The 72,089-nt window shown below is 44.4% G+C and overlaps 1 protein-coding gene across 1 annotated transcript; it reads left to right on the top strand.

Annotated features, from left to right (window-relative positions):
* Nucleotides 1-4,754: 4,754 nt before the first annotated feature.
* On the top strand, nucleotides 4,755-54,224 carry LOC144500648 (uncharacterized). The gene is made up of 5 exons (XM_078223927.1): nucleotides 4,755-5,104; nucleotides 27,057-27,191; nucleotides 29,333-29,510; nucleotides 46,823-47,613; nucleotides 52,067-54,224. Exons 2-5 carry the CDS (start codon nucleotides 27,075-27,077, stop codon nucleotides 53,657-53,659), a joined length of 2,679 nt encoding a protein of 892 aa, XP_078080053.1. The 5' UTR covers nucleotides 4,755-5,104; nucleotides 27,057-27,074; the 3' UTR covers nucleotides 53,660-54,224.
* Nucleotides 54,225-72,089: the final 17,865 nt, after the last annotated feature.

Consider the following 72,089-nt stretch of genomic DNA (forward strand, 5'->3'; position numbering starts at 1 on the left):
GTGTGGGGGGAGATTGAGTTAGAAACATAGAAACATAGAAACCCTACAGTGCAGAAGGAGGCCATTCAGCCCATCGAGTCTGCACCGACCACAATCCCACCCAGGCCCTACCCCCACACATTTTACCCGCTAATCCCTCTAACCTACGCATCCCAGGACTCTAAGGGACAATTTTTTTTTTTAACCTGGCCAATCAACCTAACCCGCACATCTTTGGACTGTGGGAGGAAACCGGAGCACCCGGAGGAAACCCACGCAGACACGAGGAGAATGTGCAAACTCCACACAGACAGTGACCCGAGCCGGGAATCGAACCCGGGACCTTGGAGCTGTGAAGCAGCAGTGCTAACCACTGTGCTACCGTGCCGCCCTGTTGGTTGGTTAGGATTATATTCATTGGAGGGAATCGCATAGAAACCTATAGAATTCTAACAGGACTAGACAGGGTAGATGCAGGAAGGATGTTTCTGATGGTGGGGATGTCCAGAACCAGGAGTCACAGTCTATTGATATGGGGTAAACCTTTTAGGACTGAGATGAGGAGAAATTTCATTACTCAGAGAGAGGTAAGCTGTGAAATTCACTACCACAGAAAGCAGTTGAGGTTAAAACATTTTATGTTTTCAAGAAGGAGTTATATATAGCTCTTGGGGTGAAGGGGATCAAAGGATATGGGGGAAAGGCAGGATCAGGCTATTGAGTTGGATGACCAGCCATTATCATAATGAACTGTGGAGCAGGCTCAAAGGGCTGAATGGCCTACTCCTGTTCCTAATTTCTATGTTTCTTTGTAAATGCTCCAATATGGATTAATTAACAAAAATAAATAGAATCATTAAAAGCAAATAATGCTTAACTAATTTGATTTGTTTTTTGACAAGATAACAGAGGGTTGATAAGGGTAATTTGCGAATATGTGGACTTCCAAAGGCATTTGATAATATCATATACATAAGAGGCTCGTTGTGCAGCTTCTTTGATTTTCTACCTGTTCGTGTATTTATTACTTTTGTTCCCTTGAAATAGCCAGACAAGTCACAGAGTAGTTCAAAATGGTTTATTCTATATCTATAGGACTCTGGGTCATCAAGGCCAGCCAGAATACATAATTCAGGAATACACAAGCAGTTATAGTTTCACATTCAATTGCAAGTAATTATCATATACTAATCAAGGTATAGGAATTATCTCTATCCATTCACAGCTATTGAATAAGGTTACATCATGCATAAGATACAGATATTAAAAACAACCAACAATCATTGCATGCCAGCTTAATTGTAATATCCAATCAATGTGAAGACTTAATCAAGTTAGCTGACCTAATTCATCATTGTTACAAGTTATCAATTTGTGTCTGTGGCTGTGAATATCACTCCCTCCTCCCATGTCCAGATGTCTGATTTAATGAATTCTCTCATTCTAAAGCCTGATGTTTACCGATGCTAACTTTTATGAAGACTTCTGGTTTTTCTCATAGCAACTTAAGCGATTTTCAAAGTTGTGTGATTATTAACCCTTTCAAGGTTTATTACCAAAGTTGAAGCCCATAGAATGTGGCTGTTTGGGTAGGAAATTGGTTGGGTGGCAGAATAGTGGGGAACTGTTATTTTTTGGACTGGAGGAAGTATAACAGTGGGGTTCACCAGGGGTTGATACTTGGGCCATTGCTTTTCTTTACATATATTTATGACCTAGGCATGTGTTGATTATTAAGCCTTTTCAAAATTTGTAGATGATACAAAAATTTGAAGAATTGTCGAAGGGGTTAAAAATTATTGAGTGCCGCAAAGTTCCTGGGCTGCAAGGTACAGCTGCAAAAGCAATAGACAAGGGGGGCTTTGATCAACCACAATGTAGCTAAAGTGACCGCTCAGGGTGCCAGACAGTTATGGACCACAGGCATGTGTTTGCTGATAGTGTAGCTATATGTATATGCCTCGTTTATGATTGGAAATTGTAATTAGGAAAGCATAAAGTTGCTATAATTGATTGAATATTACTATGGGAAATAAATGAAGTAATCAGAACTATTAGTTGTGATTGGATATTGATTACCTTTCAATAAGTGTACAATTTTGATTGGTGTATGTAAATTACTTGTAGTTCAGGGGAGTGAAAGTACCAGATAGCTGGAGAGTTGTGTAACTTCCCTAACATTGTGAATTGTGAGGTGGATAGTGACAGCATTGAATTGTGCATAAGATAGGTTAGTAGAATGGGTGGACATGTGGCAGATGAAATTCAATGCAGAGAATTGTGAAGTGATACATTTTGGTAGGAAGAGTGAGGAGAGACAAAATAAAATAAATTATACAATTCTAAAAGGGCTACAGGAACTGACTGCACAAATCATTAAAAGTTGAGAAATAATTAAAAGGGCATATTTGTAAATAAAAATTAGTTTCAAAAACAAGGAAGTTATGGTGAACTTTTATAAAACACTGATTCAGCTTCAACTGAAAGAATGTGTGACATTCTGGGTACCAGACTTAAAGGATATATTTTAGAAAGGTTGCAGAAAAGATTTACAAGAATGGGTTCAGGATCGCGGAACTTCATTTATGTGAATAGATTGGAGCTTGGTTGTTTCCTTGGAGAAGGTTGAGTGGAGATTTGAAAGAGGTATTCAAAATCATGAGGAGTCTAGACAGAGGAGATGGAGAGAGACACTCCATTGGTGGAAAGGTCGAAGACCAGAGAGCACAGATTTAGATCATTGGTTAAAAAAATCAGTTGCGACATGAGGAAAAACCTTTTTTACTTCTCTGCCACCCAACCAATTTCCTACCCAAACGGCCACATTCTATGGGCTTCAACTTTGGTAATAAACCTTGAAAGGGTTAACAACCACACAAGTTTAAAAATCACAAGTTGCTATGAGTGTGGTTGGTTCTGGAATGCAACGCCTGAGAATTTGAAGGGGGCAGATCGAACTGTAGCTTTCAACAGAGAATATTGAATCATCATCTGAAGAGAAAAGATTGCAGAGCTACTGAGAAAGGGCGGGGGAGTGGAATGCCCCAGGGTATTGAAAGAAATGTCAGAGGTAATAGTGGATGCGTTAGTGATTATTTATCAAAACTCGTTGCATTCTGGGGTAGTGCCGGTTGATTGGAAAACGGCTAATGTTACGCCGCTGTTTAAAAAAGGAAGGAGACAAAAGGCGGGTAACTATAGGCCGGTCAGCTTAACGTCTGTAGTAGGGAAAATGCTGAAATCCATTATTAAAGAGGAGATAGCAGGGCATCTGGATAGAAATGGTTCGATCAATCAGACGCAGCATGGATTCATGAGGGGAAAGTCGTGCTTAACGAACATGTTGGATTTTTATGAAGATGTGACTAGGGCCGTTGATGGAGGAGAACCGGTGGATGCGGTGTTTTTGGATTTCCAAAAGGCGTTTGATAAGGTGCCCCATAAAAGGCTGCTGAAGAAGATTAGGGCACACGGAGTTGGGGGTAGTGTGTTAAAGTGGATTGGGGACTGGCTATCCGACAGGAAGCAAAGAGTCGGAATAAATGGGTGTTTTTCCGGTTGGAGGAAGGTAACTAGTGGCGTGCCGCAGGGATCGGTACTCGGGCCGCAACTATTTACCATTTATATAGATGATCTGGAGGAGGGGACGGAGTGTAGGGTGACGAAGTTTGCAGACGACACAAAGATAAGTGGAAAAGTGAATCGTGTGGAGGACGGAGAAGATCTGCAGAGAGATTTGGACAGGCTGAGTGAGTGGGCGAGGATATGGCAAATGGAGTATAACGTTGATAAATGCGAGGTTATACACTTTGGAGGAAATAATAACAAATGGGATTACTATCTCAATGGAAACAAATTAAAACATGCTACCGTGCAAAGGAACCTGGGGGTCCTTGTGCATGAGACGCAAAAGCCCAGTCTGCAGGTACAACAGGTGATCAAGAAGGCAAATGGGATGTTGGCCTATATCGCGAGGGGGATAGAATATAAAAGCAGGGATGTCTTGATGCACCTGTACAGGGCATTGGTGAGGCCGCAGCTGGAATACTGTGTGCAGTATTGGTCCCCTTATATGAGGAAGGATATATTGGCATTGGAGGGAGTGCAGAGAAGGTTCACCAGGTTGATACCGGAGATGAGGGGTTTGGATTATGAGAGGCTGAGGAGATTGGGTTTGTACTTGTTGGAGTTTAGAAGGATGAGGGGGGATCTTATGGAGACTTATAAGATAATGCGGGGGCTGGATAGGGTGGAGGCGGAGAGATTCTTTCCACTTAGTAAGGAAGTTAAAACTAGAAGCCACAGCCTCAAAATAAAGGGGGGTTGGTTTAAGACAGAGTTGAGGAGGAACTTCTTCTCCCAGAGGGTGGTGAATCTCTGGAATTCTCTGTCCACTGAGGTGGTGGAGGCTACCTCGCTGAATATGTTTAAAGCGCGGATGGATGGATTCCTGATCGGTAAGGGAATTAAGGGTTATGGGGATCAGGCGGGTAAGTGGTACTGATCCACGTCAGATCAACCATGATCTTATTGAATGGCGGGGCAGGCTCGAGGGGCTATTTCTTATGTTCTTATGAGTGGGATTAAGTGCCTTACTCCTGCGGAGAGCCCACATGAACACCACAGAATAAATGGCCTCCTTCTGTGGTTATAAACATCCTTAGACTGGAGGATGGAAATCTGAAACATTGCAACTGGCTTAAAATTGGCAAAAAAACACAAAAGCAAAATACCGCGGATGCAGGTAACCTGAAACCAAAACTAAACAAAAAGGCGCTTGAGGAGCTGAGCAGCGCAGAGATAAGATGACCTTTCATCAGATTTGAACTTGGCCTGTTGTTGTCTTCCATATATGGATCTGACTTTCCGAAACTCCACCTCCAGCTGCATTCTGTGGGTCTATAGTTACAGTATGAAAAAAAATCATAGGCTGTCAAAACTGTGACTGATGTTCCAGCTAACGAATCGGACAGGCGAGCGGAAAGCAGCGAGCTGTTTGTCTGAGCCAGGAGTCGGCCGAACCCAACATTGTCCTTTAGCTGAAAGTGACTTTCCAGAAGAGTGGGGCACATTCGGACAAGGGCCGGACTGAGTGTCAAACAACTCCTCACACGTTTAACACCAGGTCTGATTTGCTTTTAGTTTAACGCTTTTGGTGCGACTCGTTCTTTATTTAACACGGCGGGAGATCCACGGGTTAAAAACTTATTTGTTCAGAGAACATCCCCGGACCCCCAAGGCTTATTGAATTAAAGAATGCGACATATGCAGGAAGTTTAATTTGAGGTGGCTCGATTTGTTGACGCTGCTCTGCTCAACTGAGGGGAGGGGGTTGGAGTACGTGTTTGCAACAAGATATCTGCAATTGTTATTAAGTCATTTCATTTTACGTGACTAATCCAAAAATCTACGCCATCTCGGAAGGGAATATGCAATGCACCATGTTGTAGAAAAAATTCAAACCACTTCCTGGATCGACTGCTTGACTTCCTAATTCAGAATGTATCTTTCTTTGCATACACGTATGATGGTTTGTGATGATTTTGTTTTTTCAGTCCTATGTTAAAGAGGTCAAAAGCGCTTTCAATTCAGCTGTGAATTGAAAAACATGCAAAGAAAAATGAAGGTTTTAGACAAACAAAACCCTCACATCTCTTAAAGACCATAATATCCAAGAGGTGATCTTATTATCTTGTTGCAGGGCCAACACCTGGGTGCTACAGTGAGACACAAGTTTACATTTCTTCATATCCATTCAGCACAGTTGGTCATTGTGCTGAAGAATCTCAGGCACGCCTGGGAAACATTTTGACCAGGTCTTTACTCCTACACCATTTTGTCTTTCATCCCCTGTGAGTACATTTGCCGGGGACAGCAATTCTACCCGCACCAGCAGCTGGCCTGTGTCACTATTCCTGCTGCTTTTATAATGATTATAAAGTACAATACCATACATGGCAAACGTGATCTTTTTAAGTTGACGTTGTTCCAACCGTTGGACCAGCTTATTTGCCCTTTCAGAAGGTGGCCAGAAAACATCAGGTCAGCTTGGCATCTTAAATGGGCTAATTATCAGCTGCCTTCCCAGACTGCTGTGATCTACGTGGTGTAAGTAGGAAGGGAGTTACAGAATTTTGAGCTGATGAAATGTTACGTTTCCAAGTCCAGCTGGTGTGTGACTTGAAAGTGCTGGTGATCCCATGTACTTGCTGCCCTTGTCCTTCTTGGTGGTAGAATTGTGGTTTTGGGAGATGCTCGCGAAGGAGCCTTGGCAAATGCTGCAGTGAATCTTGTTGATGGTACACATTGCTGCCATCATGTCTGTCAGTGGTGGAGGGAGTGAATGTTTAAGTTGGTGGATGGATGCCATACAAGTAGACTGCTTGTCCAGGATGGTGTAGAACCTCTTGAGTGGTTGTTGAAGCTGCACTCCTCCAGGCAAGTGGAGAGGATTCCATCACACTCCTGACTTGTGCCTTGTAGATGGTGACAAGGCTTTGGGAAGTCAGGAGATGAATTAGTTGCGACAGAATTCCCAGCCTTTGATTTGCTCTTGTCACCACAGTATTTATATGGCTGGTGCAATTCAGTTTCTGATCAGTAGTGACCCCCAGGATGGTGATTGGAGTGGCATGATAGCACAGTGGTTAGCACTGCTGCTTCATAGCGCCAGGGACCGGGTTCGATTCCCGGCATGGGTCACGGTCTGTGTGGAGTTTGCACGTTCTTGCCATGTCTGCGTGGGTTTCCTCCGGATGCTCCGGTTTCCTCCCACATTCTGAAAGATGTGCTGGTTAGGTGCATTGACCCGAAAAGGTGCCGCACTGTGGCGACGAGGGGAATTTCACAGTAACTTCTTTGCAGTGTTAATGTAAGCATTACTTGTGACTAATAAATAAACTTTAGATTGTGGGGAAACCGACAATAGTAATGTTATTGAATGCCAGTGGAAGTAGTTGGAATCTCTTATTAGGGATGGTGATCTCCAGGTGCTTATGTGGGATGAATGTTACTTGCCACTCATCAGCTCAGGCCTTGAATGTTGTCAAGGTCTTGCTGCACACAGACATACATGGCTGCATTATATGAAGCATTGAGAACATTGCAATCATTTAGCGAAAATCCTCACATCTAACCTTATGATCGAAGGTCATTGATGAAACAACTAAAGAGGGTTAGGCCTTGGACACTGCCCTGAGGAATTCTTGCAATAATGTACTGGGCTGAGATGATTGACATATGATAATGTGAGACACAAAATCATCTAAGTCATAGCACCAGAGGTCCGGCTTTTAATTGGCTCTTTCAGCTACGCAGATAGTCCCTAGCGCTGCAAAATGCCCAACCAGAAGATGAGGTACTGTTTCTCCAGCATGCACTAGGCTTCACTGGAGCATTGCAGCGCTCCGAAAGCTAGTGGCGTTTGCTACCAAATACACCTGTTGGACTTTGACCTGGTGTTGTTAGACTCCTTACTGTGTTTACCCCAGTCCAACGCCGGCATTTCCACAGCATTGCAGCAGGCCAAGGATGGACATATGGGAATGAGAACAAGATGCTGAGTTAAAATGGCAAATGGCAGGAAGGTTAGTGTTATGCTTGTGGACTGAGTGAAGGTGTTCTGCAAAGCAGTGTTTAGTCCTTTGAGTTCTTTTGAAGTTAAGCACTATTCTCCTCACAGTTCACAATATTTTCCGGTTTTGTGTTGTCTAGAAATATTTAAATTGTGACTTGCATACCAAGGTTTAGGTCATTAATGTATATCAGGAAGAGCAGAGTTTTAACATCAACCCCTACAAAACCCCACTATACACCTTCCTCCAGTACGAAAAACATTCATTAGCCACTACTCTTTGATCCTGTCAATCAGTAATTTCATATCCATATTGTTACTGTCCTCTTTATTCTGTGAACTTTGACTTTTCTCACAGATTTGTCATGTGACGCATTATCATATGACTTTTGGAAGTCCATGTACAGCAGCAACTCTAATCAACACTCTGTTAGCTCATCGCAAAACTCCAGCACAATTTTCCCTTTGCAAATCCTTCATCAAGCTTTCCTTAATCAAGCTGCAATTGCCCAAGTGACTATTAATTTTATCCCATAGTTTTGTTTCTACAAGCTTCTCCACCAGAAAGATTGCTGGGCTTATCAACAGATTCTGTCTTGAACAGGTTTTGCACTGGGGTTCGACGCTGCCACAACAATCTCTTCCCTTGGGGTCATCATGACTCACCCCTGTGCAACTGTGGGGAAGTGCAAACCATGGTGCATATAATCAACAAGTGCCACAGCCTGTGCTGTGGTCTCACTGGCCTACATTAGGCTGATGAGGAGGCTGCCTGAAGAATTTCAAATATGACATCTAGCTGTTCATCAGTGTATACAATATTAGTATTGTCATTGCCCCCTCTGATATTTCTCCTCTCTCCAGCATTGCAATGCTCTCCTTAACCAAATTAGCCACCAAACCCCCTTTTCTTCCTTCCCTATTTTGCTGAACACCTTGTACGCAGGAATATTCAACGCCCAGTCCTGCTCATCTTTGAGCCAGGTCTCTGATACCACCGCAACGTTATGGCCTGAATTTTTTGGATGGCAGGGTCTTAATTCCTGCCATCGGAAGAGTAGGGATGGAACACCTCCCCAAGTGCCCTGCAGCCATTTCAGAGCTGGCATCTGGGGACACTGTGGAGCATCCGCAAGGTGGAGGGTACTGTGGATAGCATGTATAGAGAGGTGGTCACACTGCAGGCTCAGACTCCACAGGCAGGAAGGGAATGGGTAACCATTCAGACCAAGCAAAAGGGCTAGGCAGGCAGTGTAGCAATCGCCTGTGGCTATTCACCCGCAAAACAGATATACTGTTTTGGGTATTGTTCAGAGGAATGGCCTTTCAGGGGATAATGAATGTAGGCCCTTTGCTGTCAGAAACGTGAGAATTTATAATAGGGAACAAAGAAATGGCTGAGGATCTGAATTCTTGCTTTGCTTCTGTCTTCACAAAGGAAGACATGACTAATGTACCAGAAGTTCTGAGAGACACAAGTTTTAGTGAAGAGCTGAAAGAAATCTCTAGTAGATTGATGGGATTGAAGGTGGATAAATCTCCAGGTACTGATAATCTTCATCCCAGAGTACTTAATGAAGTGGCCCTGGAAATAATAGATCCATTGGTGGTCATTTTCCAAAATTCTTTCCAGCCTGGATGGAGCTCTGGAGGAATACAGAGAGAGTAGGAAAGATCTCAAACGGGGAGTTAGAAGGGCAAAAAGAGGGCACGAGATGTTCTTGGCAGGCAGGATTAAGGAGAATCCTAAGGCATTCTATTCATACGTTAGGAACAAAAGAGTTGTCAGGGAGAAAATCGGACCTCTCAGGGACAAAGGAGGGGAATTATGCTTAGAACCCAAGGGAATAGGGGAGATCCTAAATGAATACTTTGCATCGGTATTCACGAAGGAGAGGGGCGTGTTAACCGGGAGTGTCTCGGAGGGAGGTGTTGACCCGTTAGAGAAAATCTCCATTACGAGAGAGGAAGTGTTAGGTTTTTTAGGGAACATTAAAACTGACAAAGCCCCAGGGCCTGATGGCATCTATCCTCGACTGCTCAGGGAGACGAGAGAGGAAATTGCTGGGCCTCTGACGGAAATCTTTGTCGCTTCTTTGGACACGGGTGAGGTCCCTGAGGATTGGAGGATAGCGAATGTGGTCCCGTTGTTTAAGAAGGGTAGCAGGGATAACCCAGGAAATTATAGGCCGGTGAGCTTGACGTCCGTGGTAGGGAAGTTGTTGGAGAGGATTCTTAGAGACAGGATGTATGTGCATTTAGAACGGAACAATCTCATTAGTGACAGACAGCATGGTTTTGTAAGAGGGAGGTCGTGCCTTACAAATTTGGTGGAGTTTTTTGAGGAAGTGACAAAAACGGTTGATGAAGGAAGGGCCGTGGATGTCGTCTATATAGATTTCAGTAAGGCATTTGACAAAGTCCCACATGGCAGGTTGGTTAAGAAGGTTAAGGCTCATGGGATACAAGGAGAAGTGGCTCGATGGGTGGAGAACTGGCTTGGCCATAGGAGACAGAGGGTAGTGGTCGAAGGGTCTTTATCCGGCTGGAGGTCTGTGACCAGTGGTGTTCCGCAGGGCTCTGTACTGGGACCTCTGCTATTTGTGATATATATAAATGATTTGGAAGAAGGTGTAACTGGTGTAATCAGCAAGTTTGCGGATGACACAAAGATGGCTGGAATTGCGGATAGCGAAGAGCATTGTCGGGCAATACAGCAGGATATAGATAGGCTGGAAAATTGGGCGGAGAGGTGGCAGATGGAATTTAATCCGGATAAATGCGAAGTGATGCATTTTGGAAGAAATAATGTAGGGAGGAGTTATGCAATAAATGGCAGAGTCATCAGGAGTATAGAAACACAGAGGGACCTAGGTGTGCAAGTCCACAAATCCTTGAAGGTGGCAACACAGGTGGAGAAGGTGGTGAAGAAGGCATATGGTATGCTTGCCTTTATAGGACGGGGTATAGAGTATAAAAGCTGGAGTCTGATGATGCAGCTGTATAGAACGCTGGTTAGGCCGCATTTGGAGTACTGCGTCCAGTTCTGGTCGCCGCACTACCAGAAGGACGTGGAGGCATTGGAGAGAGTGCAGAGAAGGTTTACCAGGATGTTGCCTGGTATGGAGGGTCTTAGCTATGAGGAGAGATTGGGTAGACTGGGGTTGTTCTCCTTGGAAAGACGGAGAATGAGGGGAGATCTAATAGAGGTATACAAGATTATGAAGGGTATAGATAGGGTGAACAGTGGGAAGCTTTTTCCCAGGTCGGAGGTGACGATCACGAGGGGTCACGGGCTCAAGCTGAGAGGGGCGAAGTATAACTCAGACATCAGAGGGACGTTTTTTACACAGAGGGTGGTGGGGGCCTGGAATGCGCTGCCAAGTAGGGTGGTGGAGGCAGGCACGCTGACATCGTTTAAGACTTACCTGGATAGTCACATGAGCAGCCTGGGAATGGAGGGATACAAACGATTGGTCTAGTTGGACCAAGGAGCGGCACAGGCTTGGAGGGCCGAAGGGCCTGTTTCCTGTGCTGTACTGTTCTTTGTTCTTTGTTCTTTGGTTCTTACAGATTGGAGGGTAGCTAATGTAAGCCCACTATTCATAGAGGGAGGTAGAGAGAAAACAGGGAATTATAGTCCAGTGAGCCTAATGTCAGTATTGGGGAAGTTGCTAGAGTCCATTACCATTATTAACTCAGCACTTGGAAGGCAGTGGTATAATCAGACAAAGTCAGCATGGATTTACAAAGGGAAAATCATGCTTGGTGACTCTGTTGGAATTCTTTGAGGATGTAATATGTAGAGTTGACCAAAGAGAACCAGTGGATGTGGTCTATTTAGACTTTCAGAAGGCTTTCGACAAGCTCTCACATAGCAGACTACTATGTAAAGTTAAAGCGCATGGGATTGTGGATAGTATCTTGAGATGGATAGAAAGCTGAATAGCAGATAGGAAGCAAAGAATTGGCATAAATGGGTCATTTTCTGATTGACAGGTAGTGACGAGTGGGGATTTGTGCTAGGACCCCCAACTGTTCACATTATATATTAATGATTTGGAAGAAGGAACCGAATGTATTATCTCCAAATTTGCAAATGACACAAAGGACAGCATTGTGGCACAGCATTGAGGCAGTGTTGCCTCACAGTGCCAAGGATCCGGCTTCGATTCCTGGCTTGGGTCACTGTCTGTGCGGAGTCTGCATGTTGGGGGAGTCTCCCTGGCCGGGATTTTACCACCGTGTTGTGCCCGTTTTCGGGTGGGGCATAAGGCAATTAGTGCGATTGGCGCCGGTTTTCACGACCGGCGTCATTTTAGGAGCGCCGGATTTCCAGCATGGTCAGCCTCTCGCTGGAAATGAGTGAGAGGAGGGTTAATGTATTGAAATTTATTTAAAGAAGCATTCACATGTCATTAGTGAGCCCAGCGCTCAATCGTCCGGGCTCACCTGCCTTTATGACCTGGCCGGGAAAGGTTCTCGCCGGTGAGGAATAGACATGCCCCCATGAACGGGGAGCAGTCGACTTGGCCTCGCTAGTGGAACTAGAGGCCATTGAAGCCCCCCCGGGAAGGCCGAGGGCAAGGGGGGGCTGCCCCTTGGGCAGTGCTAGTCTGGCAGTGCCACCCTGGCACCTGGAAAATGCCCACCGGGCAGTGCCATGCGGCGGGGCTAATGGGGGAGGGGACAGTGGGGAGGAGACAGTGAGGGTGGGGCCAGTAGGGGAGGGGCCAATGGGGGGGGTCTAATGAGGGAGGGGCCCACTGCCACTCTGCAGTGATCGGTTGGGGGAGGGCAGCGAGGCCGCGATCAGTGGGGAGGGGAGGGGGTCTGTGATCAGTCTGGGTGGCGGGGTTCGGCAGGGGCTGCATCTAAGGCTGCGGGCTCCCATGATTGCAGGCTGCCTACACTAGCAGGGGCCTGACAGCTCTCTCAGATCCCTGCTACTGCTAATGCGCATTTGCAGCATCAGAGCCCTGCCCATGCGCACTACCTCCCTCTGCAGGGATTAAGCCCCAACCACAGGCTTGTGCAGCCAGAACAGACTTGTTCCAAATTTCGCAGGCAGAGTGCAAATGGGGGGGCCAAAAACACGCCCAAAAGACGGATCTGAAACTCTCCCAGTTTCAAGTCCACCCAGCACTTAGACAAAAAATGGTAAATGCTAGTTGTGTATGTACTAGAATTATGTACATACATATACATGTACAGGGTGACATGGTGGCACAGTGGTTTGCACTGCTTTCAATTCCCGACTTTGGTCATTGTCTGCGTAGAGTCTACACATTTTCCGCATGTTTGTGCGGGTTTCCTCCGGGTACTCCGGTTTTCTCCCACAGTCCAAAGACGTGCTGGTTAGGTGCATTGGCCATTCTAAATTCTCCCTCAGTCTACCCGAACAGGCACCACAGTGTGGCGACTAGGGGATTTTCACAGTAACTTCCTTGCAGTGTTAATGTTAGCTTACTCATGACACTAATAAATAAACTTTAAGTTGGGTGGGAGGGTGAGCTGTGAAGAGGATTCAGAGATACTTCAGCATGATTTGGACAGGCTGAGTGAGTGGGCATATGCATGGCAGAAGCAGTATAATGTGGATAAATTTGGTAGCAATAATAGGAAGACAGATTATTACTTGAATGGGTGTAAATTGAGGGAGGTGGATACTCAGCGAGACCTTGGTGTCCTCGTGCATTAGTCGCTGAAAGTAAGTGCGCAGGTAGGCATAGCAGGCCGTAAAGAAGGCAAATAGTATGTTGGCCTTCATAGCAAGAGGATTTGAGTATAGGGATAGGGATATTTTGCTGCAATTGTATGGGGAGTTGGTGAGGCCATATCTGGAGCATTGTGTGCAGTTTTGGTGTCTTTATCTGAGGAAGGATGTCCTTGCTATAGAGAGAGTTCAGCGAAGGTTTACCAGGCTGATTCCTGGGATGGCAGGTCTGTCATATGAGGAGAGACTAAATTGGTTAGGATTATATTCATTGGAGTTTAGAAGAGGGAGGAGGGATCTCATAGAAAGTTGTAAAATTCTCGACAGAGTGGATCAGAAAGAATGTTCCCAGTGGTGGGGGAGTCCAGAACTAGGGGCATAGTTTGAGGATTACAAGTAAACTTTTCAGACTGGGGTGAGGAGAAATTTCTTCACCTAGAGAGTGGTGAATCTGTGAAATACACTGCCACAAAGTAGTTGAAGCCAAAACGTGTCATTTCAAGAAGAAATTAGATATGGCTCTTGGGGCTAAAGGGATCAAGGGATATTGGGGGAAGGGAGGATCAGGATATTGAATTTGATGATCAACCATGATCAAGTTGAATGGTGGAGCAGGGTCATGGGGCTCAATGGCCTTCTCCTGCTTCTATTTTCTACATTTCTGTGATCATCTACCTCAGGGTTGTCAAAATGCAGCCTGCAGTCCACACCAGGCCCACCCGTGGTAGCCATGTGGTCTGCTGAACATTTCTAAAATTATAATAAAGCTTTCCGGTAAAAATATTAAAGGCTGGGGAGAGATAAATGGTGGTAAGGCAGCGTGTGCATCTGCACAGCACAACTAACTGTGCAGGCGCATCTGCAGCTTTGCCGTCATTTTGGTATGACTTATTGAAAGCAGAAACCAACAGTTTCTTTTGGGCATACAATTTAAGCCTGTATCACTTCTAACTAGAAAGCATTCAGTCAGTGCATTTATGCACATGTACCTACCTGCAGAATTATTTGTAATATAATACTATACTTTAACATGCCTATGAAGAGAAAAGTAGATAAAGAATGCTATGCATTTTTAAGCAAATCGAAATATTTGTACATTTTTACCGAAGCAAGTCGAAAGATTTTACGCTGAATATGTTTGTAAATGGTATCTGTTGCCAAAGAATATGAATCATGCCATGTTGAGGTATATGGCAAGTCAGCTAGAAGAAAAGTTGGAAGAACTGGAACAGTCATTGAAAAAGCAACAATGTGCATTTCCAAATGTGCATAATATATATATGTGACAGCACATTAAAAGCAAGTTTTGCAATTGCTCAAGAAATTGCAGCTTCTTCATTTTCTGTGGCGGAGTTCCTGAAAAAAATGCACAAAGAAATCTGTGAACATTGTATGACCAGATAAACAAAATATCTTTAATTTGATTTGATTTATTATTGTCATATGTATTAACATACAGTGAAAAGTATTGTTTCTTGCGCGCTACACAGACAAAATATACCGTTCATAGAGTAGGAAACGAGACAGTGCAGAATGTAATGTTACAGTAATTCTAAGGAGGCAATCTGATGAAAAAAATTCTAAGTCCAGGACGAACGGAAACACAGGAGAGTTTCTGATCCTCGCGGGGGGCCTCAATGGCCTCCAATTCTACTGACGAGGCCATCATGTCTGGTCCCCATTGCTGGGGACGAGCTGTGATTCTCGCCGGAGAGAACCCCTCCTGGCGAGACCACAGAAGCAAGTGAGCCGGGCCGATAATGTACCGGGCTCACTAATCACATTAAAATTAGATGCAAATTTAATTTAGAAACATAGAAACATAGATAACTACAGCACAAAACAGGTCCTTCGGCCCCACAAGTTGTGCCGAACATATTCCTACCTTTTAGGCCTACCTATAACCCTCCATCCTATTAAGTCCCATGTACTCATCCAGGAGTCTCTTAAAAGACCCCATTGAGTTTGCCTCCACCACCACTGACGGCAGCCGATTCCACTCGCCCACCACCCTCTGTGTGAAAAACTTCCCCCTAACATTTCCCCTGTACCTACACCCCAGCACCTTAAACCTGTGTCCTCTCGTAGCAGCCATTTCCACCCTGGGAAAAAGCCTCTGAGAGTCCACCCAATCTATGCCTCTCAACATCTTATATACCTCTATTAGGTCTCCTCTCATCCTACGTCTCTCCAAGGAGAAAAGACCGAGCTCCCTCAGCCTATCCTCATAAGGCATGCCACTCAATCCAGGCAACATCCTTGTAAATCGCCTCTGCACCCTTTCAATCTTTTCCACATCCTTCCTGTAATGAGGCGACCAGGACTGAGCACAGTACTCCAAGTGGGGTCTGACGAGGGTCTTATATAGCTGCATCATTATCCCCGGACTCCTAAAGTCAATCCCTCGATTGATAAAGGCCAGCACACCATACGCCTTCTTAACCACCTCTTCCACCTGCGGGGCCGATTTTAGAGTCCTTTGGACCCGGATCCCAAGGTCCTTCTGATCCTCTACCGTACTAAGAGTCTTTCCCTTTATATTGTACTCCTTCATCCCATTTGACCTGCCAAAATGGACCACTACGCATTTATCTGGGTTGAAGTCCATCTGCCACTTCTCCGCCCAGTCTTGCATCCTATCTATGTCCCTCTGTAACTTCTGACATCCCTCCAGACTATCCACAACCCCACCAACCTTCGTGTCGTCGGCAAACCTACCAACCCATCCCTCCACTTCCTCATCCAGGTCATTTATGAAAATGACAAACAGCAAGGGTCCCAGAACAGATCCCTGGGGCACACCACTGGTGACCGACCTCCATTTAGAAAAAGACCCATCTATACACACTCTCTGCCTCCTTTGGGAAAGCCAGTTCTGGATCCACAGGGCATTTAATTTAATTTAAATAACTTATTCGGCCTCGCGCTGGAAATGGGTGCGAGATTGATCTTGCCAGATATCCAGTGCCAGTAGAATCGCGAGGGGAGAGAAATTGGGCACGAACCTGATTTTTCGGCTCTTGCGGGATCTTACCGGCTCGCTCTGCCCATTGGCTGGCAGGGCGCGATGGTAAGATCGCCCCCTAAATGTCATAAAAATCTGAAAAGAGGAGTGTTCCACATTGGTTTTTTGGTCAAGTTCAGCACTGCAATCTCCCCATACTCTGTCAGTTTTCTTGATAGCTGGGAGATTTTTTAAAACTTTATTAGTCACAAATAAGGCTTACAATAACACTACAATGAAGTTACTGTGAAAATCCCTTAGTCGCCACATTCCAGCGCCTGTTCGGATCAATGCACCTAAGCAGCACATCTTTCAGAACGTGAGAGGTAACTGGAGCACGCAAACTCCGCAAACACAGGGAGAACATGCAAACTCCACGCAGACAGTGACCCAAGCCGGGAATCGAACCTGGGTCCCTGGCGCTCTGAAACAGCAGTGCTCACCACTATGCCACCGTGCCGCCCTGGTAGCCTGACCAGGAAGATGGTAGATAGTAGATTTGCACCAGTAGGGAAGGGATGGAGCCTAAGTACATTGGTGAAGTCGGCTGCAAGCTGCACACTACTCGAGGCGCCACTGGGCAGGGCACCCCGATCTCCCAGAGACCTCCTGCCACCCCCCCCCTCCCCCTGACACGGATATCGAACACCCCCCCCCCCCCCACCCTGCACAATCGGATGTTTTTCCCCACACACCAACATGGGCTTCAGGACCCAGCCAGTGGGTCATAAGAACATAAGAAATAGACGCAGGAGCAGGCCATCTGGCCCCTCAAGCCTGCTCCGCCATTCAATAAGATCATGGCTGATCTCTATCCTGGAATCTGTGCTTCACTTCCCACTGCTTCCTCTGTTCCATTGGGAGCAGCACTTTGGCCTGCCTCTGGCTGATCAGCCACATTACTCCTCAGACAAACAACGACACTACTTGCTGCCACAATTAGATAAGGCAGTGGCACTGACACTTGGGATGGCCCCCACCTCCTCAAATGATCTATGTGTTCACTAACGTGTCCTGCACTTCCACCTCATAACACAGTGGTCCCATCCTGGCCACCACAACTCCTGAGACCCAATTTGGTCCATTTCCAAAATTCTTCACAAAGACTGGATTGTCTATCTCAAATGCTCTTTCTAGTTGTGACAAATCGCGATTCCTGTTCTGACAACTCTGCCTTGTCTCTGTAGCTGGGAACTTTTGCTGGAAGTGGCACAATTCACACTGTTTGACAACCCTTTCTATATCAGCATTGATGCGAGGCCACCAAATACAGCTTCTTGCTAACATTTTCATCTTCAACATGCCAGAATGATCACTGTGCAATTCTTCGAGCAATAACTCTCTTCCTGATATGGGGCCAACCACTCTTGCTCCCCAAAGGATGACAGCATCCTCACAACTGAGCTCATGTTTCCTGAGCTGATAAGGCTTCATTTCCTCTGAAGCACTCTCATTTCACCATCCATGCAGCATCATATGTGTTATCTTCGATAACAGTGGGTCTCTATTAGTCCATTAGTGTTGTCTGTTCCAGGTAGAGTCCAGAAAATTTAAAGCTCTTACACTCCTGGCAGAACTAGAGGGAATGACATGCTTTTGGGTAACGAGAGACAACATAAGGCGTCTGCATTGGCTATCTTAGCCCCTGGCTGATGTTTGAAGGCACATTCGTGGGCCAACAAGAAGAGTGTCCACCGCTATATTCTAGCAGAAGCAATTGGTAGAATTGCCTTGTCTACTAGGGAAGGAGCTATGAAAGGGGGGCATCTCCGCAAAGTTGGGGGGAGCTCTACAAGTGCATAAGGATGGTCAGTAGGGGGTTGCCGTGGAGGGGGGGGGGGTGTGGTCAGTGGGGGGGGGCTGCAGGGGGTGGTCTGCAAGGGGCTTGTCGTATGGGGGTGGGGGGATAGGTGATCCATCAAAGGACTCAGAGTTGAGGAGGAACTTCTTCTCGCAGAGAGTAGTGAATCTTTGGAATTCTCTGCCCAATGAAGCGGTAGAGGCCAGCTCATTAAATGGGTTTAAGTCGCAGATAGATAGGTTTTTAGCCAATAAGAGAATTAAGGGTTATGGGGAGCGGGCGGGTAAGTGGAACTGAACCCACTATCAGGATAGAGTCCGGGTGAAGCAAGTCTAACCGGAACCACCAGTTGAGCAACATAGCCCCCGGGGAAAGAGGAAGTCCCCTGACAGCCTGATAGTAAACTGTATTAATAATATTCATTATTGCTTTTGTTTTGGAAATTGTACAAGTTAGTGATGTATTATATAATAAGGGACTTAAAGGAGGAGGGATGTAAAAGCTGGCCCCTACATTGGGAGGGTCATGTGAACCGATCGCCCAATGAGTACAAGACCACAGAGGGTGCAGAGTATGAGCCTTTGCAGCCAGAGTAGACCTAGAGTTGGAAAGTACTCTATGTGTATTTATCTGTTTGTAAATAAACCATTATAGTTTGTTATACTACCTGGTTATTGCCAATGCTTGCAATTACTATACAATTCAAATAGTGAGTTCTGTGCATTTCATTGCATTCTGTGCCAAGAAGCAGTCTGTGTTAAAACCCAGGATATGGAATATGTAAAGAGTATTGTTATAAAAACAGTTAATTTTATCCGAGCTGGTGCTCTCCATCACTGACAATTCCACCAGCTAATTCAGAAAGTTCACTTAATTACGCTGAAATGCGCTGGCTCAGTCACGGGACAGTGTTAAAGTGCTTCTTAGAAATTAGATGTGCGATCGAAGAATTTACGTATTTGTGAACAAGGAGAATAAACCTGAGGCTAAACTATTGAACACCGAATAACTGGCAGACTTTGCCTTATCGATTGACATCTTGATTGGACATCTTAACATCCTGAACACAGGAATGTAAGGATGTAACCAGGTTGTCACTGAGCTCCATGACAGTGTTCGTACCTTTGAAAATAAACTAATCCTTTGGGAAAAACAACTCGCACTTTGCAACATGGCATATATCCCATCCATTGACTCTGTCTACACTTCCCGCTGCCTCGGCAAAGCACCAGCATAATTAAGGACCCCACGCACCCCGGACATTCTCTCTTCCACCTTCTTCCTTCAGGACACAGATACAAAAGTCTGAGGTCACGTACCAACCGCCTCAAAAACAGCTTCTTCCCTGCTGCTGTCAGACTTTTGAATGGACCTACCTTGCATTAAGTTGATCTTTCTCTACACCCTGGCTATGACTGTACCACTACATTCTGCACTCTCTCGTTTCCTTCTCTATGAACGGTGTGTTTTGTCTGTATAGCACGCAAGAAACAATACTTTTCACTGTATGTTAATACATGTGACAATAATAAATCAAATCAAATCAAAATATTTTCCTGCATTGAAATCTCTGCTTGGAAGTCGTGACTCTTCATGTGGTGTGAATTTGAAGAGATATGTTGTAAGGATTACTGAACTGAGAAAAGAGTTTAAGGAAAGATTTTCTGACTTTAGGAGCCACAAACATGAGTTTCAGTTCTTCAGTCCACTCCATTTTCTTTTCCTGTGGAAAACGCTCCAACTGTAAGTGGAACTCACCGATCTTCAGTATGATACCAAACTGAAGGAAAATTTGCAATGGAGAAAATCCAGGAGCTTTATGACTATTTGGGGGGAGAATTATATTCAAATGAAATTGTACATGAAGTAATTCAGCCAAACACCAGTTTCCTGTCACCAACACCCTTTATTGCACACCTGTGGCTTACATAGAGTCATCGAGTCATGGAGGTTTACAGCATGGAAACAGGCCCTTCGGTCCAATTTGTCCATGTCGCCCTCTTTTTTTAACCACCAGGCTAGTCCCAGTTGCCCGCATTTGGCCCATATCTCTCTAAACCTATCTTACCCATGTTACTGTCTAAATGTTTTTTAAAAGACAAAATTGGACCCACCTCTACTACTACCTCTGGCAGCTTGTTCCAGACACTCACCACCCTCTGTGTGAAAAAATTGCCCCTCTGGACACTTTTGTATCTCTCACCTCTCACCTTAAACCGATGCCCTCTAGTTTTAGACTCCCCTACCTTTGGGAAAAGATGTTGACTATCTAACTGATCCATGCCCTTCATAATTTTATAGACCCCTATAAGATCACCCCTAAGCCTCCTACGCTCCAGAGAAAAAAATCCCAGTCTATCCAGCCTCTCCTTATAACTCAAACCATCAAGTCCCGGTAGCATCTTAGTAAATCTTTTCTGCACTCTTCCCAGTTTAATAATATCCTTTCTATAATACGGTGACCAGAACTGTGCACAGTATTCCAAGTGTGGCCTTACCAACGCCTTGTACAACTTCAACAAGATGTCCCAATTCTTGTATTCAATGTTCTGACCAATGAAACCAAGCATGCCGAATGCCTTCTTCACCACTCTGTCCACCCGTGACTCCACTTTCAAAGAGCTATGAATCAGTACCCCTAGATCTCTTTGTTCTATAACTCTCCCCAACATCCTACCATTAACTGAGTAAGTCCTGCCCTCATTCAATCTACCAAAATGCATCACCTCGCATTTATCGAAATTAAACTCCACCTGCCATTCATCAGCCCACTGGCCCAATTGATCAGGATACCGTTGCAATCCCAGATAACCTTCTTCACTGTCCACTATGCCACCAATCTTGGTGTCATCTGCAAACTTACTAACCATGTCTCCTAAATTCTCATCCAAATCATTAATATAAATAACAAATATCAGCACCGCTCCCTGAGGCACACTGCTAGTCATAGGCCTCCAGTTTGAAAAACAACCGTCTACAACTACCCTCTGTATTCTGTCATCAAGCCAATTTTGTATCCAGTTGGCAACTCACCCTGGATTTCATGAGATTTAACCTTATGCAACAACCTACCATGTGGTACCTTGTCAAAGGCCTTGCTAAAGTCTATGTAGACAACATCAACTGCACTGCCCTCATCTACCTTCTTGGTCACCACTTCAAAAAGCTCAATCAAATTTGTCAGACATGATTTTCCACTCACAAATCCATGCTGACTGTCCCTAATCAGTTCTTGCCTCTCCTGTCTAAGTGCTTGTAGATCCTATCTCTCAGAATACCTTCCAACAACTTACCCACTACAGACGTTAGGCTCACTGACCTGTAGTTCCCAGGCTTTTCTCTGCAGCCCTTCTTAAACAAAGGTACGACATTTGTCACCCTCCAATCTTCAGGCACCTCACCTGTGGCTGTCGATGATTCAAATATCTCTGCTAGGGGACCCACCATTTCCTCCCTAGCCTCCCACGACGTTCTGGGATACACTTCATCAGATCCTGGGGATTTATCTACCTTGATGCGCTTTAAGACTTCCAGCAGCTCCTTCTCTGTAACATTTCCATGCTGTAAACCTCTATGACTCTATGACATCACTATATATTTCCCAAGTTCCCTAACATCCATGCCTTTCTCAACAGAAACTACTGATGAGAAATATTCAGTTAGGATCTCACCCATCTCCTATGGATCCGCACATAGATGACCTTGTTGATCCTTATGAGGTCCTGCACGCTCTCTCGTTACTCTTTTGCCCTTTATGTATTTGTAGAAGCTCTTTGGATTCTCCATTGCCTTATCTGCCAAAGCAATCTCATATCCCCTTTTTGTCCTCATGATTTCTCTCTTAACTCTACTCCGACACCCTCTATACTCTTCAAAGGATCCACTTGATCCCAGTTGCCTATGTATGTCATGTGCCTCCTCCTTCTTCTCAACCAGGGCCACAATATCCCAAGTCATCCAGGGTTCCTGACTTCTACCAGCCTTGCCCTTCACTCTAAAAGGAATGTACTTACCCTGAACCTTGGTTAACACTCTTTTGAAAGCCGCCCCACTTACCAGCCGTCCCTTTGCCTGCCAATAGACTCCCCCAATCAACTTTTGAAAATTCCTGTCTAATACAGTCAGGTAGTTTTCACCTCGCGGCCTACAACAGTGGTTCGGGTAGAGTAACAGATTTAAAATCCACCGCTGACTGCTTCCCATTGGGCGAACTTCCATTTGCTCAGAAAGGCAGCTTGTACTCCACTAAGCCCATGGAGAGATCTACTGATGAACCCACATGGCTTTTGTGGCTATCATAACGTCCCTCCTCTCCTTGGGTACGTGTCACTCCCAGCACCTCTACTACGAGGAGGTCCTTTCCATCACTTGTCGCTTAGACAGAGGTCCGTCAAAGTTGGAGCTAGACCTTATCCAGAGGGAACATCACGTGGTTACCAATGTGAATTGCTCCTCGGGTTCCACTTCAGTCTCCATCTCTGAGTCTGTATCTTCACTATCTGGAGGGGCTAACACGGAGTCAGCTTCAAGCTGAAGGATGGCACTGACAGCAGCTATCTCCATGTCTGGTGGTGGGATATGCTCAGGCAGGGATTCCCTCGTTCTGAGATGGTCCAAGTGCTTCTTTCAGGTTTTACCCTGAAATTTGACCTTGTTAGATACAGGTCCCATTTTCGACACAATGGTCCCGGGGACCTATCTGGGACTATCCCCAAAGTTCCTCATGTGACCTCGATCACCTGTTGTAAAAGTTTTTTCTGTATTGCAATCGTTCTTTTTTAGTTTCCTGTTGGGATTCCAACCTCCCTGCCAAGTCTGAAAATATCAGGCTCATCCTATTATGAAAGCCTCATCCCTTTAATAGCTCCACTGGAGCAACAGCTGTTGTGTGCAGTGTGGTCCTGTAATCAAACAAAAATCGTGCCAGTTTAATCTCCGGATACTGCTGGTTGTTTCTTCATGCCATTTTTGAAGGTTCCCCTCTCCAACTCCTGTCCCTGACCTTAAAACCTATGTCCTCTCGTGACTGACACTTCAAGTAAGGGGAACAGCTTATCCACTCTTTATCCACTCTGTCCATGCCCCTCATAATCTTGTACACCTCGATCAGGCGCCCCTCAGTTTTCTCTGCTCCAACAAAAACAACCCGAGCCTATCCAACCTCTCTTCATAAGTTAAACGTTCTATCCCAGGCAGCATCCTGGTGAACCTCCTCTGCACCCCCTCCAGTGCAATCACAACCTTCCTTTAATGAGGCGACTAGAACTGCACACAGTGCTCTAGCTGTGGCCTCACCAAAGTTCTATACAACTCCAACATGACTTCTCTGTTTTTGTAATCTATGCCTCGATTGACAAAGGCAAGTGTCCCATATGCCTGATGATGGGCATAAGATGCTGTCCTGATGTGTTGGATACTATTGGAGAGCATCTTCATTTTTGGTACTCTGGCTGGCCATTATATAATGACGTTAATATTGATGTCATCCTGGGGGCGGAACAATTACTCAGGACCCCCAAAGAATCATCCCATCCTCAACACTAAGTTCAGCTTTCTTAATGAGGTAGAGATTCATTTCTTCAGAGGATTGCCTTTGTAATCCACCATACAGGATCATGTGCCTTATTTTGGATAAGGTTGGATCCAGGCTTTAATCTACCTTGCTGACATTGGCAAGGTCTCCAAAAGGTTCACAGTCATCACAACCTCTTCCAATGCTGGTAAAGGAACCAGGCTTGCGGGCAACAGGAGGCAATTCAGTGCGTCAGCATTAGCAATCCAGGTTCCAGGGTGATATTCCAGATGATACTCGTAGGCCGCTAACAAGAAGGCCCAGTGTCGTATCTGAGCAGAGGGAATGGGGGAATTGCCTTGTCCTCTTTGAAAAGGCCCAGTAAGGGTTTATGGTCAAAGTAAAGTTTATCTATTAGTCACAAGTAGGTTTACATTAACACTGCAATGAAGTTACTGCGAAAATCCCCAAATCGCCCACTCCAGCGCCTGTTTGGGTACACTGAGAGAAAATTTAGCACGGCCAATTCACCTAACCAGCACATCTTAGGACTGTGGGAGGAAACTGGAACACCCAGAGGAAACCCATGCAGACACGGGGAGAACGTGCAAACTGCACCACACAGACCCAAGCCGGGAATCGAACCCTGGCCCCTGGCGCTGTGAGGCAGCAGTGCTAACCACTGTACCATCGTGCCGACCCATTTATGGGTTTATGGTCAGTAACTATAAAAAAACCGTTGACCAGAGATGTTATCGATCGAACTTCTTCACACCAAATATAATCGACAACCTTTCCTTCTCAATTTAAGAATACCTTTGCTCTTCATCCGAAAGGGTCCTGGAGGCATATGTGATAGGCTTTTCCGTCCAGCAATGTGACATCACCTCAGCAACCCTGTATGGGGAAGCATCACAAGTTATTATGTGTTCCTTCTTAGTGTTGAAATAAGCCAGTAAGTTCGACAACAGTAACTTTGATGTTCAAGTTTAGAAAAAGCCTCTGCCTGTGGAGCTTCCCAGCACCATCTCTGGTATTTTGGTAGTAGGGCATGCAACGAGGCCGGCATGGAAGCCAAGTTCAGGATAAATTTTCCATAATAATTGACTAATCTCAGGAAGGAGCTGTTGCTTCCTTGATGGCCTTTCCCTTATCCTCTATTGGATGTAACGTCTTGCCATCAACACAGTAGCCTAAATGGGGTAGCACGCCAGCACAGTGGTTAGCATTGCTGCCTCATAGCACCAGGGACCTGAGTTCGATTCCCGGCTTGTGGAGTCTGCACGTTTTCTCCATGTCTGCATGGGTTTCCTCTGGTTTCAACCCACAGTACAAAAGACGTGCTGTTTAGGTGCATTGGCATGCTAAATTCTCCCTCAGTACCCGAACAGGTACCGGAGTGTGTGACTCGGGGATTTTCACAGTAACTTCATTGCAGTGTTAATGTAACCCTAGTTGTGATTAATAAATAAACTTTAACTTTAAAATAGACCCACTAATTTCACCAAGTATTTTTTCCCCAGTGCAACTTCGAGGGAATCGTACCTCTCTGCTAATTGGGGAATCCAGGACAAGGCAGTATTAGAACCAAACTTTTCTGCAGTGAAATTAGCAAACACGTCTCGTGCAAGGGGCAGAACTCTCTTTCACAAATGGCAAATATGCTTGATCAGTTGTTAATTTTAAAACTAAAATTGTTCTTTTGTTCAACAAATGTATCAAGGCAAAGCTGGGTACATGGAGTTAGGTCAGCCATGATCTTATTGAATGGTAGAACAAGACTTGAAGAGATAAATGGTGTACTCTTGTTTCTATGTTCTGACAAAAGTAGGCAAGACTTGATCCCAACAACACTGGACATCAAAATGATACAAGACCTGTGATCAACTGACAGGATGAAAGTTACCCTGGAGCCTGTGCTATTGGCATTCGCGGATGATTCTTTTTTGTGGATGGCTGAGTGGCAGTGTGATATCAGTGTTAGCTGTGGGTTTGCAGATAGCTTATGTGCTCTATCTTACCCTTGCAGGCTCTCCCACAGTGTGGACATCAGTTGTTGGCCTGTAGACATAGTGGTGGATTATTGGCTCGAGCAGCTACCCTCTCTTTCTGTCTCTCTCACCATTCTATCTGAGTGGCTCCTCTTGTTTGGAAGGTCTTGACAATACTTTTTTGATGAATTGCCACTTGGGTCGCAATTACATGGGCATCTCTTCATGTTAATGCAACCTGACCTTCACAGAGGCTTTGAGATTCACCAAAGATTCACCAATTCACCAAAGATCCTCAGACAGCACATTACAAACTCACGACCACTTCCATCTAGAAGGACAGGGGCAGCAGATAAATGGGAACACCATCACCTGCAAGTTCCCCTCCAAGCCACTCGCCATCCTTACTTGGAAATATATTGCCATTCCTTCGCCATCGCTGGGTCAAAATCCTGGAATTAGCGGCATTGTGGGTTAACCCACAGAAAATGGACTGCAGCAATTCAAGAAGGCAGCTCACCACCACCTTCTCAAGGGCAACTAGAGATGGGCAATAAATGCTGGCCAGCCAGCAATGCCCATGTCCCACGAATGAATTTAAACAAGAGATTGTCTTTGAAGCATTTCACTTGGCCCTGGAGTGTTCTGCATAGAGCACCTATTTTAGTAGTCTTGAGCCAGGAACTCTGATGACCGAGAAGCTCTGACGAAGGGTCATCTAGATTCGAAAAGTTGGCTCTATACTCTCTGCACAGATGCTGTCAGACCTGCTGAGATTTTCCAGCATTTTCTGGGTTTTTTTCAGATTCCAGCATCTGCAGTATTTTGCTTTTATTCTGATTACCTGCCCTGCCGATCTCAGCTGATGTGAGATTAATTAGGCCTCTTGGCACAGCTGTATCTTAGCGGATTCTCATTTTTGTTTTTTTTTCCTCTCACTTGATCTGCAAGCTATTTTTAAGACAGCGTTGTTGTTGGGCTTTGGCGTAGCATCTAGAAGTTGTCTAAGCTTCAGCACAGTACAAGTGTAGGGAAACGAAGCTTGATAGACTCTGAGTTCAGTTTCGGCCTGATATCATCATGATTCTCAAAAACTCAAGTATATGTATCAAAAACTCGAGAACTTGGTGCTGCTTTTTTTTTCATTGTTGAGGCTTGTGGTAAACCAATGTTAAGCTTATTGCCTGTGTGTATGTGTGGCATGCCTGGGCATGCCCCTGCCGGCCCTGCCTGAGACTCCGCCCCCCCCCCCCCCCCAGTCCAGGTACAAAGGTGACTGCTCCCAAAATCCCTGCCTCAGTCGCCGGACCAGTTCATCAGCATGGGTGTGCTCCAAGTCTTTTGCGAATAAAAGCCTATTTGTTCTTGCATACAAACTGGTCTTTGCTTGATTGATAGTGCATCAAGGCTTATCTGACTAAGTTTTGTAAACAAGTAAGAATGAAAGGATAACCTTTTAAAATGTAACTTTTTTTTAAAGGTTTAGAAACTAATCACAATGTCATATGTGAGTGATGAGCTATTCAAGTATATAAGGCAGAGAATGCCAGATTTCTTCATAATAAACACCGTGGAATTGCTACCACATCTTCCTTGCCTTACTCAGATGGACCAGGTAATTTCATCTCTCTCACTGCAGAACATTAAATCGTAGTTATAATGGCAATTAAAATATAATCAATTTTAGTAGTTTTTCATTTCTTTGTGCAAGCCAAACGCAATTTCAATTTATTTCCTTGGTTTAAGTCATATTTCTAAAAAATGTTAGCTGTACTTATAACAGCTGTTATGCATGTGGAGTTGTTGAAACTAAAGTTCAGTGAATTATTTTTCATGTTCAAATACCTGCATCTTGAGGGGTGGTTCACAAACACCATGGACGGAATTTAAATCCCACATCCCACCACCATTTTTTAAAATACTTTTCCAATTCAATCAAATCAAGTCCAATTCAGAGTCTCAACAAGTTGAGACATTTCCGATCCAAGCTGACAAGGCAGGGTATGCAACCCCTGTCCTGGGCCTGATCTACGTGAGCCAAGCTGATTGGAGGAGGCGCAGGTCTTCCTCCTCCAAGGCTTGATCTCATTTGCATCTTAGCCAAAAGGCCGAGATGCCGCTTTAAAAAATTGCTTCATATGAAAATGAAGCTTAAATGTAACCTAATGACCTCAACCAAGTGCAGCATCCGATCCCATACTACATTTGATCTTAGCCAAAAGGCCGAGAAGCGACCACCATTATCCCGGAAGAGGGCTAAGAAGCAGGATGTTTGTCTAATTGGGTGGGAAGGCACAGAGTGGAGAGCCTGTCGACTCCTCCCAATTAAATCAGGGTGAGAAAGGTCAAGGTCAGCTTTCCTGCCCCTATGTAAATTGAAGTCCTTAACTGGCCAATCACTGAAAAGCCTCCATCCCAATGCAATTGGTATTCTGCCAGCTGGGAGGGTGGGCGTGCTATGTGGACAGGTTGCCAAGTATACCTGGTGGCTAGCCTGCGGGTTTGGGAGAGGTGCAGAGAGGGTAGGGAGGACAGGGCTCCTGATTCAATTCCATATGCACTATGCAGGGCCCTATCCCCATCGGCAAGGACTTATCCCACCCCTTCCACCACCACCGTAAACAACACACTGCCACTTCACCCGGGGCCCAATTCACTGGCCCAGCAAGCCCACCGCCCCAATCACCTCCTGTTTGGTACTTCAGCACTGACTGCGGTTCCCAACCATCTGGTTGGCCAGCGGCTCTTGGAAGCAAAAATTTCACCTTCAAAGACCAGTAACCTCGATGGCAGGCAGTAAACTTTTGACTGGGTTTCAGTTATCAGTGTGGGGTTGTTACTGGCTTTCCGGTTGGTGGATGGAAACCTTGCTGTGGCCATTAAATTCAGCCCTATATGTGGATGTGATTGGAATGCAGAAAATATTTAAAGACAATATAATATGATTTGATTTATGAAGTGAAAGCATGAATAAGATATGTGGACTTCCCATGTCCTTCTGAGTCCACGTCTGGCTTAAGCTCTTCCTCCAAGTCTCTTACAATGGCCTTTTAAATTCCCAATCATCTTTAGTTCCCACCCCACCCTCATTTACCCCACCTTTTCTGGAGCTAATGATCTGCTCAATGGTATCCTCACTTAATAGAAAATTATTTTAAAGTTATTGTTAATAATTATTTAAATTATTTTAAATTTCTTTTCTGGGGCGGCACAGTGGTTAGCACTGCTGTCTCACAGCACCAGGGACCCGGGTTCAATTCTGGCCTCGGGTCAGTCTATGTGGAGTTTGCACATTCTCCCTGTGTCTGCGTGGGTTTCCTCCGGGTGCTCCAGTTTCCTCCCACAGTCCAATGATGTATACGTTCGGTTGATTGGCCATGCTAAACTGCCCCTTAGTGTCAGAGGAATTAGCAGGGTAACTACGTGGGGTTACAGAGATAGGACCTGAGTGGGATTGTTGTTGATGCAGGCTCGATGGGCCCAATGGTCTCCTTCTACCCTTTAGGGATTCTATGATTCTATGAAATAAAAAGACCAGCAGAGGCAATGGAAAGAAGTTAAAAGAAAATGCAAATAGCTGAGGATGAAAAGTTTGCCAAAGACCAAATCAAACAAAGAAGGCGAGAAAATCAATAAAATTAGATGGATAATTTGATGGTTTTTTTCACGGGTGGAAGGGAAAATAGGCAATTCATTTCAAAATTCTTACCCTGAAACATGCACTTCAGCCAAAATCTCTCCCTTTCACCCTTTTAGGAAAAAATAAATGCTACAGCCAAACATGAAGGTAATGAGGCGGCTGTACCTATTTTACTGGATTTTGTTAGAAGACGGAACAATTGGGAAAGACAGCTTATAAATGCCTTAAGGACGAAAGAGTACTATGATCTTGCAGATGATTTGGAGTATAAACTTGAATCTCTTGGTCCAAGAAGTAAGTATCATGGTGGTGATTCCTCCATTAAAATGTTTGACTTTTAACTATGATTGTATGCTTACCGTCTTAGTTTTTGAAAATGTTAACATTAATTTACATTTTAATTTGCCTCCTTCAGAGTCATTTCGCTTTAGCATTGTGGATATAATAGGGCTGGTATAAACACATTGCATCAAGACTTTCACTTTAATATCTTTTCACACTGGGGCAAACAGAAAGTACGTGACCCGATTGGCCCCATTTTGGAGTAGCCTTTCCTGCTCCACAAGACTCTCTTCTGCGTCCCAAGACTCTCTCCTGTATGCCGAGACACTCTCCCACTGCTCGAGACTTTCTTCTGTTCTTTGTAAATCTCGCCCTCTCCCCATAACTCTCTCCTACTCCCTGTGACTTATTCTGCTCCCTGAGACTGTCTCCCACTCTCCATGACACTTTCTTGCTCCCCATGACTCACTCCCACTCTCCATGACACTCAACCCACTCCCCAAAACCCCCTGCTACTAGCTCTGACTCTCTCCCGCTTCTCATGATTTTCACCCGCTCCCTGTGATTCTCTCCCACTCCCTGTGACTCTTTACCACTCATGCTCCTTGAGAATCTCTCCCGCTCCCTGAAACTCCCTTCTGCTCCCAGTGAGGCTTTCCTGCACCTAGTGATTCACTCCTGCTCCCCGTGACTTTCTCCCATTCCCTGAGACTCTTTCCCACTCTCAGTGACTCTCCCCTGCTCCCAATGATTCTCTCTGCTCTCAGTGACAGTCTCTCATTGGCTGAGGCTCCCTCCTATTCCCTCTGACTCTCTCCTGCTCCCCGTGGCTCCCTCCCACTCTCTGTGACTCTCTTCCACTCCCCAAGTCTCTCTCCCTCAGCCTGATACTCTCCCCCACTTCCCATGACTCTCTCCCCTGCTCCCTGAGACTCTCTCCTCCCTGTGATTCTCTCCTGTTCCCTATGACTCTCTCCTGCTCCCCAGGACTCTGTCCCGCCGGCTGAGACTCTTTCCCACTCACCAACTCTTGGCCAGTCACCACTTCCCTGCCTGTCTTTCCCACTCGCAGCTTCTCTTGCTCCCTTGCTGACTTCCTCTTTCTTGATGGCCCTCTCCTAAGTCCTCATGAACAGAGAGTCACGAGAGGGAAGTGATCAGCAGGAGGGTAATGCAAGGATGGGGCAATGAGATAGTCAGGCTGGGAAATAGCCAGCGGGATGGAGTGGACCTGGAGGAGAGAGTCTCAGCCAGCGGAGGCAATCAGCATGCCATTAGCAAGCGTAGTTAGCATATTTCTTTTATATTTTTACATTTATCTTATTTTAAACATTAGCTCACTTATGATTAGAGGAATTTATCTCAACTTACAGTGTATAATGCCTTAATGCTTTTTTCTGATGAGGAAGTCACACAGAATGTAAGGACACATCTTACATTGATTGTAATGGGAAAATCAGATTCGCTTGAAGTTGTTTCACTTGAAATTTCACCTTTCAGGAATACAACTACAACTTGAAGCGGGGAATTACTATATATGCCAAGGGTGGCTAGACGGTTAAAAGTGTGATTCAGAATAATGTCAACGACGCATGTTTGATTCCTGTTCCAGTTGAGGGAAACTTGGGACCTATCTCTTGGCCTTCCCCTGTGAGTGGAAGACAAAAAAGACTGCCAAGGAAGCAGCTCAAAATGACACATCAGTAAACAATGAGACAAGGATATGCCTTCAGGAAAAGCATTCATGAATGTATATCCAGCAATTAACTAACACCACCAGCAAAAATCAATATGTTGACTCATGTGGTTGGCCTTCATGTAAATGTGAAGAATAGGGGTTGGTTTAGTGCAGTTGGCTGGATGGCTGGTGAGTGATGCAGAGCAACGCAAACAGTGTGGGTTCAATTCCCGTACCGTTTGAGGTTATTGATGAAGGTCCTATCTTAACCTTGCCCCTCACCTGAAGTGCAGTGATCCTCCAGCTAAATCACCACCAGCCTATTGTCATCTGGGACTATGGTGACTTTACCTTACCTAAATATGAAGTCTGTTTCCAAACCAAGAGGTAGGGACACAATTGTGCAAGTTTTTGGAATGTGCAAAAGCAGCAGTTCAGCTCGCACAATTACTGTTTTACTTTTGTAAATTATGTAAGAGCAGTCCGCCAAATGGATTGGTTGAGCTGCACATCCTATTTCCACATTGTAACTTCCTTCCTTATTTATTCTTTCATGGGATGTGGATGTTCCTGGCTCGACTGACATTTATTGCCCATCCTCATTTGCACTTGAGGTGATGGTGAGCCGCTTCTTGAACTGCTGCAGTCCCTGTGGTGTCGGCACTCCCACAGCGCTGTTAGGGAGGGAATTCCAGGATTTTGACTCAGCGAGGGAACAATATTGCCAAGTCAGGATGGTGCATGGCTTGGAGGGAAACTTCCAGGTTGTGTTTGCTACGTTTGGCTATGACCCAAATTTTTAATTCCTCCCTGGCCACCGGGAAGGTACAATAAGAAGTCTCACAACACCAGGTTAAAGTCCAACAGGTTTATTTGGTAGCACAAGCCACAAGCTTTCAAAGCACTGCTCCTTCATCAGGTGAGTGTGTCCAGGGAGGTGTCAGAAGACTGGAGAACAGCTAATGTGGTCTCACTATTTAAGGAAGGTTATAGAGACAAGCAAGGGAACTGTAGATCAGTGAGTCTCACACCTGTGGTTGGGAAGCTACTGGAGAAGATTCTGAAGCAGAGAATCTATCTCCATTTGGAGAGGCAAGGTTGATTCAGAGATAGTCAGCATGGTTTTGTCAGAGGGAGGTCATGCCTAACAAATTTGATTTGAATTTTTTGAGCATGTAACCAAATGTGTGGATGAGGGTGGTGTGGTTTATGTAGTTTACATAGATTTCAGCAAAGTCTTTGACAAAGTCCCACATGGGAGACTTATTAAGAAGGCTAATGCACATGGGATACAAGGTGATCTGATAAGGTGGATTCATAATTGGCTAAGCGGTAGGAGACAGAGGGTGGTGACAGATGGCTGCTTTAGTGACTGGAGGCCAGTGACCAGTGGCATACCATAGGGATCTGTGCTGGGCCCCCTATTGTTCGTCATTTATATAAATGACATAGATGACTATGTCGGGGGTAGGATCAGTAAGTTTGCCGATGACACAAAGATTGACCGGATGGTTAACAGTGAGGTTGAATGTCTTGGATTACAGGAAGATATAGACGAGATGGTCAAATGGGCAGATAAGTGGCTGATGGAATTTAACCCTGAAAAGTGTGAGGTGATGCACTTTGGAAGGAGTAATTTGACAAGGAATACTCCAAAAGGTCTGACACTGAGAAGTTCTGAAGAACAAAGGGACCTTGGCGTGTTTGTTCCATACAAATGTACCTTTACAAATATTGACTGGAAAAGCTATAGTTCGAGTACTTTAGAGGGGTCGGTTTTTGTCCAGTGTGTGCAGGAAGGCTTCCTGACGCAGTATGTAGATAGATCAACAAGAGGCGAGGCCACATTGGATTTGGTACTGGGTAATGAACCAGGCCAGGTGTTAGATTTGGAGGTAGGTGAGCACTTTGGTGACAGTGACCACAATTCGATTACGTTTACTTTAGCAATGGAAAAGGATAGGTATATACCAAAGGGCAAGAGTTATAGCTGGGGGAAAGGAAATTATGATGCGATTAGGCGAGATTTAGCTGGCATAGGTTGGGGAAGGAAACTGCAGGGGATGGGCACAATTGTAATGTGGAACTTGTTCAAGGAACAGCTACTACGCGTCCTTGATAAATATGTACCTGTCAGGCAGGGAGGAAGCAGACGTGTGAGGGAACCGTGGTTTGCTAAGGAGGTTGAATCTCTTGTGAAGAGGAAGAAGGAGACTTATGTTAAGATGAGATGTGAAGGCTCAGTTAGGGCACTTGAGAGTTACAAGTTAGCCAGGAAGGACCTAAAGAAAGAGTTAAGAAGAGCCAGGAGGGGACATGAGAAGTCTTTGGTGGGTAGGATCAAGGAAAACCCTAAAGCTTTCTATAGGTATGTCAGGAGTAAAAGAATGACTAGGGTAAGATTAGGGCCAGTCAAGGACAGGAGTGGGAAGTTGTGCGTGGAGTCTGAAGAGATAGGAGAGGCACTAAATGAATATTTTTCGTCGGTATTCACACTGGAGAGGGACAGTGTTGTTGAGGGGAGTACTGAGATGCAGGCTGTTGGACTGGATGGTATTGATGTTCATAAGGAGGAGGTGTTAGCAATTCTGGAAAGGGTAAAAATAGATAAGTCCCCTGGGCCGGATGGGATTTATCCTAGGATTCTCTGGGAGGCTAGAGAGGAGATTGCAGAGCCTTTGGCTTTGATCTTTGTGTCGTCATTGTCTACTGGAACAGTGCCAGAAGACTGGAGGATAGCAAATGTTGTCCCCTTGTTCAAGAAGGGGAGTAGGGACAACCCTGGTAATTATAGACCGGTGAGCCTTACTTCTGTTGTGGGCAAAGTATTGGAAAGGATTATAAGAGATAGGATTTATAATCACCTGGAAAGGAATAATTTGATTAGGGATAATCAGCACGGTTTTGTGAAGGGTAGGTCGTGCCTCACAAACCTTATTGAGTTCTTTGAGAAGGTGACCAAAGAGGTAGATGAGGGTAAAGCGGTTGATGTGGTGTATATGGATTTCAGCAAAGCGTTTGATAAGGTTCCCCATGGTAAGCTTTTGCAGAAAATACGGACACATGGGATTGAGGGTGATTTAGTGGTTTGGATCAGGAATTGGCTAGCTGTAAGAAAACAAAGGGTGGTGGTTGATGGGAAATATTCATCCTGGAGTTCAGTTACTAGTGGTGTACCGCAAGGATCTGTTTTGGGGCCACTGCTGTTTGTCATTTTGATTAATGACTTGGATGAGAGCGTGGGAGGGTGGATTAGTAAATTTGCGGATGACACTAAAGTCGGTGGAGTTGGACACAGTGCGGAGGGAAGTGGCAGGTTACAGAGGGACATAGATAAGCTGCAGAGCTGGGCTGAGAGGTGGCAAATGGAGTTTAATGCGGAAAAGTGTGAGGTGATTCACTTTGGAAGGAGTAACAGGAATACAGAGTACTGGGCTAATGGTAAGATACTTGGTAGTGTGGATGAACAGAGGGATCTGGGTGTCCATGTGCATAGATCCCTGAAAGTTGGCACCCAGGTTGATAGGGTTGTTAAGAAGGCGTACGGTGTGTTAGCTTTTATTGGTAGAGGGATTGAGTTTCGGGGCCAGGAGGTCATGCTGCAACTGTACAAAACGCTGGTGCGGCCGCATTTGGAGTATTGCGTACAGTTCTGGTCGCCGTATTATAGGAAAGATGTGGAAGTGTTGGAAAGGGTGCAGAGGAGATTTGCCAGGATGTTGCCTGGTATGGTGGGAAAATCGTATGAGGAAAGGCTGAGGGGCTTGAGGTTGTTTTCGTTAGAGAGAAGAAGGTTAAGAGGTGACTTAATAGAGGCATACAAGATGATCAGAGGATTAGATAGGGTGGATAGTGAGAGCCTTTTTCCTCGGATGGTGTTGGCTAGCATGAGGGGACATAGCTTTAAATTGAGGGGTGAGAGATATAGGACAGATGTTAGAGGTAGGTTCTTTACTCAGAGAGTAGTAAGGGCGTGGAATGCCCTGCCTGCAGCAGTGGTGGACTCGTCAACGTTGAGAGCGTTCAAGTGATTATTGGATAAACATATGGATGATATTGGAATAGTGTAGATTAGAGGGGCTTTAGATTGGTACCACTGGTCGGCGCAACATCGAGGGCCGAAGGGCCTGTACTGCGCTGTAATGTTCTATGTTCTATGTTCTAGATCTCTGAAGGCGGAAAGGCAGGTTAATAGGGTGGTAAAAAAGGCATATGGCACACTCGCCTTTATCAATCAGGATATAGATTGCAAAAGCAGAGAGATCATGATAAAGTTGTGTAGAACTTTGGTGAGGCCACAGCTGGAGTATTGTGTGCAGTTCTGGTCGCCACGTTATAGGAAGGATGTGATTGCACTGGAAGGGGTGCAGAGGAGATTCACCAGGATGCTGCCCGGGATGGAACATTTAAATTATAAAGAGAGGTTGGATAGGCTTGGGTTGTTTTCTCTGGAGCAGAGAAGACTGAGGGGCAACTTGATTGAGGTGTTCAAGATTATGAAGAGCATGGGCAGGTTGGATAGGGAGCAGCTGTTCCCCTTAGTTGAAGGGTCAGTTCCAAAGGGACACAAGTTAAAAGTGAGGGGTGGGAGGTTTAGCGGGGAATAGAAGAAAAACCTCTTTACCCTGAGGGTGGTGATGGTCTGGAATGCACTGCCTGGGAGGATTGTGGAGGCGGGATGCCTCACATCCTTTAAAAAGTACCTGGATGAGTACTTGGCACGCCATAACATTCAAGGCTATGGGCCACGTGCTAGCAAGTGGGATTAGATGGGCAGGTCAGGGCCTTTCATGCGTCGGTGTAGACTCTGTTGTGGGAAAAATCCACTAGTAGTCAGACTTCGAGATTCAGAAAATACGATTTATTAAACGGAGCCCCGGGAGAGAAGGCACTATGTTCGTAGAACACCTTTTCTCAATAGTATGTCGGGAGCGGTTCATTTTTATACCCTTTACACAATGGGTAAACCGGTGATTCGAACATTATCTCATTGCTTAAGTGAGTACAAGTATTTAACATTTTATGAATGGGTACATTTCCCCATGTTTACAAGAATACAAACAGGTATAGACATTTAACATTTTATGAATGGGTCTATCAATGGCTAGTTTCGTCTTGTGCGGGTACTATTCGGTTCCCTCGCATTCATATTTCCCGCCTTCCTTTAACATTAATCTAAGCTCTTTGTTTAGGGGTTTCCTTATCTTAAAGATGTTTCGACCCTTGGCTTTGGCTTCCTGAGGTGTTTGTTTGCTATGAGTCACTGTCTGTACTTTGTAACTGGTTTGTCTGTCAGGATTCTGGCTTGACGTTATTTCTGAACAGCGGGAGCCTGTGGCTGTTTTTCTGGCTTCTTTCCCAGTTAACCCTGTGTGTGCCAGGCAGCCATTTCAGAGTGTGCTTTCTTGTGCTGCCCCCCTTGTATTTTCCCCTTACAGTCCCTCCTGTTGGTCGGATTATAGCTTGGACAATCCTCAGACCACCAATCATACATTCACATATACAGGTTTTCGTTCTTCTCTCCTTCTTTGCTTCTTTTGATGTCTTTATTTCTTCCAGTATCTTCATTTCTTCTGACGTCTTCGGGGATCTTCATTAGGGGTTCTTCTTCGATGTACACACTGGCTCCTGGCACAATTCTTGTCAACATTATTTTAAAACAGGCTTTAAGGCATCCCACAGTCAGACAACAGACAAGTATAATGATAATGAGTATAATCAACCCATGTAACAGGTACGATTCCCAGGATTCTCCCACCAGCCAAGCCAGCCAACTACCTCCTCTTGTGGGTCCCTGTGTAAAGTTATCGAGTTGCGTCCTGATGTCATTGATGACTTGTGTAATATTGTAAGACTCATCTGTGACATGGGTTATGCATTTGTCGCCTATGATGGCACATACTCCCCCTTGTTGTGCTAACTGGTAGTCCACTGCGTATCGTGTCTGCTGAGCATACAATCTTAATTCAGCCATTTCTTGGTTGACAGCCTCCAATGCTTTTGAAGTGCTGTTTCCCAGGATTGTTAGCCCACAAACAATATGGTTTCTATTCTTAGCTCCAATTACCCCGGCTGACCCTCCTAGAGATAAAGCTCCGAGGAACCCATACCCCAGTGAGGATCCCAGTGTACTCGGGGTTTCCCAGTCAGCGCAGAATTCCCTGCTAATAGCCCGGGTCACTATTCTCCTCCGAATGTACCCCTTCTGAGGGCATGGAATAGTCAGTGGCCCGATTGTTCCTACCGCAAAACGGTTTGGGAGGTTTGGAGTTTCTGTCATGTAGGTACCATTGAAGAGGAATACATACCCCTTCTTAGCCCGGTAGCATTTAGTGTCCCGATTGTGAGTTTGCTCATACTGCCAATTGTTCAGTTTACTTAGTTTCCCGTTTGATCCCACCACCTGGTAAGTATCAAAGGGGTATGTCCATTTGGCTGAGCTTACGTGAGTCCCATTACATTGCCCGCAAATAAGCTGTCTTCCCGCGGTTATATTTAAACATTTTCGTTCGTCACAAATACAAATAATCCGTCCCTTGTTGATCCGACAATGTTGACGGACACACTGTGTCTGTACACAAGAATCATTCTTAGGGACTAAGGCATAGGCACATCCCCATCCCTGCCCCGTGAAACAAAGCGGATAGCTTGCAGTGTCTGGGCAAGCTTTTCCTCCCTCCTGTTGGGACCCCTTGCATGTAGGATTTGTGGGGTTTACAAGTCCCACACATCTCCCCTGTAAACCTCTTTTATATTTGCCAATTTGTCCCTTACAGGGTGTCTCTGATGTATCTACAGTATATAAGTCATGAGGGGTCCACCCAGGGGTGGCTACAAATAGGGCTTCTACAGATTGTGTTAATGGGTAACATACAGTTCGATTCCCATGTAAATATATGTGGGCTTTGTAAAACAAGTTGTCTTCTAGCCCAGTCAGATTTACGGTTACCACAACACAAAATAATACAATTACATACGCGATTACATACATTTTCGCAACAGTTGTAACTTAATGTTACACTTTTAATCTTTTACAGTTTATTTCGTTTATTAACCCGCGCACGCCGGCTCTTGCTTGCAGTCTTTTGCCTGTGTTGAGGAAAGCAGTTCTGTTAGTTCATTGATTTAGCTACTTATCTCCCTTGTATAATTTCAGCTGCGTCCAGTGCTTCCAGACCCCTTTCCCTCTTATGTCTATGCAGGCACAGGTATCCCCACTAATTATAATTTCATATGGCCCATTCCACTTTGGTGCAAACCCTGGTTTGTCGGGTAGTGTTTTCACTAGGACGCGACTTCCCACTGTTGGGACGTCAGGGAGCGTTTCCAGCTCCCTCTCTGCGTCTTTTATTTCCTGATTGTCTTTTACCAATTTACGCATCCCTTTTAGCTGGGTGCTCAGGTCCAGAACGTATCTCTTGATTTTATCTTTTAGTGGACCGACATCGGTCCCACCTGTTATGATGCTTTCTGGTAACTGCATCGCCCGTCCTGTCATTAGTTCATAAGGGGTTAATCCGGTGGTCCGGTTCGTGGTCGCCCTTAATTTCATTAGTATGGTGGGCAATACCTCTGTCCACCTTCTTCCTGATGTCTGCATGGCCTTAGCAAGTGCATTTTTTAGTGTTCTGTTCATACGTTCTACCATTCCAGAGCTCTGCGGGTGGTAGGGGATGTGAAATTTTTGTTTTATCCCCATTAATTGGCATACTGTTTTTATTACCTTTCCAGTGAAGTGCGTTCCCTGGTCCAAATCAATTTGTAGGGGTACCCCCCATCTTGGGATTACCTCCTCTGCCAATATTCTGGCCACTGTGGTAGCAGTGCAGTTTGAAGTTGGGAATGCTTCCACCCACCGGGTGAACTGGTCTATGATGACCAGACAGTAAGTTTTGCCATGGGACTGTGGCAGTGGTCCTGTAAAATCCAGTTGTAGATGTTCCCAGGGTCCCTTGGGTCTCGGCTGGTGTCCCATTTTAATTTTTATGGGTCTGCCAGGGTTGTGTTGCGCGCACGTCACGCATCGGTGACAGTGTCGGGCAATATCCTTTCCCATTCCCTTCCACCACCACTCCTTTCCGATATTAGTGATCATGGCCTCTCTACCCACATGTGAGAGTCCATGATGTAATCCCAATAGGGTGTTTTGTATGCACTCTGGTGCTATTACCTTATCTTCTCGTCTCCAAATGTTATCTGTCCCCTTGACTGCTCCCTGCGCTTCCCACTTCTCCTTTTCTTCCTTTGGGGTATCCTCATGTAAACCCTGAATGTCTACTTCGGCTTCTGTTGGTTCTATTGTTGCTATGGGTAATTCATCAATCGTTTCCTGCTCTAGGGCTATCTGTGCTGCCCTATCTGCGGTTTGGTTTCCTTTGAAATTTAGCCAGTCTGGGCTATCTCTTCCGGGTTCCTTCTGGTGCGCTTTAATTTTTATTACTGCGGCTTCTCTAGGTCTCTCGCTAGCTCTCAATAATGCCTCAATTCTCTGCTGGTGCTTGATAGGGGTTCCCCCTGTCGTTATGAACCCCCTCCTTCCCCAAGCTGTCATATAATCATGTATGACTCCGAAGGCATAGCGGCTGTCTGAATAAATGTTTACCGCCTTACCTTCGGACAACTCAAGTGCCTGGGTGAGTGCCACCAGTTCTGCCACTTGTGCAGACAAGCTTCCGTCAATTCTTCCTGACCTCACTGTTTCTAGCTTACTATTTACGACTGCCCATCCTGTTCGGGGTGATCCTTCCACATATTTACGTGACCCATCCACAAAGAGGGTCTCTTCCGCTGTTACCAGGGGCATGTCCTTTATCCTTCCTTCTCCTTCTCCTGCATCCACATCCCCACAATTGTGGGGTTCTCCTCCATCTAAGATTCCTTCTGCTGGGTTATTTCCCGTATCCCTTATTATTGTTACGGACTTACTGGGAGGTAGGAGGACAGCTTCCCATTTAGCCCTTCTCATGTTGGAGACTGACTTTAGTTTTCCTGTGTTTAACATTTCCACCAAGGTGTGTTTGGTGTGGAGGATTATGTTCCCTGTCATGATTACTGGTTCGCTAACCTTTACAGCCCATGCGGCGCAATCCAAGGCGGCTATGCACCTTGGCAGTCCAGTGACTACCGGCCCCTCTGCGGTGGAATAATACCCTATGGGTCTCCTTCTGTCGCCATGGTCCTGTGTCACTATTGCGGAATAGAACCCTTCCTCATTATTACAATAAATGTGGAAGTCTTTGTTAAGATCGGGTAAGCCTAGTCCGGGGGCTGATATTAGTTCTGTTTTTAATTTAGTGTAAGCTTCTTCTTGCTCGGGTCCCCACTCTACGGGGTCTAAAGCTGGCTTCCCCCCTTTAACGAGTCTTTGTATGGGTTCTGCGAGTTTTGTGAACCCTGGGATGAAACTCCGACTGTAGTTGAATAGTCCTAGCACCTTTCTAACCCCTCTTATATTAACCGGCCGCGGCATCTGTTGTATTGCCTCTTTCCTGTCCGCCGGCATTTCTTTAAGTCCTTGGGATATAAGGTGCCCTAGGTATAGGACCTGTGACTTCCCGATCTGCGCCTTTTTGGGGCTGACCTTTAACCCTGCGGCTTTTAATTCGCTCAGTACTAGGTATAGGGCTTCTTGATGTCCTGACTTGGACTCTGAAGCTATTAGGATGTCGTCTACATATTGTAAGGTCGTGTTACCCTCTGGCAGTTCCACCCTATTTAGGATGTCACTCATCACTCGATGGAATATAGCGGGGCTGTTGTGGAATCCCTGTGGTAAACGGGTCCAGGTATACTGCTTGTCCCCTACTGTAAATGCAAATTTGTCTTGGGATTCAGGATCCAAGGGTAAGGACCAGAATCCATTAGCTATGTCCAGTACTGTAAATATTTTATGCTCCTGTGACAGTCCATTCAGGATTGTCGAAGGGCTTGCTACAATGGGGTGCAGTTTGGACGTGACTTTATTAAGTCCAGTGTAATCTATCGTGAGCCTATAGCTCCCGTCAGGTTTACTCACTGGCCATGTTGGGGAGTTAGTGGTGCTCGTGGCTTCTCTCAGGATCCCCTTTTTCACTAACCCTTTCACAATCTCTACTACAGCTTTCTCTGCTTCTGGTTTAATTGGGTACTGCCTGTGTGGCTTATGCTCTGGTCCTGGTACCTTTATTGGGTCCGTTTTGGTTAACCCGGTATCTAACTTTGTCTCAGCCCATACTCCGGGAACGGAAGCACAAATGGCTCCGAACCCTCCTGTCTCTAACTCCCATTTTCTGGTGGTGACTGTGGCCACCTTAATGGTCTCGAGGTGGCTTGTGAGTTTCCCTATTTTAATTTTTCGACCGTCCTGTCTTGGCCAAATCAATTCTCCCTTCCCACAATCTATCAAGATCTCATATTCTTTCATTAAATCATTCCCCATTATGGTTCCCTCGTTATTTCTGCACACATAGAACCTCATTGGGATATATAGATTGTTTATTTCTACTAACATGGTCTCGCTAAGATAGGCGGGTGTTTTGTTCCCTCCTATCCCGGTCAGATAAATCATTTTATTTGTAGTGGGTAAGGGTAGGTCGGTAACGGATATGGATGCCCCTGTGTCCACTAGCATCTCGCATTGTCTGCCCCCTACCAGTGCTGACACATAAATCCTTCCCTCCTTTTTACCCTTGTGGACGGGGGCTGCAGACCGTCAATCTTGCTGACCCTGGGTGTCCTTTTGTTCCTGGGGTTCAACTGGGGACGTGGATTGGGCTGGGGGTCTCCCATGCTTATGCCAACATACGGCTTCCGTATGTCCGTGTCTTTTACAGTGGCTGCAATGCTTACCACTGTTCCTAGTTTTGCTCTTTCTCCGTGGAGTCTCGCAATCCCTCGCAAAGTGCCCCTGTCATCCACAATTGTGGCAGATCAATCTGGGTTTTGTTTCACTCTCGTTACTGTAGGCTGCTACCCTTTCTAACCTTGCTCTTGCCTGGGGTTTCTCTTCCGCTGGGACGCTGCCAGCCCACTCCACCAGCTCATCGTAATTTTGGGACATGATCACTCCCATTTTTAGGATGATCTGGTGGGCACTAGAGAGTCCATCCTTAAAAGCTTGGATGAATGCTCGATCTCCTCGCCCTGGGTCCACTTGTCCTGAGCACTCTTGGTATATTCGGAACAATCGTTCCCCGTACTCAGAGGCTCCTTCCCCTTTAAGCTGCTTTGTGGTGGTGATTCTGCTCCAGTTAGTGGGGGCATTCCCTAAGACCCTCTGAATTTCTTCCTTAAACCGTAAGAAGGGTGGTTGTTGGGTATCTATTTCTGCTGTTAGGGGGATTACATGTGTCCACCGTCCCCCACTATAATCCTGCGCTATAGGGGAAGCGGGTCCACCTACTACCTGTCTCCATTTATCCACTGGACAGGCTGCCCTGACCAGCTGGTGTATGTCTCTTAGGTGTAATTGATGTCCTACCCAGATTGTGTCTAATTCCTCCCAGAATGTAGTGTTCGCGCTTCTGGTTTGTAATTTGCCCAGGGAAGCCATTATCTGCTGTCTTTCCCCTGGGGTAAAGGGTTTATAATTTGCCTTGGGTCGCGCTGCGGTCCCCCCTCTAGTTATGGGCGCTAAGTTATGTTCCAGCTGTTCCCACTCTCCTGAGGGTGCTGTTGGCCCTTGCTGGGTAGACTCATAAGAGGGCAGAGGATCAGTTTCTCCTCCCTCTTGCCTTTCTAAAACCTGATTTCGTTTTTCCAATTCCCTCACTTGGGATTCTAGTTCTTTAATTCTTTCTTTGTCCTCTTTCCATTTCCTTGCAGATGCAATTGTTTGCTCAATTAGACCTGCTAACTGACGTGTTAACATTATTCCTATTTTCTTTGTTCTATCTCTTTTCACTTTATCTATCCATTTCCTCTGCTGTTCTAAGGTTTGAGAAGTATCCCAGCCATCCTTTTGCATTCTCTTTATTAACTCCTTCCTGTCTGTCATGTAGATTTCAATCAGGGAACCTGCAGATCCCCTTTTAACTTCACTATCTGCCATTTCGCAGATTTCACTAACCCCGGCCACGATTATTCTTTAGTAAAGTGTGCTAACTACCGTAGGGACTTCACTACCCCCGGCCACTATTGCTATTCTCACACCGTGTTTTACTGCCGTTACAGGGTTTTAAGTTATACTCACGGCTTCCACGATTACCACTTCGGCAATGTGCTTCTCCACCGGATTTCGGTTTAGGTCAGAGTTGATCAAACTCCTGTTCCGCCCCGCTTTTCACCACATTGACAGTACAGTTTCCAACTTTTCAATAACTTTCATGCAATCAGCTGGCACCTCTGCGTCTGTTCGCCACTACAGAGGGTGATGTTAAACCGACTTCTGTCCTTTTGTGCTTCACAATCCTTTAGTGCCCTTGGTGTCTCTCACTCACTTCAATTCCTGACCTTCACGTGGCAGATTTCTGCTCTTAATAGCCAGTCTAAGGCAGAGGTTTTGAGACAGGCACTACCTTGTCCTTTTGTTGATCAGCACAAATCACAGTAATTCTTATTCCTATCAGCAGTTAGTACTTATCACTATAACAAATATTATCACAAATAAACAGTACAAATGTTTCCCCTTATGAACCGTATTTCCTGATCCAGTCTGACTGTCACAGATTCCGCGATCTCTACCCCGGTTGCGACCGTGGCCAATCGATCTCACCAGTAATAGGATCCTAGCCGACTATGCCAATTGTTGTGGGAAAAATCCACTAGTAGTCAGACTTCGAGATTCAGAAAATACGATTTATTAAACGGAGCCCCGGGAGAGAAGGCACTATGTTCGTAGAACACCTTTTCTCAATAGTATGTCGGGAGCGGTTCATTTTTATACCCTTTACACAATGGGTAAACCGGTGATTCGAACATTATCACATTGTTTAAGTGAGTACAAGTATTTAACATTTTATGAATGGGTACATTTCCCCATGTTTACAAGAATACAAACAGGTATAGACATTTAACATTTTATGAATGGGTCTATCAATGGCTAGTTTCGTCTTGTGCGGGTACTATTCGGTTCCCTCGCATTCATATTTCCCGCCTTCCTTTAACATTAATCTAAGCTCTTTGTTTAGGGGTTTCCTTATCTTAAAGATGTTTCGACCCTTGGCTTTGGCTTCCTGAGGTGTTTGTTTGCTATGAGTCACTGTCTGTACTTTGTAACTGGTTTGTCTGTCAGGATTCTGGCTTGACGTTATTTCTGAACAGCGGGAGCCTGTGGCTGTTTTTCTGGCTTCTTTCCCAGTTAACCCTGTGTGTGCCAGGCAGCCATTTCAGAGTGTGCTTTCTTGTGCTGCCATTTTAAAGTGTGCCCCCCTTGTATTTTCCCCTTACAACTCAATGGGCCGAAGGGCCTCTTCTGCACTGTAGTATTCTGTGATTCTGTGATAGATGGTAGAGGTTGTGTGTTTGGAAGGAGTTGGTGAAGGAGCCTTGGTGAGTTGCTGCAGTGTGCCATCGTGCATCAGTGGGCAAAGGAGTGAATACTTAAGATGGCAATTGAGAAGGCTGTATTGTCCTGGATTATGTCAAGTTTCTTGTGTTGTTGGAACTGCACTCATCCAGGCAAGTGGGGAGTATTCAGTCACACTCCTGACTTGTGCATTGCAGATAGTGGATTGGTTTTTGGCGAGTCAGGAGATGAATTTGCAAATCAGCCGGTGTTGCCACTTGTGAAATTGTCTGCCGCTGTAATATATTTGTGTTTCCAGATTGCAACATCTCATGACTGCAACACCCTGACTAAGAAAGAAGGCTTGAAGCCAAGGAGCTTGAGGGGATTAGTGTGCTTTACTGACAGGAGCCAAAGCCTTCTGGGTATGGTGAGATAGATACAGAACAGAATTGAACATTTGGAGAAGATCTTCGTCTTTGGAAGTGAGCAAAGCCAGAGTTGTAGTACTTCTGATTTAGTACTGTGTGCTATCAACTGAGCATTAGAACTTGGGCAGTAGAATTTTCTTTTAGAGAGAAAACAATGGCAGAACTTTCAAAAATCATTTGGATGATTAGATAGTATCAACCACAAACTGAGCAGCACCAGTTATGTAATTCCGAAATACTTACATAAGTTTTGAATTAAAGCAGTATCAAAACTCATGACAACATGAAGCACGGAGTGTGACTAGGAAGTCTTGCACATTACTGGATTTAAAAAATAAATACAGCCTTTCTGTAGAAATGTTATCTATTCACTCATTTTTCACAGCAATTGATACCTGAAAGAATATATTGATAATTCCCAAAGCTGAACACCTTTGTGGAAATGCTCACCCTTTTTCAGATCACTTTGTGAGGCTTGTTGTGAATATTTGTGAGATGGAGCAAGAACTTTCTGGAATAGTGCTTCAGTTCTATCTTCATGGCAAAGGCTCAGTCTTAGAAAGAGAGTAATAGAAAGAGAAAGAGAGTTTTGTATTTAATCAACAAGGCCCAAACATACCTATTTTGTTATGTATGTTACATAGCTTCAGGGCTAGGCATTTTTATCCCAGGAGTGTTTGTCAAGATTGGTGCCCTTGACTTTCTACATTTACCTACAAACAATAATTTCTTTGAGTTTTGCTGTCCATTTGAACTGCATGTTTACCACAGATTAACCGAAGTAAAGACTTGCGTTCACTCTTGGTCCAATCCTGTGCCCTCCTCCGTGATGAGTTTGATGGTGTGGGCAACATTTAATCAAGTGTGGGGTGGAGCGGGGGTGGGGGGGTGGGTTGGGCTCCTGCCACCTTCCTGCCTCCACCCCAGTTAAGTCCATGGACATCCTTCTTGCCTCACCTCCAATTGAGGCCTTTATGTGGGCAATTGGTGTAAGTGGGCAGAAGTGAAGCCTATGGTTCTCCAAACAGTGGGCAAGACCCTGTCACCCACATTAAATCCTGGCCTCTCTCTCTCCCTGATGTGGAGTCCTGCATCTTTTGCACTGGTTATCTGTTTTCTTCTGGTTCTTTTCCCTGATTCTCCTTTCCTGTCTTCCTTCTCTATCAATATGCTCTTTTTGATCTCTTTAATGTTTTTCCTTCCTTGCCCTCAAGCATTCTCTTCTTCATGGCTGGAAAGTCAGAGAAGTAAATTGTGCATAGGCAATCCAGTTCTTCCTTGAGCAGAGGCCCGAACAATCCCCATCCACCAGCACTCTCCTCTGCCTGGCTGAACTTGTTCTCTCACTCAACAACTGCTTCTTTAACTTGTCTCACCTCATTCCTCAAAACTCCCTCGCATACAGGTCCAACTTTTCTCATAAGGTAAGCTTTTCATCGCAGGAAGTCGTCAAGTGAACTTTCACTGAACTGTTTCCAATGCAATTTTATCCTTTCTTAAGTAAGGAGACAAAATTGTGCGCTGTACGCTACATGTGGTCTCACAAAGACACTGTACATCTGTAGTAAAGCTTCCCTACTTTCATATTCAATCTGCCTTGCAACAACTGGAAACATTCCATTTGCCTTCCTAATCACTTGCTGTATTTGCACATTAACTTTTTGTGATAATTCATTCGACCAAAAATCTTGCTATTCTAAAAGGTGCTACATGTGACTTAAGTATAATGTCAACATAACCTCATTTTTCAAAATGAATATACTTTACCGGTTGATTACTTGTCTTTTCGCAGGGAATGTCGCTGTTTCACCTCCTAACCGTGCTGCTGCTCACTCTTCATTGGTTCCTGCGGTTCCTCCCTCAAGTGCTCCAGCTGCTGTTTCCCTCCCACAAAACCCTTCAAGATCAGTCATCATCGCTGATAATTCAACTTCCTCTCCTGGAGTCTTCTCTCCGGCAAGCTATTTGCCAACCCATCCCTCATCCAATCAACCTGTGCTGCAACCCTCAGCTGGCACACCTGTAGTACCATCCTCGGCAAACATACCTGTCGTGCAGCCTTCAACAAACATACCTCTAGCACAGTCCCCAGCAAACATACCTGTCGTACAGTCCTCAGCAAACATACCTGCAGTACAGCCCTCACCAGACATATCTGTTGTGCAACCCTCTGCAAACATACCTGTTGCACAGCCCTCTGCAAACATACCTAAAGTGCAGCCATGGGCTGGCACACCTGTAGCACAGTCCTCAACAAACATACCTGAAGTGCAGTCCTCAGCTGGCACACCTGTAGCGCAGTCCTTGGCAAATACACCTGTAGCGCAGAATTCAACTGGTACACCTGTAGTGCAACCTTCAGTTGGCACACCTGTAGTGCCCTCCTCGGCACCTGCTGCCAACCTGCAGCCCTCGGCTTTATTCAGTGCCACTTCAAACACTTCAACTGCATCGTCTTCTGTGTCTTCGGCTGCCTCTAATTTTGCCACTCACGGTGCTTCCATAGAGTGTAAAATGCCCATTCAAGAAATAGGAAAGTCGATGGATAGCGAAGAAGATAAAGATGCCAAGCTGCCTGTGCAGGTAATGTGGCAATTTATCCTTCCAGTCCTTAATTGATATATGAAACTCCATCGTTCAGTTCTCATTCAGATTTCCATGGGGTTAACTGAAGGTGATATACAATTCTTAAGCGGATTCAAATGTTATTTGGTTTCTATGTTACTAGATGAATATTTATATATGCTGACTCTATTGCAAGTTTGAAAATAAGTAACAAATTATTGCTTGAGGGTTCATTCTGCCTTGCTTTGCTTTTTTTAAGTAAAGATGAGCTACAAAAAATAGTTTTACAAAATGACTTGCAAGTCCAATTAATATAATAAATTAAGGGAGATGGGGTGGCATAAGGGGATACAGCTGAGTTCTTTGTGAAGAATAGATCGCTCAGCTTCAGCGAGAGGGGAAGGTCAGAGGGTATCATGAATACAAGAGCTTTGCAGTAGAGTGGATTAGTTGGTGCTGTTGAAAGAAGAGGTCAAGATTGGATGCGCAGTAACTCAGAATGCTGAGTGTGGATCTCAGGATGCTGCAAGAACAGGAGTCCGAGGAATGTTAATTGTCTAGGAGATACCTGTGCATCTGCAACATGAAGGAATCCATGTGGAATAAGTCCGAGCCAGAAACAATTGCTGAGTAAGAAAAGGTGGCTGGAAAGACAGGTTTTTCCTTAGACATCTGACCAAACATGAGAAGAGAATTGGAAAGCAATGAAGGTGAACAGGGTAAAAGAGAACAGAAATCCCATCAGGAAGAAGGGCAGAACTTCTTCAAGGCAGGCATTCGTGGAAAAGGAGTGGAAGTGAATTAGACACTAATTGAAAAGCAGAGTACTATGGATGTTGGAAATCTTTGTCCTTGATCAATTGCGCTATTTCAGCGAAGCTCAATGTAAGCTTGAGGAACAGCACCTCATCCTTCACTTAGGTACTTTACAGCCTTCAGGAGTCAACAATTTAGTTGCCACAAGAACTATTTTTGTATTCCCTGTCTACCATTTCGCTAGATTCCTGGTTGATATTTTATGACACAGTGCCTCAAATCTGGCAATACAAAAACCTGCAATGTCTGAAGACCAGACTTATGTTTAAGCTACCATGCTTAAACTCAACAGTTTCAGACCCCATAAATTCTGTTTCCCATTTTGTTTCATTTTCTTTGCATGTTTCAATTTTCTTCTTATTTCTGATTTCAGACAGCAGTACATCCTTTGTCTATTTGGTTTTCTTTGCTCCCATCTTCATTTCCTTTAGCCTCGTAGGACTAACTCTTTTGACATTCAATCTCTTCTGTCTCCAACCCTATCATAGACCTTCCTTTGTCTTTGCCCACCCACCCATTACTCAAAACCATCTCTAACTTTTCCTGGTTCTGATGAAAAGTCATTGACTGAAACATTCTCTCTCCACAGATGCTGCCTGACCTGCTGAGTATTTCCAGCGTTTTCTGCTTTTATTTCCGATTCCAGCATCCACAGTATTCTGCTCTTCCATTAGGATACAATACAGGTATAGGATGGAATTAACCACTCCTACCAAAGTCAATGGACTTTTGAATAGTTTGCCACATTTTCCAGTCTCCTCTCACCATGACGAGGCCACAAAATTCAGCCCATAGCGTTTCAAACCGGCAATCTTGGGATCGAGTCCGTGCCAGATTTCAGATCTTGCTGATCTTCAGGTGGGTGATTTTGACCGGCTCCAGTTGGCTTAAGAGTCGCTCGGACTACTTGGAGCATGGAAAAGACAGGTGCACCTAGCTAATAATTAGTTGGTGTGCCACTGCACCAATGCAACACCTAATCAAACAAGCCATAAGTTATTTTACTCATCTAATAATAATTAAAATTTGTGCCTGGTAGCTTTAAAACAAGTCTGGTTTTCAGAAATTGCAGGTTTTTGTATTGCCAGATTTGAGGCACTATGTCATAAAATATCAACCAGGAATCTAGTGAAATGGTAGACAGGGAGTACAAAAATAGTTCTTGTGGCAAGTGAATTGTAAACCGATATTAAAATTGAACAGAAATGACCATCACAATGTAACTTGCAAACTTAAACATTATATGAATGTCAGCATGACATTGTTGTATCTGTTTCGACCTCAGAAAATGTAGTGGAAATGATACCAGGGCTGAGAGATTTTGAGAGAACACAGAGCTGGAATTGTTCTCCTCAGTACTGGGAAGGCAAAGATTAAATTTATTTTAAGTGTTTAAAATCATGAGGGGCTTTAAGAGCGAGTAAGGAGAAAAATGACAAAGGAGCTGGAAGGGTGATTGATAAAGCTTCGTATTATGCAGTCAATTGTTTTGACCTGGAATGTGCTGCCTAAAAGGATTGTGGAAGCATTGTGGAAAATCTCTAGATCGCAATAGCTTGTGCTATTGTGACCCAAAGGACTTTGTTTTCTTTGCGGTCACAATTATAAAAAAGCATTTTGTATAATTTATGCCTAACCTGAAGGACTATATTATTAAGAATCCGGCACCATTTCAATTTCTGAGAAAAATGATTATAATTGGCTAGTCTTTTTCCTTTTTCCATTTTTTTTTCTGAGAAACTTTGCATTCACTTTTAAGGCCCTCAAGGTATTAATGCAATGCCTGTTATTGGTAACAGATGTTTGGTGTCAGCCTTTTTAAAATCAAAAACTTGCGCAAGGTGAGCAAAACCTGAAATGCCAAGCAATGGGCCAAAATTTGCTCTGAGCATTGCATGAATGGCACCAGCTATTCATTAGACTTGCATTTATTCCTGAATTTTCTGTTGAATTTTGCACAGCAACTTATATCAGATAAATATCCAAACATTAAGGTACCATCTACATGGCATCTGGATAAGGGTAACTATATATCTCCTTAACCAGTCAGATTAAAATACAATTGATAAGCAGAACAGAGGCTGAACTGGGACGATAGCTTGAACAGAGAATTCAATGTCAAATCAGAAAGTACCATAAAAAGGAAAAGAAAGATTGGACCAAGAGAGAAAGAGAGAGACAAAAGAGGCAGCAAAAATGAAAAATATCTCTGACAATAACTAAAAGCTGAAGGAACGATACTCTACATTTTAAAATTAATTTTCAGTCTCAGAAAGGTGGATTCGCGGCAACAAAAATCTTCCATGTTGTTAAAAGGGTACTTAGACTGAAGTATATAATTTCCAATCTTTTCTGACAAATTCAGTCTTAATTACAACTGAAGTAGTCAAGTAGCAATCAGTACACTTAAATGGTGGCTGGAATTTTACCGCCTCACTCACCACTGGAATCAGAGTGGGCGAAGGGCAGACAATGGGAAGGTCTGTTGACCTCAGGTGGAATTTTACGGTTTCTGGATGAACGAGGCTGTAAAGTCCCGCTCGATGAGTGTCAGAGGTAATGAGATGACATTTTCAGGAAGCTTACAGAAGAATTCTGCATCTGGTACGACAATGTTTGGACTTCTGCTTTTGGTTATGCATGTGTACTTGATGAGAGTGACCGTTTGATTTGCATGCAAGGGTAAGCCTGATAATTCCATCCAATTATCTTAAACAAGTGACTGACTCCTGCCAGATCATCATGTGCTGTGAGAAAAAATGTTAATTTTTATTCTGGGGAGATGCTAAGATTAAAAATGAGTGTAAAATAAGTTGGAAATGCCCAACAGTCTGTACTTGACCATGAAAGTTCACAATTATGGATTAGAGTTTATTACTTTGTTTTGTCTTTGACATTTTAAGATGTGGAGATGCTGGCGTTGGAAGTCTCACAACACCAGGTTAAAGTCCAACAGGTTCATTTGGTAGCACAAGCTTTTGGAGCACTGCTCCTTCATCAGGTGAGTGGAGAATTGGGTTCACAAACAGGGCATATATAGACACAGACTAAATTACAAGATAATGGTTGGAATGTGAGTGAACCACTTCAGCAGTCAAGGGCATTCAGCCTCTGATCTTCGGGTAAGCATTCAAGACACATGACAACGCAGAATCGCCGAGCAGAAACTGATAGCCAAGTTCTGCATGCATAAGGATGGCCTCAACTGGGATCTTGGGTTCATGTCACACTACCTGTAACCCCCACGACTTGCCTGGGCTTGCAAAATCTTACTAACTGTCCTGAATTGAGACAATTCACACCTCTTTAACCTGTGCTTAACCCTCTCTCCACTTGCACTGTCTGCACCTGTAAAGATTTGATTATCTGTTAAGACTTGCATTCCAACCATTATCTTGCATTTGAGTCTGTGACTATATATGCCCTGTTTGTGAACCCAATTCTTTACTTACCTGATGAAGGGGCAGCACTCCGAAAGCTCGTGCTACCAAATAAACCTGTTGGACGTTAACCTGGTGTTGTGAGACTTCTTACTTGACATTTTAAGTGCTGGTTATTTAACATAACTTGTGTTTTATTGCAGTATTTATTTGTGGAAATTTCTGAACACCTTGATTCATCTAGCTCTAATTTGTCTTTGTTTTATTTTTGAAAGGAAAAGTTGGTTCATTCACAGCCCAGCGATTCTTCCCGAGGTCCAAAAAATCAGACCATAAATTCAGATCAGAATAACTCCGGTGAGAAAAGAGAAGCAAAAGAAATATTCACCCCCGGTACTGATCAAGCTAAGAGAGAAGCAAAGAACAATCAAGCTGGAGAAAATGTCCCTTCAACACAGAGACAAGTAGCCCCACACAGACCTCTGTATCAGTCAAATGATGACGATTTTCAGGATATTGGCAAACCAGAAATATTGAGGAGTGTTGTTGAGAATGTAGAATCAGGAACTGGAGCTGCCTTTAATTCATCTGCAGGTGTCTGTTCAACAACAAGCAGTGATTTACAGTTCAGTGAAAGTACAGTGGACAACTCAAGAAGCAATCATTCAGACAGTACCCTGCCATCCAACAACCTTAATCAAAGAGATGGGCCTAAAGAGGCCAACCCTTTGAGTTTGGGTGACAGCAGTAATAGGGGAGCTAATGCTTCTAGTGATTTCAATGACAAAAACTCAATGAAAGAACAAAAGATTCAAGCTCTACGAGGTTACCAGAATGATCAACGGCAAAGGGATTTTTATGATGTTCACTGTCCATTGAATATACAGTCGAATTTTGATGCTGAGAAAAAAATCAGTGGAATAGATGAAGCTGTAGACCCTGATCAGAAAGACATTTCAAATCAAGACATAAATAGTGAGTATAAGCCTAAGCCTTTTCAGATGAGTAACGTTGAAATTACACAAAGCGTTCCTGTACCTACAAGAACAGAGCCTGGTGACAATAGGGCTGAATCTGAGGTTGATTTCATGGAAAATGCGCAATTAAGTAACAGCACAGATACCAACAGTGATAAACTCCTAATTTCCTCTGATTCTGGTTGCTCTCTTGACAAGACGGGTAATGTTGACTGTGTCAGTGAGCCAAGTGTTCATGGGGAACAAGACTCCCAAAATGCAAATGTACTGAACAATAATCCACAGCTTCCATCATTCCAGTTACTTGGCACGCAAGAGTCAGCTCAGATCCATAACATGGATACTTCACAGAAAAAAGCACTAAACCAAACTACTGAGTTTGGATGTGAACTGCAACCTACTGGAGATCAGAACCTTCATCTTAATAGTAATGAGACACATGAGCAATGGTTTCCAGAGATAGAAGCAGATAAAAATTCAAACCTGGAAGGAAATGTTTCAAAGAAAGGAGGTTCATTGTACCCTTGTGCAATGAGCTACAGTAAATGTGATACTAAACCAGAGGTAGAAAACACAAATCTACATAGTGGGGATGTTAAGGAACATGTTGGGCATATTTATCAGGAACCTGATTATGAAAATGAAGCGGGCAATGATTACGAATTGGAAGCAACAAACTTGAGAGATGCTTACAGGCGCAATTTTGGGAAAAGCTCTTCTATTACTTTATCCACTGAGCATGTTCCTTTGGCCCCAAAGGAAACATCACAAGCAAGACAGCCAGTAAACCCAAAAGGGGATTCACCATCATCTAATTACCTATTTTTATCAACGTCAGTTCTGATATTATCAGTTGTTGCTGCATGCATATGGAAATACTACCGTAAATAGGGACTCATGTGACATTAAAAATTAATGTTGAAGTGATTTTAAATTTACAATATAATTTCAATTAGCTATTGAGGAATAGGTGAATAATTTGCTTTCTGCTTTGGGAAATGTTCTTGCGCATTGCATTTTCACAACAAAACTATGGTTGGGACCTTTCCAGGATATTCGAATTAGCCAGAAAATATCCAAGTAGTTGACACATGCCTCTGTTTGTAAAAGTAAATGCAATTCTAGCAATTTCAAAGCAAGCTTATCTTGAATTAATTAATTATTCCGATTTGTATTTTTATACAGTTTGCTCGTATATACAAGTATGATTTCTTCAAAGATGTAAATTCACGTTGAACAAATTAGAATTAGAATTTTAAAGCAGCCTGCTTCCTTTCTCTAAATCATCACCCTTAGACTGAATGTGACAGTGCCATTATTCTTGTTGCCTTGCCACTGTTCTATTCCCTTCAGACTCAACAAGATCATGTGAAATGTTGATGTTCTGTCCAACTGCGAACCAAACTGAGCTTCATATCAAAAATCTGATCCATTGCCATGATCGTTAATTTTCACTTCTGCAAACTTATCCCTTTCCGCCCTAACATCAGCCCACCTTAATCCTCACAGCTGAAACCGTTAGCCATAAGTTTGAGACCTCTAGAATCTAGTTCTCTTTCTCTTCTGTCCTCTGCACCTCAACCTCCAGAAACTCCGGTTGCTCCAAAATGCAGCCACTTGCTCCATTCTGAGTCCCAAGTTCTTGACCTCACTGACCTTTCATTAGTTTCCAATCCAGTGCATTAAATTTAAAATTTTCATCCTGTCCTTCAAACCTCACAATGGACTCCTTCCCTTCTAGTTTTGCAACTTCCTTCTGCCTGACAACATAAACCACTGCCATTGAAACTGTCTCACGGTGGAGAAACTCTCTATCATGGCGAAAATAACAGAGCTACCTGACGTCCACTTCAAACACAGCATTTCCCATTTTCACAGGATTAGAAATGATGGGGGGCAGGTGGTGGTGGGATGGGTTTCCATGTATGCTTGTTTTACGGAGGCAACTGGTCTTTTAAATATCACTTGCCTCCCCTTGAGTCGGACTTTAGTAGCCTAGGGATGTGAAACCTGAACTATGCAAAGTAGGCCTGGTAAGAACAAGTCTGATTTTGCCACATTTCTTTGGGTAGTCAGTAGACCCCTTTAGAGAGGTAGGGTACCTCTGTGGAATTTGCTTGAAAATGTCATTCTAAGTCCCAGAAATGGCACAAAACAAATTCCAACTGTCTTCTTTTAACCCTAGGGAGTAGGAGTGTGGAGCTCTTGGTCTCACAGGGCAATTATTTTTATGTTTACTGACTCATGTGCACAGGTGTCAGGAAGAACCTTTGTGCTGGAGAAAGGCACACAGCGCTTCCTGTGAAGGAACAAAAAAAATGGGCATGGCACCTTCACACATGGGGGCCATAGAAGTCTTGTGTTTATGTGGTGAGTCCAGTTGAGTTTCTGGTCAATGGTAACCCCACTTCTGACCTTATGACGGAGGGAAGGTCATTGATGAAGCAACTGAAGATTGTTGGGCCTCGGACACTATCCTGAGGGACTTCTACAGAGATGTCATGGAGCTGAAATGACTGACCTTCCACAACCACAACCATCTTCCTATGTACCAGGTATGACTCCAACCAGCGGAGAGTTTGCCCCCTGAAACCCATTGATTCAAGTTTCGCTAGGGCTCCTTGATGCCACACTCAGTCAAATGTGGCCTTGATGTCAAGGGCTGTCACTCTCACCTTACCTCTGGAATTCAGTTCTTTTGTCTATGTTTGAATGAAGGCTGTAATGAGGTCAGGAGCTGAGTGACCTGGCGAAACCCAAACTGAGCGTCACTGATCAGGTTATTGCTGAGCAGGTGCTGTTTGATAACACTGTTGATGACCTCTTCCATCACTTTAGTGATGATCGAGAGTAGACTGATTGGGTGGTAATTGGCTGGGTTGGATTTGTCCTGCTTTTTGTGTACAGGCCGAAACTGGACAATTTTCCACATTGTTGGGTAGATGCCAGTGTTGTAACTTGGCTAGGGGAGTGGCAAGTTCTGGAGCACAAGTCTTCAGTACTATTGCCGGAATGTTAAGAGGGCCCATTGCCTTTGCAGCATCCAGTGTCTTCAACTGTTTCTTGATATCATGTAGAGTGAATCAAATTGGCTGGAGACTGATATTTGAGTTGAGGAGGCCGAGATGGATCATCCCACTCGGCACTTCTGGCTGAAGATTGCTGTGAATACTTCAGCCATACCTTTTGCACTGATGTACTGGGCTCCTCCATCATTGAGGATGAGGATATTTGTGGAGCCTCTTCCTCCCATGAGTTGTTTAATTGTCCACCACCATTCTCGATTGGATGTGGAAGGACTGCAGAGCTTAGATCTGATCCATTGATTGTGGGATTGCTTAGCTCTGTCTATCACTTGCTGTTTTTGCCATTTGGCATGCAAGTAGTCCTGTTTGGTAGCTTCACCAGGATGACACCTCATTTTTAGTTATGCCTGGTGCTGCTCCTGGTATGCCCTCCTGCACTCTCCAATGTAAGGTAAAAAGGGCCCTGAGCCGTTCAGATTACAATGCTCTCATACACTTTTGTGTGCTTACATGACTAACCATTTTCCCCATATCATCAATGGTTAACTTTGGTGGAGAAAATGACTCTGGGAATGCTTGGTGCAATGAATGTTGCGGCTGTGAATCCAAAGTTGCGTGCTGTGCTCTGTGACCACTGACAATCCTAGTGGTTTCTTTCCTCTTGAACACATTGTTATGCCATGACAGTGCATAGCTGTGAGAGACCTCGTCAAGGGTCAACCGTTTGGGCGCATCATTAGAATCCCTACAGTGCAGAAGGAGGCCATTCGGCCCATCAAGTCTGCATTGACACCAATCCCACCCAGGCCCTAACCCCGTAACCCCATGTATTTGTCCTGTGAATCCCCCTGACACTAAGGAGCAATTTAGCATGGCCAATCCACCTAACCCGCACATCTTTGGAGTGTGGGAAGAAACCAGAGCACCCGGAGGAAACTCACACAAGCAGGGGGAGAACATGCAAACTCCACACAGACAGCCACCAAGACCGGAATTGAACCCAGGTCCCTGGTGTTGTGAGGCAGCAGTGCTAACCACTGTGCCACCGTGCCATCCTAATAAATGGGTGGCAAGAGGATAAGTGGATGGGATAATGAGCATGGCACTGTTCATCATCCATCTACCCACTGCATGCTAGCTACATGACTGCAGAGTACCTGTAACAGGTAGTGGTGGTAAAACAATGTCATCTCCATGGCATTATTTTGATAATCCATTCCATGCTTTCAGTTGTTCAGTGGAGTACAGTTAGATTAAGCAACAAGAATGACAATTCTCCTATTGGAAAAACCCATGACGGACAATCCATTCAGGATCAACTTTTTAAAATTCATATTACGGGATGTGGGTGTGCGAGCCCAGAATTTATTGCCCAACTCTAGTTGCCCTTCAGAAGGTGGTGGTGAGCTGCCTTCTTGAATCACTGCAGTCTCTGAGGTGTCGGTACACCCACAGTGCTGTTAGGGAGGGAATTCCAGGATTTTGACCCAGCGATAGTAAAGGAACGGCGATATATTTCCAAGTCCTTGGTTTTGGACAAAGCTCGGCACAACATCGAGGGCCGAAGGGCCTGTGCTGTGCTGTACTGTTCTATGTTCTATACTGTAGCTACCAGAGCAGGTCAAAAGCTGGGATACCTGGAATTCACCTCCTGACTCCCCAAAGTCTGTCCACCATCTATAAGGCACAAGTCTTATAGTTAGTGACTTGGAGAGGAATTTCCAGGTGGTGGTGTTCTCAGGCAGCTGCTGCTCCTGTCCTTCTCGATGGTAATGGTCGTGGGTTTGGAAAATGCTGCCTAAGGAACCTTGGTGATTTCCTCCAGTGCATCTTGTAGATGGTACAAACTGCTGCCACTGTTCATTGGTGGTGAAGGAAGTGAATGTTTGTGGAAGGGGTAGCAATCAAGTTGGTTGCTTCATCCTGGATGTGTTGAACTTCTTGCGTGTTCTTGCACTTATCCAGGCAAGTGGAGAGTATTCCATTACACTCCTGACTTGTGCCTTATAGATGGTGGACAGACTTTGGGGAGTCAGGAGGTGAATTCCAGGTATCCCAGCTTTTGACCTGCTCTGGTAGCTACAGTATAGAACATAGAACAGTACAGCACAGCACAGGCCCTTCGGCCCTCGATGTTGTGCCGAGCTTTGTCCAAAACCAAGATCATGCTATCCCACTCCCTATCAATATTCCAAATGTATGGCTAGTCCGATCCCATTTCTGGGGGGGTCAATGGTAACCCTCAGGATGTTGATAGTGGGGGATTCAGTGATGGTAATATTATTGAATGTCAAGGTGTGATGGTTAGATCCTCTTCTGTTGGAGATGGTCTTTGCCTGGCATATGTGTGGCAATGTTACTTGCCACTTGTCAGCCCAAGGCTGGATATTGTCCAGGTCTTGCTGCATTTGGACATGAACTGCTTCAGTATCTGAGAAGTCACAAATGCTGCTGAACGTTGTGTAGTCATCTGCAAACATCCCCACTTCTGACCTTATGATGGAAGGAAGGTCATTGATGAAGCAGCTGAAGGTGGTTGGGCCTTGGACAATGCCCTGAGGAACTCCTGCAGTGATGTCCTGGAGGTGAGATGATTAACCTCCAACCACCACAATCATCTTCCTTTGTGCCAGCTATGATTCCAACCAGTGGAGAGTTTTCCCCCTGATTCCCATTGACTCCAGGTTTTGCTAGGACTCCTTGATGCCACACTCGGCCAAATGCTGCCTTGGTGTCAAGCCCAGTCACTCTCACCTCACCTCTCGCATTCAGATCTTTTGTCCATGTTTGAGGTCAAGAGCTAAGTGACCTTGGCAGAGCCCAAACTGAGCAGGTTATTGCTGCAGATCTAACAGTTGGACATCATTTATAGCTTGGACATTCACCTGACAAGTATTTGACATAATCTCAAAGTTACATGACTTCACAAGAAATAGAAGCAGGAGTAGGCCTTTCAAGCCTGCCTCACCATTCGATATGATCATGGCTGATTTATGCTGGTCTCATCTACCTTACTGTGCCATTCCCCCATAGATCTCTGTTCCTCGATCTTTCAAATATTTATTCACCTCCATTTTAAATACTTCTAATGATGTAGCCTTCACCACCCTTTAGGGCAGAGAATCCCACAAATTTACTACAGTTTTAAATGACCAGCTGTTTATCTTGTAGCTATGTCCCCTTGTTCGAGATTCTCCCACTACTGAAAACATCATTTACCCTGTCAACTCCCTCAGGATCTTATATGTTTGAAAAGGTCACTCCTCACTCTTCTAAAGTCCAAGAAATACAGACCAAGACTATTTAGTCTCTCTTGATAAGACAACCCTCTCATCCCAGGAATTAACCTGCAGAATCTCTTTTAGACTGCCTCCAATGTTACTACATCCTTTTTTAGGTAAGAGGACCAAAACTGTAGGCAATATACTAGGTGAGGCCTCACCAACATCCTGTTTAATTGCAACGAAACCTTCCTTTTTTTAAACCCCAACACCTTTGCAATTAAGGTCAAAATGTTGATTGCCTTCTTAACTACTTGTTGGACCTACTTGCTAGCTTTTTGTGATTCATGCACTAGAACACCTAGATCCCCCTGCACTTCACTTACCTGCAGTCTCTCTCCATTTAGATAATACTCTGCATTTTGATTCCACCTATCGAAGCACATGACCTCACACTTCCCCACATTAAACACCATTTTCCAGGTTTTCATCCAGTCACCTAATCTATCTATGTCCCGTTGCAGAATCACAATATCTTCAACACAAAATGCCCTTCCACCTATTTTCCTATCTTTGGCAAATTTGGAAACCTGTGCCTTCCTCTAGGCCATTAATGTAAATAGTGAACAATTGTGGGCCAAGAACTGATCCTTGTGGTAATCCACTAGTTACATCTTTCCACTCTGAAAATAATCCATTCCTTTTAACTCTTTTTTATTGAACAGTCAGTTCTCAATCATGCTAACATACTTCCTCCAATTCCATGGGCTTTACTTCATGCACCAGCCTCTTATGCAGCACCTGGTCAAATGTCTTTTGGAAATCTAAACACACGACATCTAAGATTCCCCTCGATCTACTCCCCGTGTTACGTCCTCAAAGAATTCGAGCAAATTTGTCAAAGATGATTTACCTTTCATAAAACCATGTTGACTAGGGTTGATTATATTCAACTTTCCTAAATGATTAGCTATCTCCTCTTTGATTATTGACCCCAACTTCTTGCCAATAATAGATATTAAACTAACTGGCCTATAATCCCCTGCCTTCTGCTTTTCTCCCTTTTTGAGCAAGGGCGTCACTTTGGCTGCTTTTCAATCTTCTGGTACCCTCCCGGAATATACTGAGTTACAAAAAAAACTTCAACCAATGGGTCCACTATCTCTGCAGCCACTTCCATTAAAACCCTGGCATGCAGTTGATCGGCATCCTGGTGGATAGGGAGCAGCTGTTCCCCTTAGTTGAAAGGTCAGTTACGAAGGGACACAAATTAAAAGTGAGGGGTGGGAGGGTTAGGGGGGATTTGGGGAAAAACCTTTTTACCCAGAGGGTGGTGACGGTCTGGAATGCACTGTCTGGGAGGGTGGGGGAGGCTGGATGCCTCACGTTCTTTAAAAAGTACTTGGATGAGTACTTGGCACGCCATAACATTCAAGGCTATGGGCCAAGTGCTAGTAAGTGAGATTAGGTGGGCAGGTCAGGGCATTTCATGCATCTCAATGCGCTGAAGAGTCTTCTGCACTGTAGTATTCTGTGATTCTGTGACTTGTCCACCTTTAGCCTTTGAGATTCTTTAATACTCTATCCCTTGTGATTGGGATTTTTGTAATTTCTACCATGTTATTTGAAATCAGCTTATCTGAAACTTAGGGATATTTGCAAAATCCTACAAGGTGAAGACTGATGTATAAACACAATGATGTATAAATTATTTTACATATCCACCATTTCTTTGTTTGCTGTTATCAATTCACCTTCCTTGTTCATAGCTGTCCCACTGCCTGCTTCCTTTTATATATCCACAGTACTCTTACAGTTTGTTTTTATGTTGCATCAAAGTTTTCTCTCAAAATTCATTTTCTCCCTTCTTATGAGCTTTTTAATCTTTTGCTGCTGGATCCTAAAAACTTTCCAGTCCTCTGGTCTCCCACTGTCCTTTGCCGCTTTATATATCCTGCTTTTCACTGTGGCGTACCTCTCAAAAAGACCCACTTTTTATTTGAGCCTAAGTCAACCTACCTCCGACCCCTCATTATTTCTAGGGTTGCTCACTTTGACTGCGATTCGAGCCTGTCTCCTAGATTGACAATTGGAAGTTTGGGCAGACATCTTTAGAGGTCATTTCATGAGCCGGGAAATTCTCCCTTCTTTTCTGCGCATCTGACCCAGGAATGAAAATCTAAGTCTAAGAGGGGATCCCAAAACCTGGTCAACAAGGTGGATTTTAAAGAGAATTTTTAAAAATTAATTTATGGGGTATGGGTGTTGCTGTTTAGGCCAGTATTTATTGCCCATTCCTAACTGCCCTCCATTTCAGAGGATATTTGAGAAGCACATTATTGTGGTAAATTTAGCAGATTCCTTCCCTAAAGCACATCAATGAACCCAGATAGGTTTTTGCAACAATCGTCAATGGTTTCATGGCCATCGTTAGACTTTTAATTCCAGATTTTTATTGAATTCAAATATCACCACCTACCATGGTGGGATTTGAACTTATGTCCCCAGACCTTGCTAGAGTCTCTGGATTACTAATCCAGTGATAATACCACTATACCACCACCGATTTAGGGTGAAAACTTCAGAAATTGAGAGAGAAATGGCAAAACGCATTACCAACAATGATGAACCTAAAGTTATACCTGCCACCAGATTCATGGACAGAAAATGGTTGAGTTCATGTCGGCTACAAAGGTGAGGGAGGGATGTGGCAGGCCTTGGAGGGATTTAAAAACAAAGAGAAAAAAATTCAAATGTGAAGCATCGTGAGACCAAGAGGTCAGAGAGGACAGGCTGATGTGTGAACAGAGCTCCGTTATTTTGTGGTCTTTCATCTGTGTGACCTTTCAGGCATCCCTTTCCTCCATCATTAGTGACAATACCTTCAGCTACCTCAGCCCCATTCTTCCTTCCCAAACAGCTCTACTTCACTTTGCCCAGCTTTTGAATCAAGCTTTCATTCACCACTTACAATTCCTGCATCCATCGTTGGGCTTCTGTTCCCTTATCACTACTATTCTCTCAACCTTGTGCAATGCCTTGGAGCATTTTCTATTTGATAGGTGTTAATAAATGCAAGTTGCTTTCGCCGAATGGTATCAGATTATGCACAGAATCTGTAACAGAACTTTTCAGTGCTTATTTTCACAATTCATATAGTTAAAGCTTTGTTTAAAAAGATGGAATTTTATTTCAGAATATTGCCATAGATCATAGAATCATAGAATCCTACAGTGCTGAAGGAGGCTATTCAGCCCATCGAGTCTGCACCGACCACAATCCCGCCCAGGCCTTATCCCCATAATCCCACGCATTTACCCTAGCTAGTCCCCCTGACACCAAGGGGCAATTTAGCATGGCCAATCCACCTAACTCACACTTCTTTTACTGTGGGAGGAAACCGGAGCACCCGGAGGAAACCCACACAGACACGGGGAGAATGAGCAGACTTCACGCAGACACGGGGAGAATGTGCAAACTCCACACAGACTGTGACCCAAGCCGGGAATCGAACCCGAGTCCCTGGCGCTGTGAGACAGCAGTCCTAACCAGTGAGTGAGTTACCACAGTCAAAAACAGAAAGACTTGCATTAATATAGCACCTTTCACAACTTTGGTATGCCACTTAGCACTTTGCAGCCAATGAAATGCTTTTGAAATGTGGTCACTGTTGTCACATAAGTCTGCTGGTTCTGTAGAAGTATCTCATTCTGCAGCGTCCTTCCTGTTCAATGCATAAACGTTTCAAGAACGAACCAGGCATTAATATATCTGTGACATAACTGCTTCAATTCGTGGAACTGCAGATAAAGCAGCTTCTGGGACGAGTTATTTTTCCCAAAGCTGCTCCTTTGATACTGCAATAATAACAATTACTACTGACATCAGCGACAAGGAAAGTTGTTTGGGGTGTATGTCAGCATGATGTGGAGATGCCGGCGTTGGACTGGGGTAAACACAGTAAGAAGTTTAACAACACCAGGTTAAAGTCCAACAGGTTTATTTGGTAGCAAAAGCCACACAAGCTTTCGAGGCTCTGAGCCCCTTCTTCAGGTGAGTGGGAATTCTGTTCACAAACAGAACTTATAAGACACAGACTCAATTTACATGAATAATGGTTGGAATGCGAATACTTACAACTAATCCAGTCTTTAAGAAACAAAACAATGGGAGTGGAGAGAGCATCAAGACAGGCTAAAAAGATGTGTATTGTCTCCAGACAAGACAGCCAGTGAAACTCTGCAGGTCCACGCAACTGTGGGAGTTACAAATAGTGTGACATAAATTCTGATTCTAGGATCGCATGATAAAGACTCAGGAGGAAAAAAGCAGAAATATTTATGTGAAATAGTGTGACATAAACCCAATATCCCGGTTGAGGCCGTCCTTGTGTGTGCGGAACCTGGCTATCAGTTTCTGCTCCGCGACTCTGCGCTGTCGTGTGTCGCGAAGGCCGCCTTGGAGAACGCTTACCCGAATATCAGAGGCCGAATGCCCGTGACCGCTGAAGTGCTCCCCAACAGGAAGAGAACAGTCTTGCCTGGTGATTGTCGAGCGGTGTTCATTCATCCGTTGTCGCAGCGTCTGCATAGTTTCCCCAATGTACCATGCCTCGGGACATCCTTTCTTGCAGCGTATCAGGTAGACAACGTTGGCCGAGTTGCAAGAGTATGTACCGTGTACCTGGTGGATGGTGTTCTCACGTGAGATGATGGCATCTGTGTCGATGATCCGGCACGTCTTGCAGAGGTTGCTGTGGCAGGGTTGTGTGGTGTCTTGGTCACTGTTCTCCTGAAGGCTGGGTAGTTTGCTGCGGACAATGGTCTGTTTGAGGTTGTGCGGTTGTTTGAAGGCAAGAAGTGGGGGTGTGGGGATGGCCTTGGCGAGATGTTCGTCTTCATCAATGACATGTTGAAGGCTCCGGAGGAGATGCCGTAGCTTCTCCACTCCGGGGAAGTACTGGACAACGAAGGGTACTCTGTCCACTGTGTCCCGTGTTTGTCTTCTGAGGAGGTCGGTGCGGTTTTTCGCTGTGGCGCGTTGGAACTGTTGATCAATGAGTCTAGCGCCATATCCTGTTCTTATGAGGGCATCTTTCAGCGTCTGGAGGTGTCTGTTGCGATCCTCCTCATCCGAGCAGATCCTGTGTATACGGAGGGCTTGTCCGTAGGGGATGGCTTCTTTAACGTGTTTAGGGTGGAAGCTGGAGAAGTGGAGCATCGTGAGGTTATCCGTGGGCTTGCGGTACAGTGAGGTGCTGAGGTGACCGTCCAGAGTTTCACTGGCTGTCTTGTCTGGAGACAATACACATCTTTTTAGCCTGTCTTGATGCTCTCTCCACTCCCATTGTTTTGTTTCTTAAAGACTGGATTAGTTGTAAGTATTCGCATTCCAACCATTATTCATGTAAATTGAGTCTGTGTCTTATAAGTTCTGTTTGTGAACAGAATTCCCACTCACCTGAAGAAGGGGCTCAGAGCCTCGAAAGCTTGTGTGGCTTTTGCTACCAAATAAACCTGTTGGACTTTAACCTGGTGTTGTTAAACTTCTTACTGTGTATGTCAGCAACCAGCCCTCTGGTTTTATGGCCCATGCAGAAATTGAACGATTTGCCCAGCTGGAAAGTGGGGTTAGCTGGGCGCCTCTTTTTTCTGCTGGTGTAGACACAATGGGCCAAGTGGCCTCTGTCTGTGTCATTAAGTTTCTATGATTCTATGAGCTGTGTACTTTATTGTTCCTATTAGAAGATTGTACGGGCTTATGTGGCTCCCATGTGGAAGAGAAACAAAGTTAAATGCACTGTCTTCCACAGGCTGCTTTCACATCATGCCACTTGGAGGGCAACTCAAAATAACAGTGGCAATGACCTGGGGAGCAGAACCCCCCCTCCCACTTTTTCACGACCCCAGGCATGTCCTCTCAGATGAGCTAGTCTCTAATGAGACATGGTGATTTGTCTTCTGTTAGCTCATACTATATCTCAAAAGAAATGTGAACCTGGGAAACATTTTTATGAATTGTGAGGTGAAAGAAATCACTTGGCGTTTCGTTGGATAGGGTGAATTTTCATTATCTGTAAGCATGTGCGGCACTTTTATGTGTAATAAAAAGAAGAAGTACTTTAATAAAATGTCAACCCGAGGAGTGTTGAATTTGTGGCTTATTTCAAGCAATGTGCTTCAAACTGTGGCAGCCTTGTCCTCCCTAATTGGAAGATTGTGCAGTTTTAACATGCCTTTGGGCTGTTGTGAATGAAGGCAGCCACTATGCAAAGTCGGCATGAATGTGAAGTGCAACTTTTTTAAAAAGGAAAACTTGGTCACCTTGAAACTAAAAGGACAAGATAACTTAAAGCAATTTAGTGGCAAGTATTTTTCATCCTCCAGTTTTCTCCCATTCTCTCCTGATGTGGTTTGATGATTCTTTGCTGATGTGTAGTTCGATGAATTCTGGTTGTCCTCAATACTTTGTCCAAGTAATGTTAATTAATATTCTTGAGTGAATGATGCCTTTTTAAATGAAATCATGAGGCACGCCTTTCCCATGATCGAATCTTTGTAATGAAACTCCCTCAACATGTTCATTTTCATGTAGATTCCGTTGTCTTTTTCACGATTAATAATCTTAGGCATTAGCTCTTATTATGATATTTAGTTGGATTGGATCCTAATTCATACCATGAAATCTGATATGTAATTAGAACAGATATTTCATCATGTGAAAGTGCTTCACTGAAACTTGAGATGGGGTAAGAGGAGTAATCTATTCTCATTGTTGGTGTTGCAAGAACTGATGTTACCAGTTAACACACGTTCATTGTTCTGTGATGTTAAGCCATATTACATGGGCAATGTTCATTCAAGTAAGGACTTGGTTTTAAAAAGAGAATGTTAAAAATCTACAAAATGAAATTTTTTCACTATTATCTGACATGAATTATTCAGTAACTGAAATAACTTTTGACATTTCAGAGAGTTGGTGATACACAGTAAGGTTAGAATCGCCAGTTTTGAACTTCTATATTTGTTCATGGGATGTGGGTATCTCTTGACAAGGCCAGTATTTATTGTCCATCCCTATTGCCCTTGAGGAGGTGGTGGTGAGCTGTCTTCATGAACTGCTGCAGTCCATGTGGTGTAGTGAGTTCAAGGATTTGGACGCAGTGACAGCAAAGGAATGGTGATTATATTTGATCTGTGACATCTGGGAAAGCTTGCAAATGACTGTGTTCCTGCTCGCCTGCTGCCCATATTCTTCTTGATGTTAGAGATCGAAGGTTTGGAAGATGCTGTTGAAGGACCCTTGGTGAGATATTGTAGTTCATCTTATAGATGGAACATTGCTGCCATTAGGTATTGGTGGTTGAGGGAGTGAATGTTTAAGGTGGTGGATGGTGTGCCGAACAATGGATTGCATTGTTCTGGATGGCGATGAACATCTTGAGTGTTGTTGGAGGCCGTACTCATCCAGGCATTTATTCCATCGCACTCTTGGCTATGCCTTTTTTATTGTGAGCAGACCTTGGGGATTAAGGAGATGAATTGATCATCAAAGAATTCCCAGCGTCTAACCTGCTCTTGTAACCACAGTATTTATATGGCTTGTCCAGTAAAGTTTCTATTCAATGACGGCTCCTAGGATGTTCAGAATTGGTAATAGCACTGAATGTCAAAGGAGCTGTTTAGATTCTGTCTTGTTGGATGCCTGGCACTTGTGTGGTGCAATTGTTACTTGCCACTTAGTAGCTCAACCTGAATGTTATCCAGGTCTTGCTGCATATGGACATGGATTACTTCAGTATCTGAGGAGTTGTGAATGGTGCTGAACATTGTGCAATCATCAGTGAACATCCCTACTTCTGACCTTATGATGGAAGGAATGTCATTGATGAAGTAGTTGAAGATAGCTGGGCTGAGGACAACTCTCTGAGGAAGTCCTGCAGTGATGTCCTGAGGCTGAGATGATTGGCCTCCAACAACCACAACCATCTTCCGGTCAGGAAGCAGAGGTAGTTGTAAGTAATCTTTGTATTGTGATATTAGAAATAAAGTATAGATTTAAGTGAATTTGATTTCGTATTTTTGTGTAAAAAGGGGTAATACTTTAGCTAGATTCATGTAAAACAAAAGTGTTTTTAAGTATGAGGGTTTTTGGTTTCAGTATAAACTTAGTCTGCATTGTGCTTAGTGATGTGTAGGAGTGTATGATGTGGAAAGTAAACATAATCGTGGAGAAAGAATGAGTCCTTGCTTAGCAACTGGGACACTTTTAGGGTAGGAAATTTTTGAGCTTAGTTTTAGCTGAATTCATAGCAGTTGGAGCTTAGAAGTGAGAAAAGGCCTTCCAAAAGCAGAAATGGGCAAGAAAACAAATCCAGAAGTTAAAGGACAATTAGTTCTAAAAACTAGAGAATGAAGATAAGTTTACAGGAAGATTGAAGTAAAAAGGAACAATTAGGAATCGCCATTCGAACAGGGTACTGTTCGTTAAAGTCAGAACTGAAAAGTGCAGACCCGATGGAGTTAGCTCATGAAAGAGATAGCACGGTGGCACAGTGGTTAGCACGGCTGCCTCTCAGTGCCAGGACCCAGGTTCAATTCCAGTCTTGGGTAACTGTCTGTGTGAAGTTTGCACTTTCTCCCTGTGTCTGCATGAGTTTCCTCTGGGTGTTCCGATTTCCTTCCACAGTCCAAATATTTGCGGGTTAGTTTGATTAGCCATGCTAAATTGTCCCTTATGTCAGGGGGATGAATCGGGTAAATACATGGGATAATGGGGATAGGGCCTGGGTGGCATTGTTTTCAGTGCAGAGTCGATGGGCCAAGTGACTTCCTTCTGTACTGTAGGGATTCTATGAAAAGCCAGTGATATCTAAAGCTCTCCTAAGATTGGCGATGTCTTACTCCAGCCTATGAAGTAAAAGGTTGAAGCAATTGGTGGCTGGACCCCTGAGAGACTTTGTGAAAGTTTGGAAGCTCCTGGCTATTCAAGACAAAGGAATACTGAAAGAAGAGTTGTAAAAACTGGAGGTGGATCCTTGGTGAAAACAGCTGAGGGAAAGCATTGTTCTAAGGTGTGTCTGTTCAAGACTGGAGTTTGGAAACACTCAGGTAGAAGCCGCAGTCCAATGAGATCAGTTGGCTCACAGTGTAATCGTCATCTGGGGGATTTGAGGAGAAATCTACGAAAGATCAACTGATTGGCATCTGTCACTTGGTTTCAGAGTGGCGTGTTGTCTGACCACAGTTGGGTTAGTGTCAGCGGAATGTTCCCGTCCCGCCCGCCACGGGAATCGTAGCGGGCGATGGAGTGGATCATGCAAAGGTCTCGGGTGGTATTTTCCAGTCTTGGGGTGAGCGCAGTCGGAAAATCCCACTCCTTGTGTTTACTGAAGACCTTATAGTATAAGATATATTTTGTAACCTGTATTATCCTTAAAATCTGTGTACATTTGTGAAGATAAGTGAGAGTGAAGGAGTACTGCGTTGTAGTCAAACTTTTTATGTTTAATAAATTTTCGTTGTTGTTAAAAACTCTGTTCAATGATATATTCTAAAAAACTTAAAAGTTAAGGTATTTTGAGCCAGGGTTCCTTTCTGGAATCTTCCTATCCAGTGGTAGCACCAACTGGGATCGTAACATTCCTTTGTGCTTGGTCTGGTTCCAGCCAGTGGAGAGTTTTCAACTGATTCCCATTGGTTTGAATTCACTCATGCTCCTTGATGCGACAATTGGCAAAATGCTGCCTTGCTATCCCGGTCAGCTCATGTCACCTCTGAAATTCATATAGGGTCAGGAGCCACAAAGTCCTGCAGAACCTAAATTGGGCATGGGTGAGAGGTTTATGCTGAGTATATGCTGCTTGACAACACTGTTGTCAACACTTCAATCACTTTGCTGATGAGTGAGAGTGCATTGTTATGGTGGTCAGTGGCGGATTGGATCTGTCTTGCTTTCGTGGATAAAACATACCTGGACAATTTTTCATTGCCTGTTGGATGTCAATGTTGGTTGCTGAACTGGAACACCTTGGCTAGGGATATGATTAGCATAGGTCTTTAGCATTGCTGCTGGGATGTCAGGGTGTGGAGATGCTGGCGTTGGACTGGGGTAAACACAGTAAGAACAACACCAGGTTAAAGTCCAACAGGTTTATTTGGTAGCAAAAGCCACAAGCTTTCGGAGCCTTAAGCTCCTTCAGGTGAGTGGGAATTCTGTTCACAAACAGGGCATAAAAAGACACAAACTCAATTTACAGAATAATGGTTGGAATGTGAATACTTACAGCTAATCAAGTCTTAAAGGTACAAACAATGTGAGTGGAGAGAGCATTAAGACAGGTTAAAGAGATGTGTATTGTCTCCAGACAGGACAGCCAGTGAAATTCTGCAGGTCCAGGCAAGCTGTGGGGATTACAGATAGTGTGACATGAACCCAATGTCAGGTGTCAGGGATGTCAGGGCCCATTGCCTTTGTCGTATCCAATGCACTCAGCCATTTCTTGATGCCATGTGTGAACCGAATTGTCTGAAAGCTGGAATCTGTGATGCTGGGACCTCAGGAGGGAGTCAAGATTAATCATCCAATCGGCACTTCTAGCCGAAGATAGTTGAAAATATATCAGCCTTGCCTTTTGCACTGATGTGCTCGGTGTTACCTTAAAAAGGCTAGGCTGTTCTTGGAACCTTATCCTCATCATAGAAATCATAGAAACCCTGCAGTACAGAAAGAGGCCATTCAGCCCATCGAGTCTTCACCGACCACAACCCCACCCAGGCCCTACCCCCATATCCCCACAGATTTACCCACTAATCCCTCTAACCTACGCATCTCAGGACACTAAGGGCAGTTTTTTTTTAGCATGGCCAATGTGTTTAATTATCCAATGCCATTCCTGGTTGGATGCGGCAAGACTGCAGAGCTTTGATCTGATCTGTTGGTTTGGGACTACTTCACTCTGTCTGTAATGTGCTACTTTCACTGTTTAGCATGTACATAGTCCAATGTTGTAGCTTTGACAGATTGGCAATTCATTTTTAGGTATGCTGCTCCGGGCACACACTCCTACACTTTTCATTGAACTATGGTTGGTTCTCTGGCTTGATGATAATGGTAGAATGAGGGATCTGCCAGGCTATGAAGTTACAGTTTATGGATAAGTGTAATTCTGATGCTGCTGATGACCCACAGCACCTCATGGGTGCCAATGTTTGAGCTGCTAGATCTGTTCTGAGTTTATCCCACTTAGCATAGTTGTAGCCATACATGACGGAGAGTGTCCTCAGTGTGAAGATGGAACTCTTTCACCACAATGGCAATATGGCGGTCTCTCCGACCAATGGACTCAAGAATGGCTGCATCTGCAACAGGTAGATTGCTGAAGATGAAAGTCATGTAGACTTTTTATGTTGATTCCCTCACCACCTGTCACAGACCCAGATGGGGCATTGGTGAGAGGCTGTTGTTAAAGAGGTTCTGGGGGTTGTAGATGCTTCCCAAATTTGCCAAGAGACTTTAGAGAAACAGAAAAATATAACACTTGTAGAATTAGCAAACAGGCTAAAATTGGGTTTAACCAGAGATAATAAGAAAGCTGAATTGTAATGGAGTTAGCCAAGCATTTAGCTATAAGAGAGAAACAGCCAAGTGCAGTGGAGTTAGAAAAAAATAAATTGTAAATGAGTCAGTTGGAGTTAGAAAGTGAACTTACGGCTGGAGTTAGAAGGAAGAGAAAGGAAAAAAGATAGAGAAGAAAGAGAGAAGGAAAGAGAGAGGAAGGCCGTAGCAGAAGAAAGGGATAAAGAAAGGTTGTTTGAGTTGGAAAAAATGAAGTTGGAATCTGAAGTAAGAAGACTTCAAATGACAGAAGGAAGAGTACCGGATAGAATTGATAACGAACAGACTCATCAGAGCCAACTGCTTGGTAAGGATATATACAAATAAACACAAGACAAATCCAACCTGGCCAATTATTGCCCCATCAGTCTATTCTCGATTATCAGCTAAGTGATGGAACGTGTTATCAACAGTGCTATTAAGCAGCCCTTCACAATAATCTGCTCACTGACGCTCAGTTGGGTTCTGCCAGAGTCTCTCAGCTCCTGACCTCATAATAGCTTTGGTCCAAACATGGACAAAAGAGCTGAACTCAAGAGGAGGGGTTAGATATTAGGAGTATGACTGCCCTTGATATCAAGGAAGCGTTTGAGCAAGTGTGGCTTCAAGGAGCCATCGCAGAACTAGCATCAATGGGAACCCAAATTCTGAATCAACAGATGTTGCTCAAATCGACAGCGCCTAACACTCCACCAAGTGTGATCAGTCTGGAAGAATCGTCAACCCTCCAGACATCCCGAATTTATAAAGTTAGGGATTTGAGGGGGTAGAAGGGGTAGCACAATTGTCATGTAAATACATTGGGAAAGACTTGGAAGGAGGTGTGGCATAAGGGTATCTTTCACAGCAAGGGTTAATGTGGGACTGGGAAACAGTACTGCCCATAGTGTGATGGAAGGAAACACATGGCTTGAGACTTCGTCAGTTGTGGACTGGACGGAGATTGTGTAGAAGCAAGCATGGAGTTAGCTCATAGCTTGAGTTATACCCTATATATGGTCATATGTCATCAATAAACACTTAATGTTCAACTATACAAGACTCAGACCTCTTTGTGAGATCTATTGAACATATGCATGATGTTCATTTTGAAGTGATCTTAAAGATTCAAAAGAAACTAAGGGGGAAGCAGGCTTCCTGAGTAGATAGTACAAATCACCTCTCTCTGTTTGGTAAGACTGCTTGCCTAAGACTTAGATTTTTTTTATTAAAACACAATTACACATGGAGGATAATTTCTCATATTTGCAACTGCCAGGTATTAGGTAAGAAGGATAATCTTAGAATCATAGAATCCCTACAGTGCAGAAGGAGGCCATTTGGCCCATCGAGTCTGCACTGGCCACAATCCCACCCAGGCCCTACTCCCACAACCCCACACATTTACCCTGTTAATCCCCCTGACATTAAGGTCAACTTAGCATGGCCAGTTAACTTAACCCGCACATCTTTGGACAG

The sequence above is a fragment of the Mustelus asterias genome, chromosome 1 (assembly GCF_964213995.1).
Source record: "Mustelus asterias chromosome 1, sMusAst1.hap1.1, whole genome shotgun sequence".
In the NCBI taxonomy this organism is placed as follows: domain Eukaryota; kingdom Metazoa; phylum Chordata; class Chondrichthyes; order Carcharhiniformes; family Triakidae; genus Mustelus; species Mustelus asterias.

What these genes read in the sequence shown, in the direction of transcription:
- LOC144500648 (XM_078223927.1), top strand. Translation starts at nt 27,075, where the DNA reads ATGTCATATGTGAGTGATGAGCTATTCAAGTATATAAGGCAGAGAATG. An exon ending in TGAATCTCTTGGTCCAAGAA is followed by an intron (nt 29,511 to 46,822) that starts GTAAGTATCATG and finishes GTCTTTTCGCAG; the next exon opens with GGAATGTCGCTGTTTCACCT. An exon ending in ATGCCAAGCTGCCTGTGCAG is followed by an intron (nt 47,614 to 52,066) that starts GTAATGTGGCAA and finishes TATTTTTGAAAG; the next exon opens with GAAAAGTTGGTTCATTCACA.